We start from the raw sequence: 72,089 nt of genomic DNA on the forward strand, positions 1-72,089 counted from the left end.
GCCCACATCCCAGCAGGACTTGCTCCTCTTCACTATTGCAACCTGCTTGTACACCTGCCTCTCGCTCTTCCCCAGACAGCGGTGGTGGTGAGAAGGAGGAGCAGGAGATGCCACGGCCTGCTTGCTCACTGGCTCTCTGCCTGTCAAGCCAGCAATGGCGAGAAAGAGGACGAAGAGCAAAAGCAGCTGGTGATGATGGCAGTGAGAAGGTAGACTCAGCACGGGAGGGGGGCATTGGGGGTGTCTTGCCCAAGGACCCTCAAAAACGCGGAGCTGGTACCAATTCTGCAAAATGGTGCTGCTTGCTGTGTACAAACCAGGCCTACATTGGCACTTAAGAGCACCACCCTATTTAAAAGTGAAAAGTATTTGATTGATTGATTGATTGATTGATTCATTTCATTTCTATACCGCCCAATAGCCGACGCTCTCTGGGTGGTTCACAAAAATTAAAACCAAACAACACACAATAAAACAATTTAAAATATACAGAACATTAAAACCACAATATAACAATACAACCACAATAAAACCTAGCAGCAGCGCAGGAGTTTAAAATTCAGATTTAAAACAGCAAAGATAAAAATTTAGAAAGCTAAAATGCTAAAATGCCTGGGAAAATAAAAAGGTCTTCACCTGGCGCCGAAAGGAATACAATGTAGGCGCCAGGCGAACCTCACTAGGGAGCTCATTCCAGAGCCGGGGTGCCACCCCATTTGCATCATTTCTCATTAATTCCTACAGAGCCGTATTTAATTTGTGAGGGGCTTTGAACAAAACCGAGCCCCAAAGTTACACATTTAGATATGCATCTGTGTTAACCATAGCCAAATGACCCCTTTTTAAAGCTCGAAAAGCTGCTTTAAAAGGGGGGGATTGAAAAGAAGGAGGCACAACTGTTTCCCTGCCTGTTTTCCTGTTCCAAATCCCACCCGTCCTGTTTGTGGCTTTTTAAAAGTTTATTTATTTAAACTACTTACATACCTCTTGATATCATAAGATCTCTAAGAGATTTACATAAGAAATACATAAAATACAACACAAAGGCCAATATATATATGTATACACACACACAATATAAAATAATTTCTCCCTGTGAGGTTTCAAGTGCACACTTGTGAGGATGAACTGCATTTGAAACCATTAAGGGGTGCAGAGCAGATGTTGTGGTAACACAGCTCTATCAAACACCTCATCATTCTTCCCCACCCCTCAGCATCCACCACATGAGGCGGTCATCACCTCACTCCGTCTTGGATCATAGAATCATAGAACAGTAGGCTTGGAAGGGGCCTACAAGACCATCGAGTCCAACCCCCTGCTCAGTGCAGGAATCCAAGTCAGAGCATCCCCGACAGATGGCTGTCCAGCCTCATCTTGAATGCCTCCAGTGTGGGAGAGCCCACCACCTCCCTAGGTCATTGGTTCCATTGTTGTACGTAGAAGGCTATCAACAGCTACTAGTCCTGATACCCCTGTGTAGGGATGTACGAAATGACTTACCTGTTTCGTTTCGTACATCCGCGGGAGTGGGGGGAGGCGACCAGTCCCTCCCACCAAAATCCTCGATGACCGGCTCTGCTCCGCAGCTACTCTGCAGAGCCACCAGCCAGGGCAGCCCGCAGCGACATCCTGGACATGCTGGGCTGCACAGGGACACAAATGGCGGCCGCCGTAGCTGCTGCCATTTGCGTTCCTTTTTTTTGCCGTGAAAGGCTACGTAAATATTTGCGTAGCCTATCACTGCCTCCACAGGGACACAAATGGCGTCCCTGTGTTAGCCATGATAGGCTACGTAAGTATTTACGTAGCCTATCATGGCTAAAATGGTGAAGCGAATGGCAGCCGCAGACACGGCCTCCATTTGCAGAGCAGCGCAAACAGCAGCAGGTGAGTGCTCCTTTTTTCGCGCCTTTCGCAGGGCGGGGGGCTTTGTTCCGCCACGGGTTTCGGGGGGCTGAATGCACTGGCATTCGGCCTCACCAAGATCTGTGGCGGGATTCTCCGCCATCCCTACCCCTGTGCTACCTCCAGTATCAGAGGCAGTATGCCTATGTACACCAGTTGCTGTGGAACATGGACAGGAGGTGCTCTTGTACTCGTGCCCTGCTTGTGGATTTCCCATGGGCAGCTGGCTGGCCACGGTGAACAGAACGCTGGACTGGATGGACCCTTGGTCTGATCCAGCAGGGCTCTTCTGATGTTCTTAAAAAGATACGCTGGTGTGTTTGTTTTGGCATGGTGTGTGTTTTGCCTGGGTTTGTGTGTGTGTGTATGTGTATACTTGGCCTGGGGTTGTTGTTTTTTGATGTGTGTCATCACCAGTTTACTTTCTGTCAAATGCGTATTTTGTGGGGCAAAGTTGTGATGTGGCATTTGTGGCTCAGACCCACCCCTGCCGTTTACTTAGTTTGCCTTCTTCGAAATCGGTGTTGGAGCAGAAAACTGTGGGTGCAAAAGAGCAGGCTCCACTTCTGCTTGTGCTTAGATTCTTGGATAAGTTACTTTTCTTTTAGTCTCATCAGTATGTCTTCTAGAAAATGGGTGTTTTCTGACTGGCCACACCCACCATGGCAGCCCATGGCACTTTCTAAACATTCCAAATGAGCTCAGCAACTATGGTGGCCAGGTGCCCTCTTTTTAGTCAGTCCTCTGTTTGAAGGGATGCCAGAGGACAGTCCTCTATTTGGAGGTGTCCTCTGTTTGAAGGGCTGTCAAGTCCAATTCCAGTTTAAAGATAATGAGCCATGAGAACAGCTGCCCATCCACATTTACCACTTTGACAGCAGGCTGATCAGGCAGGCACACAGGTCACCTGGTCAGAGTCTTCCACAGTATGGGCAGATGTCCTGTATTTCTATTTAAACTATAATTACTTCTAAATTTGCATTTACGCATATAAATCAACACGTGCAAATGTCATGCAAATCACTGCCCTCTTTTTTTGTGATACATTTCCTCTTTTTGGGCGATTCATAAGTAGCCACCCTATCACCAACCCTAAAAAGTTGGGGACCCTTGAGACGGGGTGTCAGGAGACGCTGCTATTTGTGGACTGCTGCCCTGTGTGATGAACCACTGAACTGCAGTTGATAGCGTCTCAGTGAAGTATGCTCTGGCCCTGGACTGACTCTGCCCACTAGGCAGACTGGCCGTTGGATCCTCCTGGACAAGAAGGGGGTTCAAAGGTCTGCCCTTGAGTTTATATCCAAGGTTATCTTTCCAAAAAACAAAAATGGTGGGCTTTAAGGTTTGTTTAGATACCTCATAATGAGAGTATTTGCATAAACTTGCATATGCTAATTCTTACATTTGAAATAGAAATACAGTACATCTCGCCATAATGTAGGAGACTGTGACCAGGCGAGCTGTGTACCTTGCTCAGTCTGCTGTGCAGGTGCTGTGGATGGGCACCTTCAAGGCCCCCGAGCTCTTCCTTTGGATGGTTCTTTTTCTTTAAACTGGACTTGGAGTGGACAGCCCTTCAAACAGAGGACGACTTCAAAGCAGAGGACAGCCCTCTGGCAGCTCTTCAAATAGAGGAATGTCTTCTGTAAGAGAGGACACCTGGCCACACAGCGATGGAATCCTTGAGATCACATTGTACACTTCCCTCCTGCCCAGATTGGTCAAAATGCACCAGGAGGGGAGACTTAAGTCTCCCGATTACTGTGTGCTGAGGTGTGTGTGTGTGAGTGAGTGTGTGTGTGTGTGCCTGTATGAGAATGAGTGGGGGGAAGCCTGTGTGGGTACGTCCGCATGTGTGTGAGAGAGGGGTAGGGGTAGCTACCTCCGAGCTCTTCCTTCGGATGGTTCTTTTTCTTTAAACTGGACTTGGAGTGGACAGCCCTTCAAACAGAGGACGACTTCAAAGCAGAGGACAGCCCTCTGGCAGCCCTTCAAATAGAGGACTGTCTACTTTAAGGAGGACACATGGCCACCCTAGCTTCCTGTCAGTCTCTTTGGACAGAAGTGTGAAGCATGCCCCCAGCTTCAATTCTGAAAACCAAGTGTGTTAAAATGGAAGTTTGGGAAACACGGTCTTATTTATAACACTAGTCACCCTGTGTGGAGAACCAGAAATATTGGCACTCCTGAGAAATAATCATGTGTGGTTCTCTGAAACACTGTGCCCACCATCCCACAAATGGCGCTTCTGGAAGCAGCCAATGAACCCCTTCCTAGCAGTTGTTAACTTGTCGGAAGCAACGTAAAAAACACATTTCTCAAAACATCTCCAGAAACCTAGTCAGACTGTGCTGGTGCCTTCATCAAGACTTTGATGCCTGCTACCTCAGGTCCTTTCAGTGTGTTGTTCTTTTTGTCACCAGGAGCAGAAATAAACTGTTCGGCTTGGACACAGCGACAGGCAGGCCTGGGGCTTATTCATCTCCAGTAAAGCACGGCCTAACCTTTTCATGGGTCTTTCTCCTCCCCACCCCGAAGCGCCTCATAGCACCCAGCCCTTCCCGTTGCCATGGCGAAGCGTTGTGCGAACCACACAAAAGCTCGGTCTCCGCACAGGCCGAAGGCGAGTGGGCTACGTTGGTCCGTGAGGTGCAGCTGTGACCTGAGAGCACCCAGCCGTTGTCAAGCCGTCCATTGACTGCCCGGCATTTCCCCCACAGCTGGGGGAAAGACAGCTGGGGCCAGTGGAGAGATCGGGAGGATGGGAGAGGTGGGAGGAAGGGATATTTGTGTGTGTGTGTGTGTGTGTAGGACTGATAGAAAGTAGGAGCGCGGGCGAACGTGGCTACAGGTCAAGGAATTCCAGGCTGAGGCCCGAGCGCCTTCTTTTCCTAGCACAGCTATTTGGGCATGGGAGGAACGCTTCAGTCAGCCAAATTCTCAATGTGTTTAAAATCTCATCAGCCACTTCCCAGACTGCTCCCTTACATTCAGCTTTCCTAAAGGGGAGTTGCACAGCTTCAAGTGCTTGGTGATGCCAAAAGCTGAGTGTCTGTATTGACCAGCCTCCATCAACCTGGGGCCCTCCAGATGTTTTGGACTTTGACTCCCATTACCCCCAGTCAGCATGGCCATTGGTAAGGAATTCTGGGAGTTGGAGTCCAAAACATTTGAAGGGCACCAGGTTGGGGAGGGCTGATATAGACCATCAGTTATCCTGAGGTAAACATCTTTGATGTTCATTTCCACCTTGCGCAGGGCCAACTCCATGTCGGAGGGGACACTCAGCAAAGAGCCTTCCATGCCCCTCCCTTTTACCAGTGCCCCCTTGATGTGGGCTTACCTGGTGGCAGAGGAAGGGGTCTACCAGGTGCCATCGTACATTTTCCACAATATTCTGGAGCACCCACTGTAGGGTCTCTCTGGGGCACTGTGGGAAATTTAAAATGGTGGCTCGTAGCCATTCACTGATTGGCACAGGAGGCCATGCCGGTGTCAGCTTCCCAGGGAGTGGTGGGTGTTCATGCTGAGCCTGACTTGGGTTGACCGCCTTATAATAAATTATAGACAGTCAGACTACCTTGTTGTTTTGGCAAACCAAGGGATTGTCCTGGGGCTGGCCCCAAAGGGTGTCTCAAGCAAGGAGCATCTTTGGAACCCCCTCCTGTTTGTTAATCTTTTGAATTCCTTCTATTGTATGCATTTGTAGCCCATTTCATTACTTGGGTGCACCATTTGCAGGCATGCTTATCCCTGTCTTGTAAGATGATATATTTGCATGCATGGAACTGATCACAGACACTTGTTTGTTGAATGGACACTGATATTGTAAACAACAAAACACAGAAGTTAATTCAGTAATGCCACAGATGAACTGCATGAACTATTTTATTTTTGTTTCAGCAGCTGAGTAAATAGCTCATGGCAATGTCCCCCCTCCCCTATGTCTGGTTGGCTCTATGCTGGTCTCTGTTATGAGGCAAACTTTGTGCCAAGGTTTGATTGTTAGGTGCAGAAACACCCCATTTCCTGAGATGTTTAGTCATCTGTGTGTTCTAGGCTACATGTGGACCAAATTTCAGCTTCCTGGGTGCCCTTGAAGTACCATAGCCATTTGGGAAGTATGTGTTTCCCCAACTGCATTTCTAGGGAGAGACTTACCAAAAATCATTTGAATCAGGCTTTCTTTCTGGTACAATCTATGTATCTTGAGCTACATGTGTGCCAGTTTTTAGCTTCCACTCAAAACAGGGGACTCCAAATGGACCCCCCCTGAAATAACTACTGAGGGAATTATACAAAATACCATTTTCAGAATGCTGTGGGGCTTTTCTACATGAGGCATTCATCGTGCACTCATCATTCCCTACTCATGATTGTCTACAGGTTCTTTAGATGATGTCCTGGCCCTCCAGTTTTGCTTCTGTGTCTAACGAGCACTTTTGGGGAGTTTTTTTAGAGCAGAGAAAATCACATTTAATTGTGAAAGTGAAAGAACACACGATTTCCTCTTCTTATTTCTGTTATTCTGCTATACCATAGAGCCATCTAGAGGTTATGTAGTGGAAAAGCAGGAAAGGAAATGCTTCTTGTGTAGTGCTCAGATTTCAATTCTGAGATGAAACCAGAAGTAGATACCACTGATTAACAGCCAATTAACAGCCTTGCATAGAAAAGCTCTTAGTAACTGGACAATTTCCACATGGCTGAGGAAATTATTACAGGATCTAGTCAGTCATTTTAATTTTATAAAATAGAGAGCTACAATACAATATTTAATGGTCACAATAAGCTTTTATTACAGTGCAACAATTGAACAAAGGAGAGCTGGTTTCAAAACCCACATAATCAAGACTCTTACTGGGTAAGTTTGGGCCAGTCACCATCTTTCAACCTAACCTACCTCACAGGGCTGTTGTGAGGATAAAGTAGGAAGCCCACATATGTCACCCTGGAGGAAGGATGGGATATTGATAAATATGTTTCTTCTAAGTAATTTAAACAACCTATTTTTAAAAACTACACTTTCTGGTACTCTAAGAAGACCCCACCCCACCCCACCCACCCCAGCATGGAGACTGGACTGATTGGTAACGTATGCAGACACAAAATTCTGCCTTCATATATGGGCAAACTGCATCTCTTCTAATGCACAGGCTTACGATATACAGCTGTCAAAATGGGAATAACTCATGAGAATGCTGAACTCTCCTTTAGATGGTGGGCATCTCCCGCCTCCTCCCCAAATTAGGAGTGCATTGGTAGTTGAACTAAGTGGAAGGAGAGTCAGAAGCCCCAGGCAGGACCCGATTTATAAAGGCCTCTCTTTCATCTTGGAATACATGATCAAAGAAGTGATAGCAAAATTATCTTTTGATCTACAAAATCTCTTCCTCAAATTTTCGGATAGGCAGGAATTGTGGATGTAAAGCACACTCTGGTGGCCACAGTGAGAGTGACAAGGACTATGAGAGTTACGCATATTCTCTTCAACAGGGGGCACACACAGCTGTATGTCTGCATCAGAGGACAGGAGATGTTTACTCCGTCTTCTGTGATCCAGTTCCCCCTCTCCCTGCCCAAAGGCTACTTTGAAAATATATTAAAAGAGATGGGAGATCTAGTCACAGCTCTCCAACCTCTTTTCTAGCTTGGCCTTTATTGTCTGTCTTTCCATACAATCAGTTTTTAATAGGCCCAGAACCACTAATTGATAAATTAATCAACTCAAGTTTTAGGTTGATTAAGCAGTGGGGGGCAATTTTTAATTGCTGAAGGCAGGTTTTGATTGGTGGGATTTGGCCTGGCATCTCCAGGAATCAACCGCAGTCTCCAGGATTCTCCTCAGGCAAAGCCGGGAGATTTGATAAGCGGCCACTGGTGTCTCACATCGGCAACTACTAGTTGGGCTCATGTGCAGGGGGTTCTGCCTGGCCATCGCTAGTCAGCTGAACCTTTAAGAAAAGGCCACAGCTCTGGGGAGGAGGGAGGAAGGTGTTAATTGCCCCCAGGGCAATTGGAAAAACAAGGGCAGTGGAGAAGCAAGCCCTGGTAAAGTGGTTCCATGGGAGTCAAGAAGTCTGAGCAGGAAGGTGCAGGAGATAGAAGGCAGGCTTAGTAAAGAGAGGGAAACCATGGAGACCAGTCCTGGTAAATATTGGAAAATGGAGTGAAAGGAGGCTAGAAGAAGAGGTGCTGTGACAGCCTAAGGAGCTGGGCATTAACTCCTAGCTGTAGGGATTCACTTAGACTCCAACCTTTGGGGATTGACTGAGACTTCTAGCTCTGGGGATTCATTCTTTCCCCCAATAAATCTGTTTTCCATTCTGTTAGTGCAAATGATGTTGCACTAGAGGAAATTAGGTTCTGAACTATGCATGAGAGAAGACTCCAACTAAAGTTACATTTGCACAAACGCAGTTGCACAAGCGGTTGTGCATTATGCTTGTGACCCTATCGTGCAAACCACTGTGCAACCTGTTGTGCGTAACGCTTGTGCAACCGCTTCCGCATTCGACTTGGGTTACGCAACTGCTTGCACCTGTTGTGCAACGTGTTGTGGAGCCAGCTGTACAACTGCTTTGCACCCATTGTGCAACCCATTGTGCAACTGCTTTGCACCTATTGTGCAACTGGCTGAGTAACTGGTTGCACAGATGCTTTGCACAACCGGTTGCACAAGTGTAATGGGCAACTGCTTGCACAATGGAAAGATTCAGCAGAGCTCTGCTAGTGCTATTTGAGTTTGTGGAATGTCACCGTTGGATCCTGGCCCTAGTAATTTCCCTTACCAAAAAAGGGGAATACTCTTAAGTTGGTGTGAGGAGGAGTGGTGCAGAAAATGATCTCCAGGCCAAGAGCAGTGCCCTGTAGCAGCAGCTGAGCCTGGCGAAGACCTCTCAGTACCATTCTGGGCATACAATGTGTCTTTTAAAAAATTTAATCAAAAGAATTCAAAACCATGACAGATACTGGTAGTGGTGAAGGACATTCAGACAATGGCACAGTAAAAAAAGATAAGGTTGTAAAACGCTACAAATCTCATCCTTTTCTTACCAAAAAAAGAGATTCATCCCAAGAATATCTGGTGACCATAGCTGAAGTGAGGCAGATTTACTGCTGTATTTCCCACCATTTAAGTTATGCAAACCAAGACTATGCAGTCAAAATGTTTCCAAGAACATTGCTTGATTCTGAAATCCCCCCCCCCCAAAAAAAAATTATTGTGGATGGACAAAAGCAACCAGCAGAACTGAAAATATTGTGGCACCAAATCTCTAGAACTTTTGCTTAAGGACTTGGATTATGTACTTTTTTTTCAGTTGGATCTGATGCCTCCAATAAGGGACTCAGGAAATTCTTCCCAGTAACTGTGCTTTACTTTTCTGTGAGAGGGGGAATGAAGCTGGGCTTTCTTGATTTTTACAGTGACAGCTATGAGACAAGTGAGGCAGTTGCGACATGGATCTTCCAACATTCTACAGAAGAATAGTCTCAGCATTGACTTTGTGTGTCTTCGTATGTGGCTGACAGTGCCTCTTGTAAATTTTGGGAAACACAGCTCAGTGTATCAGAAATTAAAACAGCCTCAGGATTACCTGATACAGGTGTGATGCAAATGTCATATAATGCACAATTGCCCGAAAGATGGGATGAAGGCTTTGAGTTTTGATGTAGAAACACTTGTCCTCAAAGCAGACAGTGAGTTTTCCTCCTTGGGCAAGAAGGTAGAATCTCCTGTTATTATTATTTGAGTGTGTAGAAATGGAATATAAAGATGTCCTTTGGCACATACCAACAAGACAGCTGTTACTTCTACCTGCTGTTGAACACATACTCCAGTGTTGGTGAGCACTGAGGACATACTTCTTGTCGGGGAGCAAAAGAAGAAGTTGTGGTGATTGTGCGAGCAGCATTCAGGGAGGCAGAATATGGCCCTCTCCCTCTTTTTTACACTTACTTTCTGCACAATCTGATGGGAATATTTCAGGATGCCATGAAGAAACTGGAATGTTGCAATGTCAGCTGCACTTAACTTCATTGTGTCATGGGGCTTTTCTACACAAAGCTGTTGATCGCTGTATCTGCTTTCGGTTTTGTCCCCGCATCGAGATCTGAGCTCTACAAAAATAGCTTTTCCTTTCCGGCTTTTCTGCTACAACCTCTAGGTGGAGTTGTGTTAAAGCAGAATAGCTCAATTACCAAAAGAGAAACAACACCATTTTCCCTGTTCTAAAAATGTAGCCCATTCTCCCCATTCTAAAAAAAAATGGGACAGTGCTCTGAAGAAACAGAACCTAAACTGGAGGATCACGACATCATCTAATGAGCCTGTAAACAACTTTGAGTAAGGAATCATGAGCGCACAATAAATGCCTTGTGTAGAAAAGCTCATGGAAGGCCTCCATTCAAAAGTGAGGAGAAGAATGTCAGCGCAAATAATTTTGGTCTATGTCTCTCCAGCTGACAACAGAAAATTCATAGGGGAAGCAAATAAGACATTGATGAAGTGTGTTGAATACCTGAAGAAATAGTACAATGTTCTGACATCTCTTTTTTAAAAAACTAATGTCTGTGCTTTCACTTCACAATGATGTGAAGTGGGCAGATTTAGAAACTCTTGAGTACTGTGTCCAGTTCTCTGGGCACCACACTTTAAGAAGGATGCAGACAAACTGGAGAGGGTTCAGAGGAGGGCAACAATGATGATCAGGGGACTGGAAACACAGCCCTATGAGGAGAGACTGAAAGAACTGGGCATTTTTAACCTTGAGAAGAGAAGACTGAGGGGAGATAGGATAGCGCTCTTCAAGGACTGGAAAGGTTGTCACAGGGAGGAAGGCCAGGATCTCTTCTCGATCATCCCAGAATGCAAGACATGGAATAATGGGCTCAAGTTCCAGGAAGCCAGATTCCGGCTGAACATCAGGAAAAACCTCCTGACTGTTAGAGCAATACAACAATGGAACCCATTACCTAGGGAGGTGGTGGGCTTTCCCACACTGGAGGCATTCAAGATGAAGTTGGACAGCCATCTGCCAGGGATGCTTGACTTAGATTCTTGCATTGAGCAGGAGGTTGGACTCGATGGTCTTATAGGACCCCTTCCAACCCAACTATTCTATGATTCTATCCTACAGCACTCCGCATTGAAATCGACATGTCTGTGCTTTCACTTCACAACAATGTGAAGTGGGCTGATTTAGTGACTGTTGCTACAGCATTCTGCATTGAAATGGACATGGACAAGCTGTAGGATAACTACTGTGTTTCACAACAAACAAGGGAAGAGATTGTCTCCAAGGAGCAGAAAATAGATCAGAGATGGGCAGAAGTTTTCAGAGGAATGCCAGAGGGGAGAGACAACCACATGAAGAAACTGGTCTCTGTCCCACTTTCCATTCCTGTATCTGATGCCTAAATGAGAGAATGTTCAGTTTAATGGCACAGCTGGTGGACCAAGGACAGAAACAGGCTGAGCAATACCACTGTGAAGGCTGTGCTGCAAGTGCAACCTGAATCCTAACATGATCTGTGCAGTGTTTTCGACTTCTTAACAAAGAACCTGAATCTGCCAAAAACAGCAAGAGGCCAGCAAATGCACATTTGAAAGGCAGGAAGCTGAGGGCAAGCCAACCCAGATTTAAGGTAAAAACATCATATTTAATTTCAGTATGAAGTCATGCCTAGCTACAGGGAGGGAGAAATGATACATCAAGCACAGGACGGTGACAGAAATGGACTCAGAGTGTGAGTGGCTGTCTGGGGAGACTCACCTCTCTCCCCGGGGTTTACCATTGAAAGGTGAATGGAAGGGGTGAAAGTGGGTCTATGAATTCCAACCAGTATTTAGAGGGATAAAGCAACATGTAGAAATTCGATTTTGGTTTGAAAAAAAATCTCCAGGAACTTCCTCGGACAGAGTTGGCAGCCCTAGTGCCAATGCTTCTTCAAGGGTCTGGAAGGGTTTTAAATGAAGATTCAAAGTGATGAGATGATTAAGGGAGCAGTCCTATGGGTTGTGCCCTCCATGATCATAATGCAGAGGTTTGCAATCACCCTGTGCCAGGTGAGAGGAGTGCGGAGGTGATTTTCACCTCCATGCTCCTCTTGCCCTGCATTTTCGCTAGATGGGCAATTTTGCCCATCTAACTGGGGCTGTGCGGCAGGGAAGGAAAGGAGCTGGGGCAGCCGGGGGACTCTTTGTAAGCCAGCCACCCTGGTCTTCTCCCCTCCCTGCCCACAGAACTGCTCCCTTTCCCTCCTCTATGAGCTCACATTTGCGAACTTGTAGGGGCAGCTGTACGGTTCTCTCCACGCTGGCTGCAAGGGGGAGGGGGAGGGAGCAGGGAGCTCCGATTCCCAGCTCTGAGGTCATAGCGCTGTCTGCAACCTCAGTGCTGGGAATCCAAAGCATCCTTTGGCCCCTGAGACTCTGTCTAGGGGGCACAGGTTTGCCCTCTAAGTTAAAGAATTCCCCTTTGGGCCCAGCTCAGCCATATAATGGGTCTGGTGCTGATTTTAATGTGTGGCTGGGTTACCCCACAGTGTAAGCTTAGCGCGTGAGTGTGGGTCAGATTTGAGGGGGTTGGCCAGGGAGTGCCAAGTCCCTCATAGCCAGCACTGTGGGAAATACTGTATTTGAGAAAAGGGATGCTGCAATCCCAGGGTAGCCCAGTTATGCATGGTTTCCTGTAACTGTCTCTTTAGCAGGGACTAAAGTGTACCTCCTCCTCAGCTAATTGTCCCCAGAATTGTGCCTCTGCTACTAGGATGTAGCTGAAAATCTGGGGGATTGAACCCTTCATTCTTTGACAGCAATTGAAATTTGCTGTAGGCCAAGTGAGATATCATACCCTTTCCCTGTAGAAAGGGAGAAAAAAAACAAAAACCCTTATCTATGTTCCTGAAGTAAGTGGATAATATTGGCACTGGTAGACCCCTTAGGACAGCAGTTCCCAACCTTTTTGGACCTGTGGGCACATTTGGGAATTTGAGAAAGTGCTGTGGGCACCACCACAAAATGCCTAATCAGTGGATTGCTGCTTTGGCGTCTACCCACCGCGTCTATCGATTCTAGGTTGTGTCTTATTCAGCAAAAAAGTTTGTTTCGTGTTTATTGGACAACGCCACAAGTTCCATGTATGTAAATCTTAAAAAATGGAAAGAGATGTTTTTTAATGTTCTGTGGGTGTCTGCAGGCACCTGCGGGCACCACATTGGGGAACCCTGCCTTAGGACATTGATTAAGACCTTAAACATTAAGTTAATGTGGCCCCATAAACTAAAAGCATGTTCTGTCCAATAGGCAAAATCTGACTCAGTTCTGGCCAGTAGAGGATGTATGTTGAACTCTACTATGTCCCTCACATTTTTAGAGACAACAGTACCTAGTACTTAAATGCCAGGTTTCAGGTCAATAGACAACCAGAAGAAGAAGGGATAATAGGGGTCCCAGCCTGTAGAGGAAACTCACCAGAAGACCCATTGTAAATCAAGGCATTACGGCAGTGTGCCACAATCATTGCTTCATGCCTAAATCTGCTATAGAACTGAACTCCTTTCAGGGTCCTCAATAATTCTTGGCTCATAATTCCTTGTTTTTCAAGATTAATTACTTGTACAACTTTGGAACTCAGAAGGATCTCTTAACTATCTGTGCTGGCTGGCTGCCACCTGCTATAGCTTGTCTTTGAGTGGTACAAGAATTTATAAACATCAACAAGACCTCAGAACATGACCACCACAGGTGTAGTTAATGACACTGGTGTTGGAAACTGCGCATAGCAAAAGGCAGTTTCAGGTATACAGGTCTCCAAGATTTTGCCCAAGCTGAACTTCGACGCAGACCTGAACTGCAGAAGGTGCTGTTTGCTGCCTGGGGACTCTTCTTCGCCATTTTGCTTGGAGTTCCCGCAACTGAAAGTAGGGATGTCAGAGAATTCCGCCACGGATCTCAGTGAGGCTGAATGCCAGTGCATTCAGCCCCCCGAAATCCATGGCGGAACAGCCTGCCACCCCCCCGCCCCCCGTGGATCCCCCCCAGGATGAGACTTACCTGGGGCGGATGTTCTGGACGGCGGCTGCTCCAGCGGTGTCTTTACGTAGCCTATCATGGCTGAATACAGGGACGCAAGCAGCGGCGGCTACGGCAGCCACCATTTGCGTCCCTGCTAGCCAGCGGCCAGATGTCCGGCTGCTGGCAGAGCCGGCCGGCGGCTCCATGGAATCCCCGCGGAGTGGAGCCGGCCATCGAGGATTCCTGGGGGGAGGGACGGAGCGCCTCCCCCGCGTCGAGGATTCTGGGGGGAGGGACAGAGTGCCTCCCCCGCCCCCCAGCGGATGCCCCGACCGGAACAGGTAAGTGATTTGTACATCTCTAACTGAAAGGAGAGTAATCTTGCTTAGCAGATTTCATTTCATTGTATTACTTTTTGCTGCTACTTAATAAACTCTTTAACTTCTACCCATTTGAGTATCCATTGCCTCCGAATCTTCTTAAGAACCTTTGCCTCTTGGCAAGACACAGCACCAGACATACTTTCTGTTTTAGTCCATTGGTAGAGGCGTTCAGAGCACCGTCTGGTCCAGTTTTATTGGATGAGTTTCAGTTACTGAGGCCTGAGGATGCGGACAAGGTGCTTGGCCAAGTCCGATCGACCACTTGTGTGCTTGACCCTTGCCCTTCATGGCTTATTAAATCAAACAAGGAGGGGTTGTCCGGCTGGGTCCAGGAGGTTGTAAATTCCTCCTTGAGAGAGGGAGTGGTGCCTGCCGCTTTAAAAGAGGCAGTAATTAGACCACTCCTGAAAAAGCCTAACCTGGACCCAGAGGATGTTAACAATTATAGGCCAGTGGCCAACATCCCCTTCCTGGGCAAGGTGCTTGAGCGGGTGGTTGTAGGACAGCTCCAGGCACTGTTGAATGAAACGGATTATCTAGATCCATTTCAATCGGGCTTCAGGCCTGGTTTTGGAACGGAAACTGCCTTGGTCGCCCTGTGGGATGACCTTTGTCGGGAGAGGGACAGGGGGAGTGTGACCCTGTTGATTCTCCTGGACCTCTCAGCGGCTTTTGATACCATCGACCATGGTATCCTTCTGGATAGGTTGTCTGGGTTGGGAGTTGGAGGCACTGCACTACAGTGGTTCCGCTCCTACTTGGATGGCTGATTCCAGAAGGTGGTGCTGGGGGATTATTGCTCTGTGCCATGGCAATTGTGCCATGGGGTTCCGCAGGGCTCTATTCTATCCCCCATGCTGTTTAACATCTACATGAAACCGCTGGGGGAGGTTATCTGGAGGTGTGGGCTGAGGTGCCATCAATATGCGGATGACACCCAGCTCTATCTCTCTTTCTCATCAAAACCAGGTGAGGCAGTGGCTGTTCTGAACCAGTGCCTGGGCACGGTAATGGACTGGATGAGGGCCAATAAACTGAAACTCAATCCAGACAAGACGGAGGTACTGTTAGTGGGTGGTTCGTCTGCCCGGCTAGGTGATAATCAACCTGTTCTGGAGGGGGTTGCACTCCCCCTAAAGGATCAGGTTCGTAGTTTGGGGGTGCTCTTGGATCCAGAACTGTCACTTGAGGCACAGGTGAACTCAGTGGCACGGAGCACTTTTTATCAGCTTAGGCTGGTATACCAACTACGCCCTTATCTGGACAGAGATAGCCTAGCTACAGTTATCCATGCTCTGATAACTTCTCGTCTGGATTACTGCAATGCGTTATACGTGGGGCTGCCTTTGAAAACGGTCCGGAAACTTCAGCTGGTCCAAAATAGGGCAGCAAGATTGTTAACAGGGACTGGCCTGCGAGCTCATATTACGCCAGTACTTTTCCAGCTGCACTGGCTGCCGGTCCATTTCCGGGCCCGATTCAAAGTGCTGGTGTTAACATTCAAAGCCCTTAACGGCTTGGGGCCAGGTTACCTGAAAGATCGCCTCCTCCCATATTTGCCTGCCCGGACCTTAAGATCATCATCAGCGGCCCTTCTCCGTGAGCCCCTGCCAAAGGAAGTGAGACGGGTGGCTACTAGGAGGAGGGCTTTTTCTGTTGTGGCACCCCGGCTCTGGAATGAGCTCCCTAGTGAGGTTCGCCTGGCGCCTACATTGTACTCCTTTCGGCGCCAGGTGAAGACCTTTTTATTTTCCCAGGCATTTTAGCTTTCTAAATTTTTATCTTTGCTGTTTTAAATCTGTATTTTAAACTCCTGTACTGCTGCTAGGTTTTATTGTGGTTGTATTGTTATATTGTGGTTTTAATGTTCTATTTATTTTAAATTGTTTTAATGTGTGTTGTTTGGTTTTAGTTTTTGTGAACCGCCCAGAGAGCTTCGGCTATTGGGCGGTATAGAAATAAATAAATAAATAAATAAAATAAAATAAGTCCATCTCTAATACCCACCCTGAGTTCTGCCCATACTTGTACCTCCAGATGAAGAGCTCTCGAAGCCTGCAGGGGTCAGAAATGGGGAGACTTGGCTGTGGTTTGGATATATGTTTAAAACTAAGTCTTTATTTTGAAATTTCAACAGAACAAAAAGGAGGAAAAGAAAAAAAATGTGGCTACATAAATTTGAATATATCACTTTCAATACATGCATATGAAATGTGTATGTATATATAGAGAGAGTCAGAGGCTGGTGTAAAGTGGCACAACAGCAAAGCCACAAGGACATTCTGGATCCACTGTGGATGCCGTCAGTCTGAAGGTAAAATGTCTAAGAAAGAGAGAAAGACTTACAACAGAGTATTAAAATACATATTTTACGGGGGCAATCTTATGGCCGCTAGTCAGCGGCTAGATGGCCATAGGATATCATGTTATCTGGGAACCGACCTTCCCCCCTTCCGCGCTGCTTCGCAGGCAATGCGGAACAGCCCCAAAGAGGAGTGTGGAGTGGCGAAAATGGGGTGTTCCGGGGCGGGGAGGGCGGAAATGCTGGTACGACACATCCTATGTGTCGTCCGGCAGCCTCCTCTCCTGCTCCGCCTTCCCATGGCTAGACAACCAAAATCAGCTGTCTAGCTGCAAATGCAGGGCAGGAGAAGCATGGAGGGAATGATCCCCTCCACGCAGCTTCTCCTGCCCTGCATTGGATAGGGGGTGGCCGCCTATCCCCATAGGATTGCACCCCAAGCTAAACATTTCTGCTTCCACTCTCATCAGTAGCTGTGCTGTTAACTGCCCTACCCAGTTGTACATACACTTCAACAAAAGCAGACCAGATATGTAGGGTAGGATACAACTGAAAATTACCGAATGGGGTGAGGAGCAGGTGTCTGTGTGGAACTTTTAAAAAGTGGTTTGACAAATTTCTGCAGCAACTGGAAATTATAACTGAAAGATTCAGTTAAGGCTGCAATTCTAAGCCTCTGCTTAGTTGGTATAAATTTCATATGAGGAATGTCAGTATTGGATTCTTTTATCATTTTCTCTGCATCCACCTTACCCCCCCTCAAAAAAGCACTGCAGTGAGAAGCATTTCTCTATCCTGCACATGATCATACCGATGTGACCACATCCATACAGCAGAGGGCAGTGCTACACAGCTTGTTACAAAAAGGAAAGTGGGCAATACAATTTTCACCTTCCTTGCATCTAGTGAAACAAGACCATTAGCAGATCTTTAACCAGTGTTGCCAGATTATCCGCCTAGAATCCTGGTCTCAGAGCCAGCAAATTATCTGTTTTTCTTCCAAATGCTTATTCTGGAAGCAGAATACCCCAACCTTGGAGCTTTTCTACATGAGGCTCTTAACTGGATGTTAATCAACTTTATCTGCTTTCAGTTTTGTTCCAGAATAAAAATCCAGGCTGTACACAAGGAACATTTTTTTCCTGCTTTTTTGCTACATAAACTCTAGGTGGCCCTGTGGTATAGTGGAATAGCGCAAATACAGAAGAGGAAAAGGTGCTTTCTTCGCTTTCACAATTAAATGCTGCATTTTCCCTGCTCTAAAAAATCTCACCAAAAGTTCTGGTTAGACACAGAAGCAAAAATGGAGGGGCATGACATCATCTAAAGAACCCCCAAACAACTGTGAGTAGGGAGTAATCATTGCATGATAAATGCCTCATGTAGAAAAGCCCTTGGTGTCTTCCCACATCAGTCCTCTTTCTCTCACATCCATACCATAAGGAGGCCAGGCTATTTGTCCATCTAGGCCAGTCATGTTTATTCTCATGGGCAGAGGCTCTGCAGGGGTCTCACGCAGAGAGAGGTCATCTTTCCCATTGCCTGCCACATGATCCTTTTTAACTGGAGATGCCAGGCATTGAACCCCGGGCCTTCTGCTTGCAAAGCAGATGGTCTCCTCCTGAGCTATGGTCCATCTCCACCTTTACTCCATCTCCACCTTTAGTCCATCTCCACCTTTAGATACTCTGCTCCTGAGCTATGGTTCATCTCTATCTGTAGTTCATCTCCACCTTTAGATACTCTGCTCCTGAGCTATGGTCTATCTCTACCTTTAGTCCATCTCCACCTTTAGATACTCTGCTCCTGAGCTATGGTCCATCTCTACCTTCCTTAAAAGGATGTGCCTGGGAACAATGCAGGTACCATGCTCCTTAGAGATTTCCCTCTTACGTGAGAAGGGGGAAATCTCTAAGGAGCATGGTCAACCCAGGCCTCCCTGCCATACCTCTCACACAGCCTAGAATGAGGGCCCTGCTTTCTTTCCTCCCACCTCCCCTTGGCTCTCTTGACTCAGGCTTTTCCACTCCACTCTTCCTCTCTCACGGCACTGCCGGAAGCAGTTAACAATCCACCTAAACAAGAGGTGCAGAACCTCTTTCAGCCCAAGGGCTGAATTGCATTTCAGAGAAGCTCTCAGGGACTGCATTCCAGGGATGGGTGGCACTGAAGGCAAAAGGGATGGGACAGAATGAGGGATGCATGAGCAGCCCAATTGTTTGACCTGGAAAAGGATGAACTTTTGTGAGCTTCCAATCTGAGTGCTCACAAAAGACTTGAAGATACTCACAAAGCTCTTGCCCCAATCCCAAAGCCTAAGAACTTAGTGGCATAGTGGAGCCAGGGCTAGCAGGGTCAAAGCCCCAGGAGTTTTTTTATTAGCAGGGACAGTGACATAATCTGCCACGATCATCTGGTCTTGAATGGGCAAATAAGACCCATTTGCTTTACAAAAGACCTACGAAAGGCATCTGCCACACACACAGAGAGATGGAGCAACACAGCTGCCTGCATTTTTGGACTCTCCTTGAGGGCATGGCTAGGGGAATGGCCATGATGAGTGCCTGCATTTCAAAATTTACCACTATGCCACTGAACTTACCCCTGGGCATAGGAGAGATGGTGGTGGCAGAAGTGGGAGTGGGTATCCTCAGAACCCTGGAGGAGCATCTTCCCCTGTTAGAGACGGGAATGGGATGTCCATTCCCAGAAGCCCCACCAGCAAAATGACATTCTGCTGAGGCCCTCAAAGCACCCGCTGGCACCATCTGCCTCCCCCTCCTGCCATTTTGCTCCAAGGTAAGTCACTGGGGGCCTTGAGGCAGGGGGGTGGCCTGAGGTGAGCAAGGCCCTGTTCTCCCTGCTCACCAGTCTTCAAAATGGGCAGCTTGCTTTCGTGAGCACCTCAGTTTGAAAGCTTGTGACATCTCCATCTTGATTCTTCTATATTCATGTACGAGAGTCTCGTACCTCATACATGTGCGAGAATTCTTGTACATCTGCCAACACTAACAGTCACTCAGCAAGGTCAGTAGATGATAAATATGGACCAACTCCTCATCACGCCCCTTCCGCCAGTGTCTTTGCCCAAGAAACACTGGGGAGTGGAGGCTCCGCAGGCATCGGTGTGTCTGAGAATTTCTGTAGCTTTCTTAAATTTGTTTTGAATACCAGAGTGAATCATGTTCACAGCCCTTCCACACAAAAATCCACTCTCAGTTACTCCAAGCTTTCTTCCCTTCAGCAGTTCAATTTTGGATAGTGGTGGGAGGAGTCATTTTGTGGTTGCTATTGTTAAACAATTGGGAGTCAGAAATCCTGGCCCATCTACTGCAAATCACCCAGAGATCTGCCAGTACATCCAGAACTGCTATGACCAGGTCTATTGTCATGAGGCCTCTTAGAGGTAGCAGGCTCGGATCTTATCCTTCCTGAGTCCACAAAACACAGATAGGATGGTCAGGCTGCAGCAACAACTGAACCTCAAATTGCATCCCATGCCAGTTTCTGTCAATCAGTTTCCTCCCCCTTCTGCTGAAGCAACCAGTTTTGCCCCACAGCAGTTAGTGTTGGGAATATTGCAACCTTGTCTGCAAGTTACTGGAAGGGGGCAGTGTCGCAGTTAGTAAATGCATGGGAATTTAGACCACAGCTAGCTGTAGCCTACAATGTGGTTTCCTGTGATTTCTTCCTTTTCCTCTTCCTCTTCCTCCCCCCCCCCTTTCTCTCCCTGACCTCCACCATTGCTGGGAGCACATCTGTTTGCTTTCTCACTCCTGCCAACACAAAATGGACTGAACAAATTCTATTTGAAACCCTACACTGTGTCTGCACTATATATGTTATAACATTTGTGAGTAAAACCATTTTACCTTTTCTTCACTGAAGAAGGGTGTGGTCTCCTTTTATTGTTATAAGATAGCCTGTGTGCACACGGGGACCGGTAAATGCTCATTCTGCTTTGCTTTTTTTGTTTTTCTCTGCTAACTGCCTTTCTAACAGGACGTATTATTACTAAATAATCCCATCAAAGGTCACAACTGTTTAATCGGCCCGTCCCTGCTCCTTGAACAGCCAGCTTGATCTGCAGATGTTATAGCGCGTGATCATGCTTACGCATGGCCATAAGGTAGGGGAGGCAAAAGAGCAGAGCCTGAAGTAGAGCGGAACATGAACAGGTTTGCCAACTGACCTTGACAAAATGGCTTTTCAGAGCAGCTTGATGTGCAGAAAGCAGCAAGTGAAAACTTGTCACAGCATGGAGATTACAATAATAAGAAAGGTTATCATATGCTAACAAGCTGACCCTACAGCAAAATATTGCTGCGTATCCTCAACTCTTAACAGGAGTTTTCCAGTTCAAGGTTCTAGCCAGCCAGCCAGCCAGCCGTCTGCCATTCTCCAAGATACTACAAAATGTGAAAGGCTCAAGTTGGACATTCTATTCCAGGAGTCCCCAATGTGTTGCCAATGGATGACATGTCACCCACGGGCACCTCCAATGGTACCCAGTGTGGCATCTGCAGACACCAGTAAAAGCTCCCCCCCCCCCGTTTTTGTAATATATGTACATGGATTTGTATATATCCATAGCAATGACTACATATGAAATTCATACAAGTTTCTAGCAATTATATATGGGCTTCAACCAAAGCGGACCAAATATCCAAATAATTGTCCATTTGAAGGCGGTGTCTATATGTGACTGTCTTTCAAATATTGAAAGTGTTGTAAAGTCCTCAATCCACTGCATTATAGAAAGTGAATTTTTATTCTTCCAGTGTTGTAATACCAGTCTTTTAGCTGTCAAAAGGGCATGGAGAATCCATTTATGCAGACCATTTGTTAATTCCCATGAAGCAAGTAAACAATTTAAAAGAGCATGTACATCAATGAATATTAAAGACTGTTCCAGAACAAAATTTATCTGTGTAATAACCTCCTCCCAAAAAGAAGCAACTACTGGACATTACCAAAACATACGTTTAAATGAAGCATTAGCTGTATTGCACCACCAGCAATTAGCCGAATTAGGGAATCTCTTATTAAAGAGACATTGCGGTGTCTAATAGACACAAAAGTTTTTGCTGAATAAGACGCAGCCTAAAACCCATAGATGTGACAGGTAGACACCAAAGTGGCGATCCACTGATTAGGCATTTTGTGGTGGTGCCCACAGCACTTTCTCAAATTCCCAAATGTGCCCACAGGTCCAAAAAGGTTGGGGACCCCTAATCTACTCCCTCTGACCAGTTTTCTATTTTTCCTTTCCAACTGACACTCAGTGTTCCATAGTTACTGAGCACATTCAGTCTTCATTGGGCTGTTTTTGGAGGTTTCCCCCCCCCTTGGGTTTTTTTTTTGGAAAGGCGGGGGGGGGTATTTTGCAAACTTCAGGGTTTCCTCCCACCCACGGAGCACAGCGACACCCCGCTCTTGTTTCTCAGGACAAAGTCATCATAACACTCACCACTAGAGTTCACTATTTGAAGGAGTGATGTGGCACATAGAACTCCTAGTAAAGGCACAGCTACAGTAGCTGGCTGAAAAGCTGCAACCCCAGGGAGGATGTGTGGACATGCCAACATCTCCTGATGCATATACATTGTTATATATGTGACATACAGGTTGTCCCCCAGGGGTGGTATATGTGGAGATGATCCCATTTTTGCCTTCCTACCAACCTTGTGTGGTAGGTTGCAGGGACTTGAACGCAAGTCTCCTTTGTCTGAGTTCAAATCCTGCACTCTGTCCACTACACCACACTGGCTCTGAGATTGCCTTGATCATATGCAGAGCCACCTTTTGACTGGAGTTGTTGATGGTGGTGGCACATAATCTGAAAACCCAACCTCCATGAGAGCCCAAGTTCAGCACCTGCTGTGGATTTAGTTCCAGAAGGCAAACTGAGTATTGCTTTACATGTAAAAAGCAACAGAAAAATCAGCATTGGACCAGCTACAACTGAGTTCCCAGTGAGAGAGTGCTGTTGCTAAAGCCGTTGTGAAGATATTGGCAGCTGCTTAACCTGACGGATGTCTGTCATCTTTGCCACCTTCCCCACTGTTGTCAACACTAGCAGTTCTTTGCAAATGGCAAACTCTCCTGCATTATTATCAGGAGGCATTTATGAACATGAGGCAAATGGAACGAAATCTAGGTGCTGAGTGCCTGAATTGCCATCTCTAGAGCCCCCAGGTGTAACACACATTAACACATCAAATCTGTAGCGCACGCACACGCACAACTCCTCCAGCGGGAAGCCTTCACAAAAATTCACCAGGGGGGAGCCAAGCAGCTTACTAGCCCTGTAGGCATTGCTTGTGCACATGGTGGAACTGTTAACCCAAAATTTCAAGGGGGAAGGATGGTTGCGAACAACAGGAGCTGTTCTCCAGCCAACATTTCAGCAGAATATTCTGAAATAAAGATTGTCCCTACCACACAACTGCAGACTTTTGAGATAAGGGATACCATGAATCTCAAAATGTTAGTCTTAAGAACATCAGAAAAGCCCTGATGCTGGATCAGACCAAGGCCCAGCATTCTGTTCACATAGTAGCCAACCAGCTGCCCATGAGAAACCCACAAGCAGGACCTGAGTGCAACAGCACCCTCCTGCCCATGTTCCCCAGCAACTGGTGTCCACAGCTTACTGCCTCTGATACTGGAGGTAACATATAGCTGCCAGGACTAGGAGCCATGGATAGCCTTCTCCTCTAGGAATGTTTCTAACCCCCTTTTAAAGCCACCCAAATTGGTGGCCATCACTACATCTTGTAGTCTTTAGAAGGAAAGCTAGGAATATTATTTATTTATTTATTACATTTCTATCCCGCCCTATATCATTAAGATCTCAGGGCAGCATACAGATAAAATCAATGCAAACAATATAAAACAATAAATAATTTAACACCTAAAACATATTAAACTATTAAACTATTAAACTAGCTAAAACCAGTTAAAATCTAAAACAATAAAACAGTTAAAACAATGTGCTAGGGAATGCATTTAGCCCTCAGACGCTTTGGTAAGAAGACATGTTTTTACTTGGCGCCGAAACAAGACCAGTGTCTGTGCCAATCACGCCTCCAAGGGGAGGGCATTCCACAACCGGGGTGCCACAGCAGAGAAGGCCCTCTCCCACATCCCACTATAGTGTATGTCTCGTACTGATGGGACGCAGAGGAGGGCCCCTCCAACAGATCTCAGTTCTTGGGCAGACATACATAGGAAGTCCCACTGGACTCTGCCTGCCTGCCTGCCTTTACTTACTACATTTCTATCCTGCCCCATAGCTGAAGCTGTCTGGGTAGTCCCCTGCTGGAGGACAGGAGGAGAACAGAGATGTCACCTTCTACTGGCCTCTGCTCCTACGCCGTTTAACAGCCTTTTGGTGGGTGATGGTGCTTATATCCATGCTGACAAGAGCTTTACTGTAAGCTACTGGGATGTCACGATTTAGGATTTAACTTTGCTGATTTCATGATTATTGCACTGGATTGCATAAACATTAATTGCAAATCTTTATGGATGTGATTATTGCATCCTATTGGGCTTTTTTGTTTGTTTTGTCTAGAGAACCAGAGGAGTAAGGCCTAGCTGCATCGATGGAATCCTAGCAGTGAAGTCATGGCCTGAACTCTAGGACTGGGTACCAAACCCAATGACCACCTCCCCCCCTTCCGATTGGATGAGCTGTGTGAACTGAGGGTTTAAGAGGAAGAGCTTGGGGAGAAAAGGGCCAGCAGGAGGGACATGAATTGGAAGCTGGGAGTGGGGATGTATGGATTTGGTAAAGTCCGTTCTGTCTGCATTTCACAGATTGTCAGGTGCCTTTCATTCTGTTGTCTGCTCATTGGTGAAATCACATTATTTTTTCAAATATCCTGAATTTGTGCAAATCCACATTTGTGCAAATCCGCACTTGCAAAAATGGGCAAATCCCCCCCCACACACACATTTTCATGCTTTAGCCTATGGAGGAAATGCACATTTTCGGCTGGAGTATTTCATTTTATGTATTTTTTTACCACTAAATGTACTTAAAATTCCAGAAAGTTAAAAAAAAAAAAAAACTGGCCCGCAAGTCCATGGAATCCATGTGACTTGGGAAAAGCCAGTCCACTGTGTCAGACTCATAGAAATTCAAACTCATTTGATTCCATTGCAGATTTCTTTGACATCCCTAGCTGGGAGGCAGGGTAAACCGGGGGCTTCCCAGGCCAGTCTTCTCTACCCATAGGAGGTGCTGGCCTAGACCAACTCCAGGTCCTGTGAAGCAACTGTGGTGCATGATTCAGGTGGCTGTGGGAGAAGGGAGAGTCCTGGCGGTCCTAGAACTTGGTATACCATTCTGTTACCTAGCTGTATTTGAACATTTGCCCCTCTGTCTGCTTCTTGGGGAAGAGCCCAGCGAGAGGGAAACGAAGACCAACGCACCACCCCTCACAACAGCTCCGAGGTCTTTTGTGGGGGAAGGCAGGGTGCGTGTTTCAGGTGGTACCTTTAGATCAGGGGTGCGGAACCTCAGGCCCATTGGACCAATCCAACCACAAAGGGCCCCACCCCCCTTTCCCCAGCCACTACCAAACAAAGGGCTGGATGCGCCCGATCACGTCTGATCTCGGAAGCTAAGCAGGGTCAGCCCTGGTGAGTACTTGGACGGGAGACTGCTTGGGAATCAGGCTTCCTGCACTGAGCAGGGGGTTGGACTCGATGGTCTTGTAGGCCCCTTCCAACCCTAAGATTCCATGATGGTTTGCTGGTTTCCCGGCTTTTGTGCAGTTTTTCCCCATTCTAAAAGGTTGAAATTTTATTTATTTATTTATTACATTTCTATACCGCCCAATAGCCAAAGCTGTCTGGGGGGTTTACAAAGATTAAAAACATTAAAAATACAGTATACAGAGATTAAAAGCCATTTGCATTAAAAAATACATGAACGACAATATACACAAAAGAACATATATATAAAACAACTTCAAACAAGCCATCTCAAGCAAACAACCATAACCATATGACAATCCAGGATCAATTAAAACTCATCGCATGCTGCCAAATGCCTGGGAGAAGAGAAAGGTCTTAATCCGGCACCTAAAAGATAATATTGTTGGTACCAGGCGGGCCTCATCAGGGAGATCATTCCATAAATGAGGGGCCACCACCGAGAAGGCCCTCTCCCTTATTGCTGTCTTCCGAGCTTCCTTCAGAGTAGACAGCTGGAGGAGGACCTTAGATGTTGAGCATAGTGTACGGGTAGGTTCATGCTGGGAGAGGCGCTCCATCACGTATTGTAGTCCCAAGCGGTGTAAGGCTTTATAAGTTAAAACCGGCACCTCGAATCGGGCTCGGAAACAGACAGGTAGCCAGTGCAAGCGGCAATAAGAGCTTTAAGCTAAAATATGCTGGTATTTGGGAGATTTTGGGCCCCAGCTCTTTTGCCTTTGGCCACCACTGGAATGCGGCCCCCAAGAAAGCTTCTCCACAATGGAATTCAGCCCACGGACCAAAAGAGGCTCAGCAACCTGGCTTTAGATTCTAAGGGGTCCGTTTAATTTTCTATTTTTGTAGAGCACCCAGCAGTTGTATTGTGTATTGTGTATTATTATTATTATTATTATAAAAAGAAAAATAATTCAGTTCAATGTACCTAAACTTTGAGATAATGACAGCTTCTCCAAGGGCAAGTTGCAGCTTTGAGGGGATTTTGATTAGGATTGCAACAGAAGAGGAATTGGTTAAGAAAAGTTAAGAAAAACAACTTTCCTTGAATGGCATACTCCTGATCCCATCCTCCCTGGTTGCTTTTTTAAATAAGAAAAATCAGGCTGATTGAATGCAGACATTTAAGGGATTGTCTTGTAGGGGCTTTAGTGTCGTACAGTGTCAACAGAGGACTATAAGTTTTCATGGACAACACAGGACATGGGACGCATTGAAAAGCTGAGCTCTCCTAGAAAGACATAACCCATTCGTAAGTGGGAGGAAATGGAAATACAGAGCCAGTGTGGTGTAGTGGTGAGAGTGTTGTACTGGGATCTGGGAGATCCAGGTTCTAGTCCCCACTCAGCCATGAAGCTCACTGGGGGACTTAGGGCCAGTCACTGAGTCCCAGCCTAACCAGAGAGCTTCAGCTATTGGGCAGTATAAAAATGTAATAAATAATAAAACCAGTTCGAAAGCAAGAAATTGCAAGTAGATAAATAGGCACCGCCTCGGCGGGAAAGGTAACAGCGTTCTGTGCACCTTGGTGTTCAGTCATGCCGGCCACGTGACCACGGAAGCGTCTTCGGACAGTGCTGGCTCTTCGGCTTAGAAATGGAGATGAGCACCACACCCTAGAGTCAGACACGACTGGCTGGGGACACCTTTACCTTTTTTACCTTTACCTTTACCACAGGGTTGTTGTGAGGATAAAATGGAGAGGAGGAGGAGGGCCATGTAAGATGCCTTGGGCTCCTTGCCAGAGGAAATAAAGGTGGGATACAAATGTAATAAGAAGAAAGAAAAAGAGAGAGAGAGAGAGAGAGAGAGAGAGAGAGAGAGGAAGGAAGGAAGGAAGGAAGGAAGGAAGAAAGAAAGAAAGAAAGAAAGAAAGAAAGAAAGAAAGAAAGAAAACTTGCGACAGGACTTGGGAAGGCTTGGAGTTAATTTGGGGCGCAGGGCAGTGGAGGCTGGTGGCTCCGATGTCAGAGGGGCGGTGAATCCACTCCGGGTTTCAGTCAGAACACTAAAGGAGCTATTCATGGTGTGGAGCACCTTGGACAGCTCCTTTAGAGCTCTGGCTGAAACCGGAGTGGATTCACCGCCCTGCTGACATTGGAGCCGCCAGTCTCCACTAGTGTAGTGCGGTGGCTGTTCTCAGGGATCAGTGGAAGTCAGCTAGTGTGGGCCTACTACATTCTTCCCAGGCTGACCTGGATCAGGTGGTGGGTCAAGAACCCAGCGTCAGTTCCACCTCCTCTTCGGCATCACAAAGCAGAGGGCTTCAGCACCTCCCTGTTCCAGCTTCCATCCGTCTAGTGACTAACGCTTGCATATTCATAACACGCGTCACCGTGTCTTTGAGTCAGAGCACGCTCTGAATGAAATTGCACCCTTTCAATGAGGAGATAATGTTATTTCTCCCCCCCCTCAGTTGGCGTTTCTTATAATAACCGTCTCTGTCAGAGAGATGTGCCATCTAATGGCTGTTCACTCCTGAGCTTTAAAAACAACATTAACAAAGGAATAATCTCAGAAACAGTTGACGTGCCGAGCTTCATCAAAGGAAAGCATCCGCATGTTAGCCATTAAGACACGCCACTCGCGTCTTTGCTCAGCATCCGGTGGGCCGCGCAGAATGGTACCTTGCAATCGATGTTGGCTCTCCACTTTTCACATTCTGTGCGACTCTGGTTTTGAGATGTCTCTCCACTTGTGCGCAAGCTATATTCAGGGATGGATACACGGCACTTGGTTAATGCAGAAGGACAATTACTCCTATGAAGACATGAGCCCCTTTTCCAGTTACTTTTAGCTGCCCAAGGAGCAGAACTTCCTGGCAGAGCCCCTGCCTTGCACGTGGAAGGTCCTAGGTTCGATCCCTGGTATCTCCAGTTAAAAAGTTCAGGTAATAGTGAACGGCAAAACCCTGGATACCCTGGGAAGCCTGTGCCCAGTTCTGGCTCCAGGGTTTGGAGGGCCCTGGGGCAAGACACCTTCAGTGGGCCCCGTGCTCAGTGAGTCTACCTTCTCGCTTCCATTGTCACCAGCTGTTGTTGCTCCTCATCCTCTCATCACTGGTAAAGAGCCAGCGAGCCAGTCGGCCGTGGCATCTCCTGCTCCTCCTTCTCACCACCACCATTGTCTGGTCCAGAGCGAGAGGCGATTGAACAAGCAGCTTGCAAGGGTGAAGAGGAGCAGCAACTCCAGGGGGCTCTGGTCAGTGGGCCCCTGCTTGGGTGTGGGTCCTTGGCAGGTGCCCGACCAGGCCTACCCTTGGCGCCAGCCCTGCTTCCACCAGAGCATGCAACCCTGGACTAGCAGTTTCCTGTGTTCCCAAGGACCAGTGCAGCTGCAGCACAAAACCAGGAGTAGGACAAGCCACAGCACTGCAGGGACGTATGGTTTCCTTGCTGCCAAAATGGAACATGCCCTGACTTCCTGGAGCCCATCTCCAGGCGTTGATATGCCATTTCTCCTCAGGATTCACCCTCAGTCAGAGAGGCCCATTTGTTGGGCATGTGGGAAAGGGCTTTCTCTTATGTTGCTTCCGAACTCTGCAACATGCTCCCTGTGGAGTTATGACTGGTCTCTGCTCTACCTACATTCAGGAAGGGGATCAGGAGACGTCTGTTTTTTAACTTGCCTTTTAAAGTTGTTATTTTTATAAAGGATTTTAATGTTGCTTTTAAAGTTCTATTAAGTCTGTATTTGTTCATTATCCTTGTTTGTTGAATTCTTGTAAACCACCTTGGTTGGTTACAGAAAGTGGCATATAGATCCAATGAATAAAAATAAATGAAATAAATGGAAGCCACGCCCATGGGGCAGAGAGATGAGAGCAGTGTGCAGGAGGCAGAGCTGAAGAACCTGTAAAAGACTCCGATACCATCAGGACCAATGTTGCCAGATATGCATAGGGCTCTGTGCAAAAGCCGGTTTGTGAACTGCCCAGAGAGCTTCGGCTATTGGGTGGTATAGAAATAAATAAATAAATAAATAAATAAATAAATGTGAGATTGTCAAAGTTCCCCTTCTGACCTGGACCCGCTGAGCAACTCCTTAAGGATCTCTTGCCTCCTTAAGAGTCCCACCTTCCTTCTTTTAATCCTCTCTTTCCCAAGAGTGTGGGGTTTAGGCTGTAGACAAGGGATGACTGACACTCTAGACACAAGGTTTAAACACAACAGTTAATTAGTAGATTTAAAGCAAACAAATTACAACTACAGGTGTTTACACCATAGAGCTGAGGGATACAAAAGGAATGAAAAGAAAAGAAAAGTTGTGAAACTCAAGTTCCTTTACTCTAGCCATCCTTAGACTTTTCTAGGCTGCTTCTTCCTGCTCTCTCTTCAGGCTCTGCTCTCAGCTGCTCTTACTGACTCTCTCCTTTTTATACCCTCCTCCCCCAAAACTGAAAGTACCGCATCAAACCTGAAGAAACGAAACTTACCAGGAGTTTCATTTTGCCTCTGTAGGCCTCAAACTTTCACAGAGATCTAGTGCGCTCCCTCAGACAAACATATGAGACTCTCGGCTTGTTCAGTACAGCACTAATTTAGGCACCAAGAAGTTTTGCAAAGGCAACATGGTAGGAATTCCTAGTGCATCTGGTGAGTCTTAAGCAAAATGTGAGTGGCAGAGGGTGCTGGTTGGCTGAAAAAATGGGGTTTCTTCTTCCGCTTCTTCTTCCGCTTCCTCTTCCTGTTCTTCTTCTTCTTCCTGTTCTTCTTTCCCCTCCTGTTCCTCCTCCTCCTTCTTCTGTAGTGCAGTTTTTACCCTATCCGGGTGTGTGCTGTGTCTCCCTTCCCCTTTGCAACAGAAGCACCTGTAGCAATGGTGGCAGAGTATGCCAAAGAGGGTTTCATTCCCCCTCAGTTCATCCAGGTCAGCTGTGGGGAACCTCAGGCCAAATCTAGCCTTCTGGAGTTCCCCAGATGGCTGTACTCCCTTTCCCCTAACCTCTGATCATTTGGTGGTTTCCCAGCTTCTGTTCAGTTTTTTTCCCCATTCTGAAAAGTTGAAATGCCTCTGCTAAGGCTGAGTTACCAGCAGTCAGAGCTTTAAAGCTACAATATAATAGCATTATTGGTATGTTGGCCCCACCCCTTTTGCCTTAGGGCCCACCCACCCCTGGAATGCCGGCTCCAAGAGCGTCTCTGAAATGGAATTCAGCCCGCGAGCTGAAAGAGGTTCCACACTTCTAGTCTAGGAAATTTGCAGGGTTGCTTCCCTCTTGCGGCACTACCAGGGAAGCAGAACAGAAAAGGTCCAGGGATTTAGCAAGGGAGCAGTCACAGAGAAGAGGGAACCCTGTGCTCCTTCAAACTGGGTAATTCGGCCATAATTTGCGCAAATTGCTCTGAAATGTGCGCAAATCACTGAGAAATGTGTGCAAATATCAGGACTTGCCCCCGCCCCAACCCCACGCAAAAAAAGTTCCCAGTGTTTGGGGAAAACCCTGCAGCTCAGCTTGCAAACCCAAATCAAGTCATACATGCCATGGAACTCCATTGAGTCAAAAAAGAATTGGATTTCCCAGCAATTGTTGTTGTTGTTGCTCAGTCATTCAGTTGTGTCCGACTCTTCGTGACCTCATGGACCATAGCACGCCAAGCCTTCCTGTCCTCCGCTCTCTCCCGGGCTGTGCTCAAGTCCATATTCATTGCATCGGTGATGCTATCTAGCCATCTCATCCTCTGCCGTCCCCTTCTCCATTTGCCTTCAGTCTTTCCCAGCATCAGGGTCTTTTCCAGCGAGTTTTCTCTTCGCATTAGGTGGCCAAAATATTTGAGCTTCAGCTTCAGTATCTGTCCTTCCAATGAGCACTCAGGGTTGATTTCCTTTAGGATTGACTGATTTGACCTCCTTGCAGCCCAGGGGACTCGTAAGAGTCTTCTCCAGCACCACAGTTCGAAAGCATCGATTCTTCGGCGCTCAGCCTTTCCCAGCAATGGACATCCCTAATACAAGGCACTGGGCAACAGCAGCAAGAGCTATTGCACTCATGTCCTGCTTGTGGGCCTTCCATGGACATTGGGTTGGTCACAGTGGAAGCCAGGATTCTGGACTAGACAGGCCCTAGGTCTGATCCAGCAGGCCTCTTCTTGTGTTCCTGCAGCTGCACTGTTTTCTCTCGAGGCGAGATGAAAGTGCTTTATGGCAGCAGCTGTAAGAGAAAGAGGAAAGTGTGCACAAGCAAGTTCCGGTTGGAGTATTTCCCTTTGAGGCTGTGCTACAAGGATTCCAGACAGATAAACTGGCAGCACTGCTCAGGATGAGGCCAAAAGCAGCAACAAGCAGGCAAAAGAGTGAAAACAGAACTCCGCTGCATTCAGGGCTGGCCCAAGACATTTTGCTGCCTGAGACAAAGAACAAGATGATGCCCTCTCCTGTTCTATGTACAAAAGCCGACTGGATTATTTTTTCAAACATGGGCAATGGGACAGCATCCTCAACCACACATGAAGGCAGCAGGCTAACTTAGCGGGGACAGGGCAGGTCACTTGGTGCATAGCTCTCTCGTCCAGCCTTGCTGCCACCTCCCAGAATCTGCCGCCTGAGACAACAGCCTCACTCACTAATGGTAGGCCTGTGCTGGCCTGTGCTCCAGTTTTCATCTTGCACCAAGCAGGGAATCGTCCCGTTCATCTGAGTGAGTGATGTTTTCTCATGAGAAGATGGGCTGCTTAACTCTTTCCCTTCTAGCCATTTCCCAGCTCAAAATCACTCCTCCACCCCCCAACCCACAATATTTGCTTTTTTTCCTGTGGGCAAAAAGATATGAGTTACTCTCTGCTTTTTTTTTAAAAGTGGAAACATACACACAATTGCTTGTCAAGTGTAGTTTCAGCTTCCATAGTTAGTGCTGAGCTTCTGCAACATAAGCCCATTTGGCAGGAGATGCCAAGGGGACTTTTACAGGGGGAAACTGTCTACGCTCTTGAATTCAGGTTAATTAACCCTGGCACCGGAACCTTAGGCACAGACGCCCTGAGAGAGTGTCTGTATTTCTCTGATCCACTGCGCTGCGGAATCATTCCAGGTCATTTTTCTTCTCCCAGGTGGGGGTGGGATGGGGAAAGAGCAAGATTTATACTTGCTTAAAAAAGAAACTTTGATAGATATTGTAACCCCCCCACCACCAATATTATATTTATGTTTCATTTATACGCTGTGCTAGCACAAAGGCTCAGGGTGACTAATAATAGTCAAACATTTCTCCCACTTTGGCTTTCCCCCCATTCCTTTCCTACCTACCTGCCTACAGTTATCCATTCCAGTCCCTTGTCCCAGGGCCAAAACAGATAGAAGATCCATGACTGGCTCACCCACTTTACAACAACACAAACTTTAAAGCAGAATGGGATGGGAGGGAGGGGTCCTGTTTGGATTGGAGCAGCATGGAAGGAGGGGGTCTTTACCCCCCCCGGCTGCCATTTGTAAATTACCCCCCGCTCCCAAATTGCTATTAACCCTACTGTAGGGGGGAAATTATAGGTTCCCATCTCATGCTTGCATTTTTTCCACAGAGGAACTAATAGCAGTTTGAGGTGGTGGGTGGCATTTAGACAGGGCTGGACCAAGATATTTGGCTGTCGAAAAGGTAAAGTAGCAAAGTGCTGCCCCAACCCAAGTCAAGGTGCATAATACCTGAGACCAGTCAAGTTATTTTGCCACTTGAGGCAGAAAATCCCACAAGGGCCTTTCACCCTTTCAGGTAGTCAAAACACAATCAGAATTACAAAGGCTCACAATTTGCTGCCCTTTCATGACGCTGCCAAATGGTAGGGCCGGCCCTGGATTAATTAGGCAGGAAAATGGCGCACTGCTGCTTTGATCAATATTAGTATGCTCTGCAGCTTTTGAAAAGTAACACATAATCTGACAGATCTCCTGCTTATCACATCCATTTCAGCTCCCACACAAGTGCAGAACTCCACACTTGCTAGTCCATGTACAACTAATAACCTAACCTCCAAGCCTTCCCAAATCCATCCCTCATCCATGCATCCTCACTTTGCTAGCTGCAACAAGGCACCACCTGATGATGTCATCATCCGTCAGCCATTTTAAAACAGAGAAAGCTACTGGAAGCAAGCAAACTACATTACGTTTTCTCCCCCCTCTCTATTTGTGCCCCCAAATTATTTGGCTTCTGTGGCTTCTGGAGGCGCGGTATTAAGCATAGATCCATTCCATTCTGTTATTCCATGTTAACTTCATCACTCTGTGCTCTTGGACATAAACATTCAGCTCATGTTCCCCATGAGCATGTTAGCGCATGCTCCTTGGAGTCACATGTCTCTTTGACTGGCAGCTTGATGTAATTAGTTTGTGTGTCATCCCCCCCCCCGATCCCATTCAAGCAGTTTGCACTGGCAGTGGTTCATGCCTTTTTCAAAAGCAGAGAGATCAGCACCAGTTGGTAACTAGATGAGCTCACCTCGCACTAGAAGGTAGCTGTGCACCATTCATAATGCTCGCTTGCCGAATCTATGGGATTGGTATGTCTGTTTCCATTATCCCACTAAATTTAGCACGGCCATTGAGAGCGACCGTGTCTGCCTGTCACGCACAAGCCATTGCTTAAAAATGTGACTTTATTATTGCGTCCTTGTTCTCTTGCCTGCAGCTTCTTGATTATAGTGAGGCTTTGTGTTTCGTCTGCACCTCCAAAATTTAAAAAATGAAATCCAAGTTCTGCTTCATGGAGATGCAAATTTGGTCATCAGCCTATGGCCCGGTTCACAGGGAGAAAGTCAACCTGTGTCTCACTTCTGAGTGAAGGTGGATTGAATGCTTTTCCGTACTCCCCCCACCTTCCACCCCCAATTCCCTCTACACAGACAACTAGTCTATCAAGGAAATGGTTTTTAGCTTGGCCTTCTTAATATCCTAGTTTTCTATGTATAGAATATTTTAAAATGACTTTTCTATAACATGCATACAAGAATGTGAAGGGGAAAGAAAGTCGTGGTAATTATATAAACAAACCACTGTTTTCAATTAATAACACAACAGATCGAATGATCCTAGCCAGCAGCACATGATGACCTTGATTACAATATCAACAAAATCATAATATTTGATGCATATAGTTAATTCAAAATGGGAAAACCCCCAGTAACTCATGATATGTAATTGATTTATAGTTGCATTTATTGATCTAGAAATAAACTCAATGCTTGGATTCTAATGCCATTAAGGGTGCATTCCTATGGTGCCTGGCATTATGTCCCAGGGGCCATGGGATTTTTTGGAGAGATCCGGCCTTGCAAACTCAAGGAGAGCAGAGAGAGATCCGGCCTTGCAAACTTTCTACCTGCTGTGGAAGTGTCCACAGCTGGAACTGACATGGATGGAGTAAAGGAAGGAGCTGGTAGTGGGCGGAGAGGGGGAGTCATCTGTAAGTGATTGCTTCAGATCTCTAGCAAGGAGGAGGGAAATGGGTAAGGGAGCTGAAATGGACTGAGCCATGGAAGTGGAGGAGACCTCTGCCAGTAATGAGTTCGGAACACTGACAATGGTGATCTCTCTCTCCCCTGGCAGCCTGTGGGCAGAGAGAGAGAGCAAGAGCCCACTGCTCTGCCCCCACCCATTGCTGCCATGCCCCCCCCCCTCGGCAGACTCCCCCCCCCCCGGAAATGCAGCCCTTGACAGAAAAAAAAAAACATTCTGTACTTTAACTGCTACAGCACATCGGTTCTTAGGGCTTTTCTACACAAGGCATTTATCACACACTCGTCATTCCCTGCTCACACTCATTTATGGGTTCTTTAGATCACACCATTGTGACTCTCCAGTTTCACTTCTGTGTCTAACCAGCACTTTCAGGGAGTTTTTTCAGAGCAGGGAAAATGTGCCATTTAATTGTTAAAATGAAAGGAAGCGCCATTTCCTCTTGTGTATTTGTGCTATTCCACTATACCACAGTGCCACCTAGAGGTTATGTAGCAGAAAAGCAGGAAAGGAAACACTCCTCATTTAGAGCACAGATCTCAAATCTGCGACGAAACCGAAAGTAGATACAGCAGATTAACAGCCAATTAACAGCCTCATGTAGAAAAGCTCTTGAATAGTGCCTTTTCTTATAGTACCCTGAATTAAGTTCCAGGTGGCCATGTGTCCTCTTTTGCAGGGGACGGTCCTCTATTTTGAAGTCATCCTCTGTTTGAAGAGCTGCCCATTCCAAGTCCAGTTTAAAGATAAAGAACCATCAAAAGGAAGAGCTGGGCCTTGAAGTTGCCCATCAAGAACACCTGGACAACAGACTGAGCAAGGAGCACAGGTCACCTGGTCACAGTCTTCCACACAATGGTGAGATGTGCTATATTTCTATTTAAATGAGAAGAATTAGTTCTAAATTTGCCTCGATACATATAAATCAGCATAGGAAATGTTATGAAAAGCAGCAGTCCCTCTTGTCCCCTTTTTCGGTGATTCACAAGCAGCCACCCTAATTTGGAATTATATACTTCTCAGAGCAAGGCCTATTGGGGATAGAGTTGGCATGTCTTCAAGGGTGCCACATAACCCCTGGTTGGTTTTAGTATAATCTTGGAAGGCGCAATCCTATCTTGATAGTCAACAGCCTTTGAAGTTGGAGGCTGCCGGGTATCCAACGCAGGGCAGCTGGAGCACGGAGGTGATCGTTGCCTCTGTGCTCCAACCCCCTGCATTTTCTGTAGATGCTTGATTTCGACTTTGGAGAGGGGGGCAGAAGGAGGACAGGGACACGCATAGGAAGCTGAGTAAAGCAGCTTCCGCGGGCTCCTCCCTTCCCTGCCCCAGGACCGCCCCCTTTTTGCTGTCCCCATGATCTGTTTTCGAGCGTGGAGATGTAGCCGGCACAGGGAGAACCACGCCGGCTGTGAAGGGGCAGGGAGCATGGTTTCTGCAGAAATTGGAGCCCTGGTTCTGACCTCAGATCCCAGAAACTGAAATATCCTATGTCCCCCAGATGCTTTCTAGGGGACATAGAATTGCACCCTAACATCCTTTTAATGCTCTTGTTCTAAAGGATATGTTATTGTGATAGTCTTGAAAGCATCAGAACTAGAAAACAGAAGAAAATGGGAAAGATATCTTCAGGCTGCGATCCTGCACACTTAACGTAGGAATATGTCCTATTAAGTACAGTGGAACTGATTGTCCCTTCTATTTCCAGTGTTCAAGCAGTGAGTGCTGTTGCTTCTGTAGCCAAAATGGCACCATCCCCGCCCAAGGGAGAGGTATTAGGAAGCTTGGGGGACCCTAGAAAAAAAATTTCTAGAAAGAAACCCTAAGGATGCCCCCCCCCCCCAAGCAGCTTGAATACTGTGTGATCTCTGGGCATGGAATGCTGGCCATCTGTTGGGAAAAAAATTGAAAACCAAGGAAGGGGAAACGGATTAAAGTGGAGTGGCTGAAATCCTGAACAGAGAGCACTCCACACTGCAACAGTTTGTTGCAGATCAGCCCCACTTGTTTCTGAGTAAATATGCACAGGCTTGGGCTGTCAGTGAGTTCTTCCACCTCACGAGGGGAATATTTGTAAGCTGGGCCCAAGGTTCTCATTGGAGGAGACAACGCTGAAGGAGAGTTTGGGTAAAATATTGTCCCAGTGATACTGCACGCCTGTGCGGATAAGCAAAGTGTGCTCAGGAAGTTCTGGAGGATGCTGGCATCTTCTCAAAGATAATGCAGACTTTAAACATATTTGGTGGAATTGCAAAGTGGCTAGAAAATATTGGCACACTGTAGCAGAACACATAAAAGCAATTATAGGATATGAATGAATCCATTACTAAATCTATTAGGGCACGTCAGGAATGATGTGAAAGGGAAACATATCTGATGAAGGTGATGGCAGAAATGTTACTTGCCCAAAGATTGGAAAGGAAAAAATGACAAAAATGGACAAGTGATTGACAGTCCAATCCTATTCATGACTATTCAGAACTGAGCCTTTTGTGTTTGTTTGTTTGTTTGTTTGTTACACAATGTTCATTCTCTAAGAACATAAGAACAACAGAAGAGCCCTGCTTGATCAGACCAAGGGCGCATCCAGTCCAGCATTCTGTTCACACAGTGGCCAACCAGCTGTCAACCAGGAACCCACAAGCAGGACATGAGTGCAACAGCACCCTCCCACCCACGTTCCCCAGCAACTGGTGTACATAGGCATGCTGCCTCTGGTTCTGGAGGTAGCACGTAGCCATCAGGACTAGTAGCCATTGATGGTCTCCTCCAGGGATTTGTCTAACTCCCTTTGAAAGCCATCCAAGTTGGTGGCCCTCACTACATCCTGTGGTAGCAAATCCCATAGTCGAACTCTGCGCAGTATGAAGAAGTCCTCCATTTTCTGTATGGTATGGGCCATATGCAAATTCTCCTCTTTTCCCCACGGTTTCATTTTCATATCAATTCATGTGGTTTTGTATGTTTGTTTTTAAGCATGAAAATTCAGTAACAAATTATTCCCTCCTCCCCCTTCCACAAAAAGCACACACACTAGGAGAGCTCTGTTGGATCAGATCTCAAACTTTCCCAAAACGGCAGGCTCTAGATGGGTTGGACTACAAATCCCATTATTCATGACCACTGGCTGTGGCATATGGGAGTTGTAGTCCAAATCAGCAAAGGGGGGCGCCAGCTTGGAGGAGGCTCCTGTTCCCAACAGTGTCTAGCCAGAGCACTCCCCCACTGTTTTTAGAGATATCTAGAGGTATACCGCCTCTGAACCGGGAAGCTCCCTTTAGTGATGATGGCAATTTGCCATTGATAAGGCTGTCCTCCAGTTTGTCTGACAATTCAGTCCTACTTATGTTTATGCAATGCAACCGCATTGTCTTTCATGGGTCTTACTCCCTAGTAAGTATGTTTAGGTTGGTAGCCTTAGGGCGCAATCCTATGCAGGTTTAGAAAGAAAAAAGGCCTACAACCTTTTGTTGGGCATGCTGGGAGTTGTGGGCCTTTTTCGTGTCTAAACATACATTGTGCTTTAATCCATTCTTTTTCAAGCCATTCAATTCAGTGGCTGTCACTATTACTTGTGGTGAAAATCCCATCCGTTCATTATGTGTTCCAGGCACAACTCTACTCCCTTTGGTCTGTCCTGATCTTATCACCAGTCAGTTTAATTGGATGACAACTGACTTAGATCATGTATTTATTTCCAGCCATTGTTTTTAAATCTCACTTTCCCATTAAAAGGATAAAAACAAATCACTATCAATACTAAACCAATCCAATGTATGAAAGGGTAAAACTCTTCTCACTTTCTACTCTCTCCTTAGTATTCATAATTGGATAAACCTCTATCATAGTCTTAGGCTTACTTACTGTATGGCATGAGGACAAGGGGGTTGTCCCAAAGGCTTCGAAGAAAAGCCAGGTTTGGAAGAGGAACTGCAACAAAATGTTGCAGCATGGAGTTCATTGTTCTGGGCAGCAGGCAGCCATGTCCTCTTCCAGGGTATTCCATTGTATTCGCCCCCTCCCCCAATAGTCAGCCAGCATTCCATGCTGATTGAGCATGCACAGTCTACCCTGGGTTGTTTTGAGGTCCCCCCCTTTATGGTTCCCCCTAAAGATTTGTTGTACTGCTGTAAACCTTGGGGTTCCCCCAAGTCTGCTGATACTTCCTTCTTGTGTGTGGTGGTGCCTTTTTGCCTGCATAAGCAATGGCACTCAGGGCCTGAACACTGAAAATAGAGGGAAAATATGGGGATCCAAAGAAAATGTTGCTCTCTCTCTCTCTCTGTGTGTGTGTGTGTCCTGAGCTTGTGGCTGAGGGGTTTGAAAAAAGAAAACTTGGCATCAAAGACAGGAGTCCCTGCTCTAACTTGGGTCTTACTTTATAGGCAATTTTTAAAATGTTTTTGAACGTTTAAAAGTACCACAAGTCTGCATGCAGCAAGTCAATGAAGCATGAGATGGAACCAATTCCCTAGGGAGGTGGTGGGCTCTCCCACACTAGAGGCATTCAAGATGAAGCTGGATGGCCATCTGTGAGGGATGCTTTGACTTGGACTCCTGCATTGAACTCGATGGTTTTATAGGCCCCTTCCAACCCTACTATTCTATTATTCTACGAGACTTCTGAATATAACAGAATTATTGAGGACCTCTGTATATGATTCTCAGTCTAACCTGCACAGAGGAGATAAAAACAAGTGCAAGGTTGTTGTGCTCTCTCAGCTTCAGCCCAACCCCTCAAACTGCAATAGGCGATCTGGACAACACTGCAGAGGTGTTGAAAACTATTCAGAACCTGACCAGCTGTATTCAGTCTGCACTACACTGCTGGGCTGTCATATGCTGCTCTCTCCTAACCACAGCCCCTTGCAACCTGCAATAAGGAGAATTTGCTTAGGCATTTACATTAAGAGGGTGTGTGTGTATGTGTGTGTGTGAGAGAGAGAATGTTTCACACTAAATAAGAACTAAATTAGAAAGAGCAGGAACTCTTCACTTTGCTGCGATCTTTTGGGATTTATTTTGTGTGAAGACTAGACACACTGGTGCCCAGTCTCAGCTACATGAAAATCTTGTATTTTTCCACTGATTTCTATGAGCAGCTCTATCTTCTGTCCATGGGGACATTTTAAAATAGCTTCTTAGTGTTGACAGGGAAATAACCTATCCAGACAATGCGACAGTTCTCTCTGTCCTTTTAAAAAATCTCTATGTGTCTCCTCACCCACCTCTCCTCCTTTTCCACCCACTCCATTCCATTCCCCCTCTCACCTACTCACTCAACAAACATTCCATGCTGCTGAGTTATTATGGGGCTGTTTCTGAATGGTTCTGTTGCTGCATTTATGCAAACCTTGGGACTACCCCAAATCTGCTGATACCCCTCTCGTTTGTGGTTGGTGCAGGTTTGGCTCCAGCTCTGCAAACACAGAAAGACATGAATCAGTATATAGGATGGTTAGAAGGAAGCAAGAGAAGGGGATCATGGGGGCATTAAAGGGAGCAGCAGGCACAGGGAAAGGGTGGAGTTGTATGAGGGAGCAGAGACCTTTGGACAGCCAAGCTGGAGGAGTGACGGTTATGGGCAGGAAGGTATTGATATGTTTGGGTCTCATGCGAAGGGAGGTCCGCATGCCACCCAACTTGAGGTGCACCTTCTCTCGTGCCCAGAGAGTGCGTGCACCTCCCCACTTTTGCCCGAGGCCAGGAGCCCAAAGTAAGTGTGAGTCACTCACACTTCCTCTGTTGCTGTTTGGGTGAACCTCCAAAGCTACCCTCTGGCTGGCTGGAAGTGTGGTGGCAGGCAAGGAAAAGGCAGAGGAGCTTTTGACAAAACGCCCGCCTCGGCCAAAGATCCCACTTGCCCAAGAGTGAGATATTTGCCACTTAGGGATTTGCAGCAGAGAACTCTGTGTGAGTTGCTTCCCCATATATATATATATATATATATATATATATAATCAGAGGAACCAAACTATTCGCCTAATGAGCATTTTCCCGAACAGCAAAAGGGAGCTGTCTATTGATTTGCAGCAGTGCTAAAAATAACTTTAAACTCTCCATCCAGAGCTGTGAAAAAAAAAATCCTATTGCTAGGAGACCGTGGTTACTGGGAGGCAGGCATTGCTAGGCGACACCGGTTGCCGTGGTGACAGCTGGGAGCCTGAGTCATCTGCAGTGCAGTCTATCTTGGGCTGGGGCTGGCCAAACAGCAACTGAGCTCCTGCTGCGAGATTTCGCACTCCTGCTCTGTTTATGTTTGTTTCCGGCAGAGTGGGAGGGGGTAGTGGTGGAGCTTTTGGCTAGGGAAGAATCAGACTTTTTATTAAACAGGGAGAAGGGTATTCTGTTTATTTTAATCACTGTGGAGAGCGGCAGAGACAACCTGAGTGTGTTTGCCCAAGCGTTGCGGAAGCTCATTTTCACGGCAGGGATGAGAGAGGCATCATCGCGAGGGGCCAATCAGGGCACGAAGGAGACACAGGCCTAGTATTCACAGAGGCTGTCAGGCTGGGCTGTACCACTTCAGGCGGGTGGGAGTTCACATGGTTGAATGCTTCTCCATACCATTTAAAAACAGCAACATCATCACCATCCCCGCATGTAGATAACTAGCATGTCAGGGAAAACGTTAGGCTAGAACCATTGCTAGTTTTCTACATGGAGGGGATTTTTGTTTCCTAAGGAGGAGCGCCCAATCATGTGTGCCCTCACAGGAACATAGGAAGCTCATCCTAAGTCAGACCGTTGGCCTATCTTGCTCAGAATTGTCTACAAGTGGCTCGCCATGGTCTCAGACTGGGGTTTTCTCGACCCTCCCTGGAGATGCCAGGGATCGCACCGTGGACGTTCTGTGTGCAATGCATATGCAAAAGCCTGTAATGCTGAACTACAGCACCTCCCATAGACACACCCCAGACACAGGTTTCCCACCTCACTAAGAACTGGTAAGAACTAGAGTCAGTGTGGTGTAGTGGTGAGAGTGTTGGACTGGGAGCCGGGAGATCCGGGTTCTAGTCCCCACTTACCCGTGGAAGCTCATTGGGTGACTTTGGGCCAGTCACAGACTCTCAGCCCAACCTACCTCACAGGGTTTTTGTTGTGAGGATAAAAATGGAGAGAAGGAGGAGAATGTAAGCCACCTTTTATTTATTTATTTATTTCATTTCTATACCGCCCAATAGCCGAAGCTCTCTGGGTGGTTCACAGAAATTAAAACCAAATGGCACACAATAAAACAATTTAAAATATATAGAACATTAAAACCACACTATAACAATACAACCACAATAAAACCTAGCAGCAGTGCAGGAATTTAAAATACAGATTTTAAACAGCAAGCTAAAAGTCTAGAAAGCTAAAATGCTAAAATGCCTGGGAAGATAAAAAGGTCTTGGGTTCCTTGCAAGAGGAAAACAGGCAGGATATAAATGCAACATGCAATAAACGAACAAACAAGGCCACGGTGTGAAGTTTGCCAGCAGGGCTGGCCCTACCATGAGGCAGGGTGAGGCAGCAGACACTGGGGGGCTGCAGCAAGGTGTTGCGTGCCACATGGCCTGCCTTGCACACCCTAAGCTGGCTTATTGCTTTCAGGTACCATGGAGGACACTGCTGCATCCCCATATCGAAGAAAGATTCAACTGCCAGTCCAGTCAGCTTTTGTACATGGAGCACAAGCGGGCGACATTTTGTTCCTTGCCTCAGGCGGCAAAATGTCTTCGGCTGGCCCTGTTTGCCACAGAGATCTCTAGCTAGCCTCCATAGTTCCCTAGCTCTACTTTACTGGCTACTAGGTAGTGCAGGGCCTCAAAGTGGGAGCCCATGACCACACTGGTATTTCCGTCCTAGCCTGAGGTCTAAACACAGCAGCCAGGATTGGAATTCCTCTGTGGGCCAAGGAAGTGTTTACACCCTCCTCCTTTTATGTCCCTTATGTGCCTTGTCCCCTTGGCTATAGTTATCACAAAGCCCTACCCACGTGACGTTCCTTATGTCAGCTGGCTACCTGCGGAGTCACCCAATACTCCTGCAGGACAGCTACTCACACAGACTGTTGCATCACATATAGTCCCTTGAGTTTACACGTTCTTAGTTGCCCTCCCCTGGATTGTCCTGGTCTGACCAGGCTAGCCAGCAACTCAAAATGTGGAGTCATAAGAACATTCCTCTTCACTGGGAAGTCACATTTGCAAATCTGTGTGATCATCCTCAGATGATAACAGACCTTTGTTTCCTAGCCTGGCGTGTCTTCATCCTGACCTCATGCAAATGACATCACCAAGTAGCATTTGGGACATATAAGGCTGAGGCAGAAATGTAAATACTGCTCCCCCTCCCCTGAGCTGGAGTCACCATCCTCCTCTTCATTCTCCACTGACAGCACCTATTGGATAGTATCTGTGACATGTAATATATTCCACTTTTCCCTCATGCCTGGAGCAGTTTGGAAACTGTTTCTAAAGTGTTTTTGTTTTGTTTTTTAATTCAGCATGTGAAAAGATAAACACTTTGGAAAAAAAGTGGGGATGGGGAGACACACCTATGTATGGCTACAATAGTGTCCCACAATTCAAGGACTTCTCTTTTTCTCTCTGTCTCTTGAATTTCCCTAGAGTGAAATTGATTAGACCAGTAAGTGCTGGGGAGGTGGTCCAGTCAATTTCACCACCCTATTGACTCCTATAGAATTAGGGGAAGCAGCTGTACTTATTAAGAGCTCTAAGCATTTTGGGAGCAGTGTATTAAATGGATTGTCTCCTCCTTCAGGAACCTGCTTGCTCATCACATTTGTCCCAGTTGGACAGGGCTGGGGGAGGTTTTAGTGAAGAGTCAAAAGCAGTTCAGGGTCCAGCCAGCAGGCTTCACATCAGGAGTACAGTACCAGGAAAGGGTGAGTCCAAACACAAAGTCATAGAGCAGTCAAAAGTTCAGGCCAGCAAGGCTCAAACACAGTCCCAGGCAAGGAGGAGTCCAAACACAAAGCCATAAGGCAAGCCAGCATCTACTTATACAAGGCCCAGGAGAGGGTGGACTAGAAAACTAAGGCAAGGCAATTGAGAACTACAGCTGGTGTAAACATGAGGTTCCAGCAACCCCTTCTGCTGCGGACTGAGGTTTATATGTTGGAGCTTCAGAAGCCCCACCCAGGCCTCAGCTGCAGAACATCAGAGGCTTCTGGAAAAAGTCCTCCTCATGAGGAGGGCCCTGATCATGAGGAGCCTTTTACTCACAAGGAACTGTCCTCTACACTTCTTTTCACAGAGATGGTTCTGGCCTGTCTCTTCAGACAACAATGCTCTTGTGGGCTAGGCAGTAACTCAGCTTCTGTTTCAGAAGCGGAACTCTCCTCCTCTTGTGGGGATGGGCCTATGGACATCTAGGGCGCAGGCTCCTTTTGGTCCATCTCCCAGTCTCCTAGCATAGGCTGCTTCTTGCTCTGGTTTACCTCCAGGAGCTTTTCCTCTGAAGAGGATTCCTCCAGTGGAGGCATGACACCTGGGATCATAACAACATGCATCATCTGAGGCCTTGCTCTGTGTCCTATTATCTTTGGAGATGCGCCTTGTTGGGACGCAGGATAGGACTTTTTCAGCTGTGGCAACCAGGTTGTGGTATTTCCTTCTTAGAATGGCCAGTTTGTCCTCCTTTCTCAGGGTTTTTAGCTGAATGGTGAACTCCTTTTTATTTCTCAAAGCATTTTTGTCTCTCTGCTGTTGGGATATTTTTAATGTTGCTGTTGTTGAATGTGTTTAGCTCTATTTTAATCCGTTCTATTCTTTATTGTGGATATTTTTTATTTTTATTTTGTATGGATGCAAGCCACCTTGGGGACCTCTTTGAAGGCTGAAAGATGGAGGAGAGAAAATTTGATAAAGAAATACAATCAGTAAAACCAACGGCACAATGCCCATGTAGCAGTGCAATGTTCCCCATCCCTGAGCCCTAACGGGGGAAGGAAGCCAAACCCCTCATGTACTCTCAGTCAAGGACATGCTGGCACTCCAAGAATTGGGGTGAGGGTCAGAGAGAGCAGCTATAAAGCAGCTCTGTTGGTGCCCAGCAGTTGCTGATGCATGCAACACCTCATTCTCAGTGACTCCTTAGCCGGACTGCTCCCCTGCTGTCTTGGAAAACTTGATCTACTGGACAGCTCCTTGGCTTTGCCAGTACGATGGGAATCTGAGCCACACAGCAGTGGTGGAAGAACATGGGACAATTGAAGGATGTCTGTACATTGACCCCCCTGGATTTGCCATTGCTTGCAGCAGAACGCTTTTGGGTTGGGCCTACAACTATCAAACTCCCAGTCCCCGGTGATACATTATTCATGCATGCTGATAAAGCAGGACCGAGAGGTATCACATAATTTCCATTCTCTTGTTTATTTGGGGAAGCAGTTTCCGCAATCTGCCCAGGTCACTAGGGCAGGCAAACCACCTTGCTGGCATTCCAACTCTTTGCTGATTCTTGACAGTTAGTCATTTTACGAGCAGGCCTGTTTTTCTGAAAGAAATGAGTGCAGGGAAGAAAGGGGAGGAGGAGGGGGGGAAGTATTCTTGCAGCTCATTAACATTTCATGGTTCTGCCTCTTAGTAGCAGTGTGTTTTGCATGTGCCAAACATCAGCATGTTGGGCCCCCTGTCTATTGGATGGGGGTTCAGCTTGGCTTTCTGTCTCTACCAGAGTGCTGAGTATCACCAGCACTCGTCATAGGTAAGCTTCAGCTGGGTCTACCCCTAGAACCTTCTGCCTTCTGCAAGGAGATCGTAGTGTGGATTGAAAATGGGTTATCCTTGGGAGTATGTCTGTGTCAGGGGTCCCCAGTGTGGTGCCCATGGACACCTGAAAATATTTTTTAATTTAAAAAAAATCCTTTTTTAATATATGTACATGGATTTGTATGAAATGCATACAACCTTCTAGCAATTATATGTGGACTTCAACCAAAGTGGACTAATTATCCAAATAAGTATCCATTTGAAGGTGGCATCTATATGGCACCGGTTCAAATATTGAAAAGTCCTAAATCCATTGCATTATAGGAAGTGAGGATTTATCCTTCCAATATAGTAATATCAGTCTTTTAGCTGTCAAAAGAGTGCAGAGAATCCATTTACACTAATGATTTGTTAATTTTCATGAAGCAGGTAAATAATTTAAAAGAGTGTATGAATCAATGAATATTAAAGACTGTTCCAGTACAAAATTTATCTGTGTAATAACCTCCCTGCAAAAATAAGCAACTGCTGGATACTGGCAAAGCATATGTTTAAAAGAAGAATTCGCTGTATTGCACCACCAGCAACTAGCCAAATTAGAGAATCTCTTAGTAAAGAGATGTTGCAGCATCCCATAGTTACAAAGCAAAAGCTTTTGCTGGATAAGACGCAGACTAAGATTCATAGATGGGACAGGTAGATGCCAAAGCAGCGATCCACAGATTAGGCATTTTGTTGTGGTGCCCACAGCAGTTTCTCAAATTCCCAAATGTGCCCATGGGTCCAAAAAGACTGGGGCCTCCTGGTCTATGTGATGCATTGTCAGACATCTGCTTCGTTTCATACTTAGTTTCTAAGTTTTGCCCCTTTTCTTTCCAGTTTTCCACGTTCTGGTTTCTTTGCTTCAAAGTTAGCATTGGTGTCATGTATGAATTGGATCAGAAGCACTGGACTGACATGACCATCTCTCTTTCTCCCTCTCTCTTTTGCCAGTTTCCAAGGTCCTGTCCCTCTCTAGCATGATCCAATAACTGAAGGCAGGGCAGGGAATGGCTCAGTTCACAGGGGCTCTACTGAGTTCAGTGGAACACAGTCAATGACCCTAGTTCTCACTGAGGTGGGCTGTACTGCTTCCAACTAGGGATGGTCGAACTCACCTGCCGTCGCCTCACTTGCCACTCGCTGGACCCCCGCCAGCCGCCCGACCCTGCTTGATGCATGGTGCAAGCCACTGGACGGGCCACAGGCACCCGGTGAGTGGCGTGCAGCATCCTGCTCACCTGCAAGCCACCATTTTGCAGAAAAACATGGGTAAGCTTTTTATATAAATGGCCATTTTACATAAAATGGCAGCCGTAACTAGTGTCATTTTTTTAGATTAGACTATTTACACCTGCAATTTTGTGTAAATGATGCTATTACGGCTGCCATTTTGCACAAAATGGGCATTTATGTAAAAAGCTTACCCTCAGCTTTCTGCAAAATGGTGGCTCGCAGGCAAGCCCTGACATGTGCTGAACTGGGCAAGCACGGAGGTCCACAGACAGGCATCTGCGGGGCCGAGTGGGAGAATGTCTGTCAGACTCCATCCCCTTCCCAGACTTCCATGCCATCCCTACTTCCATCTGCAGGTCAGGGCTCACATGAAGTCATACTCCTCCATATATCAACAACAACAATAAAAGACATTCCCCGCACATAGAAAAGTGGCATGTCAAGGAAAATGGTTTAAGACTAGGTGTCTCTCTGACATGCTAGTTGTTTATGTGCAGGGTGTGTGTGCGTGTGTTATATAGGGGGTGCACGCGCGCACGCGCGCACACACACACACATGTAGGAAAACATGTGGGAAGACCTGAGGCAAAGTCTTGCAGTGTGCAGAGTACTGCAGAATACCAGCCAGCCAGCCATGCCGTCTTCTAACATACTCCATTCCATCCCAACCCCCGTCTTCTGTTTCCACTCCCTTCTCCAAAAGTCAGCATTCCATGGCCACTGAGCTTGCTCAGTCCTCATTAGGTTGCTTTGGGGGCATTTTCCTACTGGGGGGGCGGTCCTCAAGGTTTTTTTTTAGTATTTTTGCAACCTCCCCCTTTGGTGTGGACAGTGCCGTTTTGGCAAATAAGGATGCACGCTCGCCTCTGCACTTTGCCAATAGAGGGAATTATATGATGTGGTATGAAGGAGCATATTCCTTCATGCGAGCCCCTATCAGCCTTCTGGAGTGGTACAGCCCAGCCACAGGTTTTACTACCACCTTGCAGCTGGGAGGGTACCGAAAGGCAGTTATTTACTTATATGAGAGAAAATAAAGGGATGTGTTCAGGTATACAGATGAGTTAGCAGGACAGGCGGGGGGACTATAACCATAGGAGTAACCTGGCTTCTCCTAGCTCCCATTAAGCTCTATGGGACAAAGGTTAACAAGCTACAAACCGAGAGAGCCAAGAGAGTCTTGTTCCCAGACAATTGCATCCCTCGCTGAGATAAAGAGTATAAGAGGGTTCTCAGGCAGAAGTACTCCTTGCAGAAAGGCTTGGGGATATTTTTCCTTTTGGGAATTCATAGGAACTGCTTTATATGGAGTCGGACCCTGGGTCCATCTAGCCCAGCATTGTCGACACTGACTGGCAGCGGCTGTCCAGGGTTCCAGGCTGGAGGTTTTCCATCCCTACCTGGAGATGCTAGGGATCGAACCTGGGACCTTCTGCGTGCAAAGCAGGGGCTCTAACCACTGAGCCATGCCCCCTACCCCAATTCATCACTGCCCCCACTGCTGTTGCTACCACACTTGCTTCCTTCAGCCAAAAGGCCCCACCAAGAGGGTGCTCAGCTCATATATTAAGGACACAGAGGGAGGGAGAGAAACAAGTCATGTCATCTGTCAAGGGACGCCATCGCCTCCTTGCCACCGAACACAACATGAGAGCGAGGGAGAGGTTCTTTCCAGCTGCCATGGGGACCAGCCTGTCCCCCGGGCCTGTGAATGGCTGATGAAACCCAGAATTGGGCCTGTAGGGATAGTTCTCTGCTTTGCCTCCTCCCCCAGCCTTGATTATTTAAAAGGCAGGTCAGGTTTCTCAATCTGGCAGGCGTGCAAAATGCTGGGGGGGGGGGCAGTATTGGTGGTGGTGGAGAGGAAAAAGAGACTGCAGCTCTTAAAATAGAAAGAGCCCTCCCGCTTTGCTTTGCTCTCCCTCCCTAACATACATACACGCACGCGCGCGCGCGCACACACGCACACACACACTCATTCTCTGCGTTTTAGCCATCCATTCTCTTGCCACCCTTCTGCTTCCACATCTTCAGACTCCTCGGCCCAGGTTCAAGATGGCTTCTCATTCACTGGCCTTTTATCATTCAGCAATCTGGGCTGGATTAATCATTATGCTAATTAATCTGCAGAGCAGGTTCCCTCCCACCCATTTGCCATGGTCTGATTACATACACTCCAGCCATCTGACCCTGTTTACGAGGGTCCCCATTTTCTGGTACCTGTCCCTAGTTAGCCATTGTTCTTATTTTTGCTGTCTGCGACGTTATCTGGGGGTACTTTAAAAAAATGTTGCTAGTGTTCACATAGCTGGAACAGGACTTTGAGGATTCATCCCTCTCCCCTCCTGAAACTTCTAGAAGTTAAATCTCTACAAGGCTGCATCTAAACCAGGGGTGCAGAATGTGGGAGAAGGTGAAATGAATATAATTTGTCCAACCATGTAGAGGTTTTGAGTGCGTAGCTCTTAGAAATCTGGGTTTAAGGACATAAGAACATGAGAAGAGCCCTGCTGGATCAGACCAAGGGTCCATCCAGTCCAGCATTCTGTTCACACAGTGGCCAACCAGCTGCCCATGGGAAACCCACAAGCAGGACATGAGTGCAACAGCACCCTTCCACCCACGTTCCCCAGCAAATGGGGTACATAGGCATACTGCCTCTGATACTGGAGATAGCACAGAGCCATCAGGACCGGTAGCCATTGATAGCCTTCTCTCCAAGAATTTGGCCAACCCCCTTCGAAAGCCATCCAAGTTGGTGGCCATCACTACATCTTGTGGTAGCAAATTCCATAGCTGAATTGTGCACAGGGTTTGAATCCCTGTGTATTCAACCATATATGTGGTGTTGCATTTGGATCACTACCTCTTTTTTTTATGACTAGCTCCTTCCTTGTCTTTAACAGCTACAGTACAACAGGCACAACATGGTCCCTCTCTATGTTGGGCATGGCTGTATGGATTGAATTTGGACAGTGAACCCTTTTGTTCGGTTCAGATATATGTATGTATGTGTTGCATTTATATCCTCCCCTTTTTTCTTCTTGCAAGGAACCCAAGACGGCTTATATTATTCTCCTCCTCTCCATTTTATCCTCACAACAACAACCCTGTGAGGTGGGTTGGGCTGAGAGTCTGTGACTGGCCCAAAGTCACCCAGTGAGCTTCCATGGCCGAGTGAGGACTACAACCCAGATCTCCTGGCTCCAAGTCCAACACTCTCACCACTACACCACACTGGCTCTCTTTTGGTAAATATTTACCAAGAACTTACCAAAATCCATACATTTCTTCATAAATGGGACAGAAAGAACTTGAGACTTTTAAAGAAAAAACGAATGTGGGAGAAAGCAAAATTGGTTGAGTTGTCTATCTCTAATATCTCCTCTGATTGGCAGTGGCAGAAAATCAGGCCAGCCCTACCATTAGGCAGAGTGAGGTGGCAGTCTCAAGCAGCCAAATTGGGGTGTCATGAAATGCTATTTCATTTATTCTAATTGTTTGTTGCTGTTGTTGTTTGCCAAGGAGGGGGCGGGCGCTTGTGGGAATATCTGCTTTAGTTGCCAAAATAACTTGGCCAGCTTTGGGTACTATGCAGCTTGACTGCTCTGCCTCAGGCAGCAAAATGTCCTATGTTCAAGGTTTCAAGTGGTCAGGGCTGGCCCAAGACATTTTCCATCAACTGCATGACAGCCCTTCTGATATTTGAAGATAGTTAGAAGATCCATGCTATAGATTTAGCTGGTTTATCACAATCATGCCCCAGTGGTTGCTTGAGCCATTTGGGGTTGGAGGGGGAGAGGGCAGGGCAGGTAACCATAGGCAGAACCAAAGGGTCTGCATCCAAGCAGGAACCCATTACACAGAAAGGGCAAACTGAGGCAAGAAAGCTAAGTTCAGGATCATGAGTTCAAAGCAAGGGGTTGGAAGAATCATAGAATCATAGGGTTGGAAGGGGCCTACAAGACCATCAAGTCCAACCCCCTGCTCAGTGCAGGAAGCCTGATTCCCAGGTAGTCTCCCATCCAAGTACTAACCAGGGCTGACCTTGCTTAGCTTCTGAGATCAGATGAGATCAGGTGCACAGTGCATTCCTTTGAACACACTATTTTCTGCTCCACCAGCAGTGTATTGCACAGCTAAGGCAATTTGGGGTAAGTAACTTCAAGATCATGAGTGCAAAGCAGACTGAAAAATAGAGATGGGAATTGGGGATGGGGGGGAGAAAAAATGAAAAATTAGGGGAAACAGCAAGGTGCTGGGGGCTCTTATGACACCCCCACCCCACAATTGACCCCACACCCCAGAACACCATTTTAAAGAAGATGAAGAAGAAATAGAGAAAAATTGGAAAACAAATGGGGAAAAGAGGGAAAACATACACACACAGCCCCACACACACCGTGTGTGTGTGTGTATATGTGTGTGTGTGTGTGTGTGTGTGTGTATATATATATATATATAGCCAGGGCCCCCCTCCTCCACTTCTATACACAAAATTGAAACTGAGAATTGAATTGAAAATTCAAATTCTCAAGCACAGGAAGGAAAGAAGCAACCTACCTGCTGATTGCAGCTACTGTGGCTTCCTTCCCTCAGGTTTCTCTCTTGTAAGGGCCAAGCAGGCAGAGAAAGAAGGTAAAAACTCGCCACACAAGTACACTGATTGGCAGTGGGGATCTGAAGGGCCACTCATTTCAGATTCAAATACCTGGTTCCTGATTGGCTCTGGGGGAACCAATTAGGAGCAAATATAGACACCTGACAGAGTGGTCCTACTGGGCTCTGTACCTGCTGCCTAAGAGCCACCTTCCCCAATGTGGCATTCTCCAAATGTGTTGGAATGCAACTCCCATAATTCCTAGCAACTATGGCCATTGGTTGGGCTGGGAATTATGGGAGTTGCAGTCCAACACATCTGGAGGGTGCCAGGCTGGGGAAGAAGGCCATAGAGAAATTCCATTGGGAGTGAAGGGAGGAGGAGACGGAGACGCGGCGGTAGCAGGCATGCTCGCAAGTAGGCACCACGCAAGTCTCTCCTGCTCTGCCACTGGTGGAGGTCTGCAGGAGAGGAAGGTGATAGCCCAGCACTGCACCATCAGTGATGCTGCTGTTCTCTGGGGAAGGGAGAGAGAAGCACTGGAAGTTCAACTGCCCCGCCCTTAATACACAATCGCCTCTGTCCTTTCCTCTCCCTGTGGTGTTCCTGATGGAGGGTGTCACTGTCGTTCTGTGAAGTGTGTTTGGGGGGGAATTCAATGCTTGAATCGTAGGGGGAAAGCCAGGGGACCCTTAATGAAACCCACAAATCCCAGCTCCTGACTTTGCCCAATTTTAGCCCAATCATGCCCTCTTCAGTTTAGCCTTTCAAACAAAACCATGAGTAAGGGCACAATCCTTTGCATGTCTAGACAGAGAAAAGGCCTACAACTCCCAGCATTCCCCAGCCAGCGCTGGCTGGGGAATGCTGGGAGTTTTAGGCCTTTTCTCTGTCTAGACATGCATAGGATTGTGCCCGAAGGGGATCAGCGCAAAAGATAAGGGGGCCAAACCCCCTCTGCCCCCTGTAATTTGAGCATGGGGGGGTAGACTCCGGAGCTCTGACGAAGAATCCCCCCCCAAAGACCCTTATATATGGGAGAAAGTAACTTGTGGCAAAGGATACGATGGTGCCTCCTCCCATTCCATGTACGGAAGCTGACTAGACTAAGAGCTGAAATTTACATCAACGCTGGTGATGGGTCAGCACCTTCCACTGCCCCTGAGGGCAGCAGGCTAGCTTAGGCGGCCTGGAGTGGGGGTGTGGCGCACCTTGCTCTGTCCTCCAGGATCTTACCACTCTTCCTTCCCCTCCCCCCAGCATTTGCTGCCTGCGGTGGTTGCTTCACCCTCACCAACAGTAGGGCCAGCCCTGAGCCTGCTGTTTCAAGCGGCAACCAGCAAGGCTTGCCTTTGGGGTGCCAGACTCTGTAGGGACTGTTTCTAGTGCTTTTAGAGCTTGCTGGTTTTACTTTTGGTCTCCTCCCTGCTGCTGGTTTGATTTTTGATTGTAATATACATGGCTGGTGGTTTTATCCTGTTTTTATCTGAGTTGTTTATTATCCTTGTTTAATTGTTACTTTGTACTTTACCTTTTTAATTGGCACACCATCCAGAGGTTATTGGGCAGTTTTAAAATGTAACAGATAAGTAAACATAACAAAAATAAGGTGTTTCATGCAATTACTGGAGGAACAATATGGGGAAATTTACTCCCTTCTTAATGAAGCTCCATCTTCCTTTTCACAAATGCCAGAAAGATAACCCTAATCAGGAATACTGTATGCCACTTGTCCACGGTGTAATCTTGGAGGAAACCAGCCGGTAAAGATGTCCCCATAGTGAATGGCAGGTAATGCAACTTGTTTATGGGGAATAGCTCACGTGTCCTTTCTTTCACTAGGGGAAGGAAGGTGTCACCTCCCATCTATTTCCATGGGTCTTTCCACCATGCCAAAAATTGGAACACCTGTTCAGGACACTTATCCACAAAGGTGGATATATAACTTTTGAGAGGATGGGATTTTCCAGGTTGCTATTTTGCATGCTAGTTAGTACATAATTTTGGATTCTAGCATTATTATGCACTTTTCCTCAATTAAAGGCACAGTTAATTTGTTTACAGTACAATCCTATGCATGTCTACTGCAAAGTAAGCCCCATTGAGTTCAATGGGCATTATTATTATTATTATTATTATTATTATTATTAATTGTGTGTATATCCTGTCTTTTTTCCTCTTGCAAGGAGCCCAAGGCAGCTTACATGGTCCCCCTCCTCTCCATTTTAACCTCACAACAAACCTGCGAGGTAGGTTGGGCTGAGAATCAGTGACTGGCCCAAAGTGACCCAGTGAGCTTCATGGCTGAGCGGGGACTAGAACCTAGATGTCCCAAGTCCCATTCCAACATTGTAACCACTACGCCACACTGGCTCTCCCAGGTAATTGTGTATAGGATTGCACCTTAAGTAGAACTGAAACTATATATATCATTTTTTAAAAAACAAAAATGCATATGACGAAAATCTTTTAATCAATATCAGGCTATGATTTTTCAGATAGATAGATAGATAGATAGATAAACAGACATAGCCTGATATTAAGAGAATGTTCATGTGCGTGTGTGTGTGTGCGTATTCAGTGTGCTAACTGCCTACTTTGCTATTGCACATGGTGCCAGGCTATTGCTATTTATGCAGAGCACCATCAAATTGGCGTCTATTCCTGTTCCTTCAAGACACCATCAGATTGGCTTACTGTCCCGCAAGGCGCTGAGCCATTGTGCTTCTTTCACCATTCCGTGCAATAGGCTTCAGTGAAATATTCTGTGCAATTTCACCGATTTGGGGTGGCGGGGGTTGTTGTTTTTTGGTAGCTCTTCCATAAACTTCCGTGCTGGCCTCTTCAGAATGCGCTGCAACCAACAAGCGGTTCTTCCTTTGGGAAGCAAAACAAGAACGTCGCGGGCATTCAGATGTTATGCCTATTCCCCCCCCCCCCCGCGCCGTGAAAGTGGGCAGCAGGGTGGAAGGAAGGTTGGATCTGAGTCGTGGAAGCTGGAACTTTTCCTGGAGCCGCCTGAGCCCGGCCATGGAGCTGCTGGTAGTACTACTTTGGCACGACAAGTTAGGATCGGAATAGACCATACGCTAATCCTTTATCCATCATTCTTTCCGCTTTTCTCCCTCCCTCTGTAGCTTGCTGTTGCCCGAAAACTTCCCCTCCGCTGCTTGATCGTGTCGGGGTGTGTGTGTGTGTATATCTATCTATCTATCTATCTATCGCCCACCCCATTCCATTTGATCGATCTAAAATGCCAAAATAATCCGAATCGAAACAGGGCAAGATGGTAAAGAGAGAGACCAGCGGGTCCCTGTGTTTATCCACAATGAATGGTTGTAATCTCTTTAGGATCCTAGCCAGGAGGAGATGGGGAGGGGGGGGGGCGGTGTGTGGAGAGAGAGATACGGGACTCACCGGCCTGCAGTCATGCATTATTGATAATAATGGCCGTGTCTCTTTAACTGGCTTTGCACTACGACACTTGGGGGTGCATGTGCGTGTACACGGCAGCAAGCGCGCGCGCGGGTGTGTGTTAAGGAGGGAGGGAGGCAGAGAGAGAGAGACTCTCTCACACACACACACACACACCCCCGCACAACTAAAGCCTGCATCTTTCTTTCCCTGCTCTCTGGTCGACCATCTCTTGATTTTATTTTTAATTATTTTTTTTGTTTTTTTGCTGGAGGGAGTGGGAGAGGGGATGGTTCCTCCCCCCCCACCCCCTTCTGCCAGTCCATTCATTCTGATCTGATGGGCTCCATTTCCCTCACCACCTTTCCAGACGATGCGGCTGCTTGTCATGATTTCTCCCGTTCTCCGCTTGTGAAAACAACAGAGGAGTGGATTCTCCTGTGAGCGAGGCGATCTGGAGACTACCGCGGACTGTGCCGGGGACGGGGGGGGGGGGGGGAGAGAATTCTTCGCCGGCTGAGGTTCTCGGGGGCTGACAGCAGGCTGGATTAGAAAACGAGAGAAATTTGGATTGGATTTCCCCCCACCCTACTTCCTTCTGCGTGTTCTCCTCGTCTTCTTGCCCTGTTTGTTTACCCTTCGCCCAAGGGCCCCCCCACCCCGGCACCTCCGGCATCCATCCTTCTTCGGATGCTGCTCTTTACATGAAAGGGCCAGCTGTACGCGCGGAAGGCATGGCATGAGCGAGGACGAACGCTGCTGGAGGTAAGCATGCTGCGTCCGCGTATTTCATCCTTTGCAACACAAAGCTCCCCCCCCCGCCGCCCCCAGTGCACCCTGCCATCAGGTATTGATGTCTGTAGGACGCGTCCCACCCGGAGGGGTTTCTCACATCTGCACCAAGGGAGGGACCGCGGTCTGTAATTACATCCTTTCTCCCCGAAGATCAGAACATCTCAGGGCTGGTGTTACATAAGGACAAGCCTCCTCGCCTGGCTTCACAGGGCTGGGTCGCTCTGCTTCTGTCTCCATCAGGGGGCTGCTTGGCAGGCCAATTTGTGTGTGTGTGGGGGGGGGAATCTTGCCTCGCCACCCCTCTTTCTTCCCCCACCCTCCTTGTTTGGGTTTGCTGCATTGAATGGAAATTTTAGCAGCTGGGCAGTCTTCAACCAGGGCTGGGCATAGAGTGGGACGTGCGTGCGGTTGTCATCCCATTTGGAGGGCCGCTGCTGTGATTCACAGATTTGGGGTGGGGGGGGCCCTCATGGCACCGCTTGCGGATCCCCACCTGGGCTGGCCGAGATGCGACAGCCGACTGGACCCCACGTGGATCAGTAGTTCAGAAATGAGGTAGACCGGGAAAAAGGCAAGTCCACCCTGAACTGTTTTGGATTGTGCTTCTCTGTCTGATGGAGAGGATTGGGCCCAGCTGTTCTGTTTCTCTCCTTCCATACTGGATGGAGTGCTTTTCTGTGTGTTTCGCAGTTCCTGTTGATCATGCATTTGTCGATGAATCCCGGGGTGCAATCCTGTGCACGCACACTTACCTGAGAGCCAGCTCAGTTGAACTGGGTGAGAGTTGCTTCGGTACATAGAATTGGGCTGCTCATGCTGGATTTTCTGGGCCTGTCATCTTGATGGACAACTGCTACCTTTTTCTATTGGCTCTGCTCCTGTGGTTTTTTCACCATAAAGTGGCGCGCAAAAATGTAGCTGGGACACTTTCCTTGGCATGGGACGACGGACGTGGCCTGGGAAAGCTTCACCAGTTACATTCTTGCAGGTATTCTGTTAAAGGCCGCTCAGCAGGGGCAAAAAAAAAGGAAGGAAGGAAAGAGTGGCAATCCTGTTACAATCGCCATCCTGTTACAAAACAGACTTCTTGGGGGTTCTCTGCCTAGAGGCCACCAAGAACTGGGATTTGGGATGATACAGTCACAGAGGAAGCAACACCAGAGGATCTCAAAAGGGTGTTGTCTGGCTTGCCATTATTGTTTGGAAATGCAGTGGACTGGGTGAGGGGGTGTCAGAGTGGTGTTATTTGAGAGATGTCTTCCCTGCTTGCGTTCTCAGCAGTGCTTAAGAGTATGAGACCTGTGGTTATCTGGACTGCAGGGCCTTGACTTATCATCAAGCTTGACCCTTGGTGGCTGTACTCTTATCATCTGGGGGTTCAAACTAGCCTGAAACCTCTATGCTCTGCCTTGAAAATACTGCCCTCTAATTCCTTGAATGTGGAAGTCAGTGAGGCATTCCCCAGTCTTAATGGTCAGTAGGGTTGCCAACTTTTTTTTTTTTTTTTTACTAACCTCTGCTCCTCTTCTAGCAGCTGGATCCACAGATGTTAATAGGTGAAGAGATATGTCTCTTTGGCACCAAAAGCTTCGCTGATGGAAATCTGCAGATCATGCAGCTGTGAAAGGCACAAGAGCAGGCTAGGACTGTTCTTTCTGGTCAGTTGGCAATCGTATCAGTTGGTGAAAGGCACTATGCATTTGCCAGAGGGGTGGGTAAGCCTTGTGAAGGGTCATGGGTGAACTAACACTTCAGCATTAATTTAGGACAGGAAGAGCCAGCAGTTGGTAATGAAAAGGGTCTGCTTATACCAGTTTAGTTGTGCTGATTCCAAAGAATGAGAAATACGAAGATCTGAGTTTGGTGTACTATATGCTTCAGTGCTTCCAATCTAAGTGTTGCTGTTCCCTGGCTAAGTCATACGCCCTGTTCTATGCCTGTAAATCCAGATGTGTGGGAACTGGTTGTTGCTATTCTCAGTGGTGACAAAAAGACTTTTTGCACACGCTCGGAGAAACTCTTGTCTTACTCATTTCCATGTTCCATGCCTGGCATTAGAAAGAAATATCAAGGATAACCCCAGCTGCAGGTTCATCAGCCTGGACAGGGTTTTTCATTTGTTCTGTTTTACGCTTAAAGTTGGTGTGAGCAGATGCAAGCTTTCAGTTTTCCACAGAACTCTTCATCTGTCTCCTAGACTCGCAGACAGAAATTCATCCAGTACAACACAGCACCTTACCTGTGATCTCTGGCAATATACCTCTAAGTCTGCCTTTCCCAACTTTGGGTCCCCAGAACTTGTTGGACTACAACTCTCACCACCCCAAACAGCTTGGCCAATGGTCAGCTCTGATGGGAACTGTAGTCCAACAGCATCTGGGAACCCATGGTTGCGAGGGCTGGGCTAAAGTTTAGTTGACCCAGCCAGTGTGGAAACCAATGAGGTATTACCCCCTTAATGGTTGGTAGGGTTGCCAGCTTTTTTTACCAGCCTCTGCTCCTGTGCACCCAGCCAGAAGACTTCAGTCACTGTGTGTGTGGGAAGAGGGTGGGGTTACATGGTTAAATTCTTCCCAAAATTAGCATACCAGGCTGAAGGCTGTGTAACGATCTCTGAAGGCTCTGTAACCACTGTTTCTGGAAATATTGGGGGGGGGGTGCTTGAGATTCCCCCTCCTTCCCTCTGAAGTGGTACAGTTCATGCAGCCCCAACATCAGCATGCGGCACCTGTAGGCAGCTGCCAAGGCCTCCGTTAACATCCCCTCCCCCACCCACAGGCTTCAGTCAGTGCAAGGCAGCTGGGTCCAGGAGCCACCGTTTAAATTTCCCACAATCCCTGTAATGTAGTTCTGGGGCATTGTGGGAAAATTAAGTGGCAGATCCCAGCTGCCTAGCACTCACCAGGGGCCATCCATGTAGGAAGGGGGTCTTTTCTGGGTGGGGTGGGGGCAATCTGGAACCAGCCCCAACCCCAGAAACAATGGTCACAACACCTCATTGGCTATTTGTGTGGACAAAGCTTGAGAGTTGCAACTTTGGCTTCATAAAAATTAGTACAGACTGCTGCCAGAGGCATAGCTGTGCATTGTCTTGCCATTGCCATGCAGTGGGTAGCATAGTGGATTTGGCTCCCAGAACTCGGGTTTCGAATCCTTGCTTAACAATAAACTCAGTGGGTGGCCTTGGGCACAACTTCTAAAATGACTAGGTCTTTAGCTGCAAAAGAAAAATGATTAGCGATCATCTTTGCAACTAGTGCATAAAGAGAGGGGGACTGAACCCTGTGGTACCCTCTGATCACAAATGTTGTCTCAGGACTGGCTGTAGTTACTCAGCAGTCAGGAGGAAATGCACTTTGCCCTTGCTCAGAGAGCAAGCTTTCCTTTGGATTATTACCCTACATGTTGCAGGCTTGAGAGCTGGCAGACAAAATAGATTCCAGGGCTGATTCATGATGAGCCCCAGTTTATGTTAAGCCTTGATCACAAGGTTGTGGTGAAGGAGAATAGTCAAGTACTGTGTACCCTAAAAGTATGAATGATCAATAATCCTACCAAATCTATCTACCATCCGTCTATTCTCAGCATTCTCCTTCTTGGTTAAACTGAAGATTCCATCACACATCAACATCACAGCAAGAAACAGAATGTAGGGCGGGGCTATGGAAATAAAGGGGCAGAGCTATGCAGATAGCATCAGGCCCCATTCTCAATGGCCGCCATTCTCAATGGCCGCCACTGAACTCTGTAGGACAGGCTGCATTCTGGTAAGCATTTGAAAGAGGGCGAAAGTTACCACTCACCCTAAATACTGGGTTAACTGGGCCCTCAACCCAGTGTTATCCCTTGATGTACATCTTTATTTCCCTTTTATAAAATCCTGTTGGCGGTGGTGATGGTGAGGGAATAAAACACTCTAATTTAGAGACAATGTTTCAGTTGCCTACACTTCCAAGGGATGCCTGGCAGTTGGGGAAAGATAATGTGTCATCTTGCAGTTTGTCCCTGCATACGAATGCCAGGCCCAATATAACTATGGACGTTTTGTTGGTTAGTAGTAACGTATGGCTGTGAGAGCTGAACTATAAGGAAGGCTGAGCGCCGAAGAATTGATGCCTTCGAACTGTGGTGCTAGAGAAGACTCTTACAAGTCCCCTGGACTGCAAGGAGGTCAAATCAGTCAATCCTAAAGGAAATCAACGCTGACTGCTCATTGGAAGGACAGATGCTGAAGCTGAAATATTTTGGCCACCTAATGCGAGGAGAAAACTCACTGGAAAAGACCTTGATGCTGGGGAAGATTGAAGGCAAAAGGAGAAGGGGACGGCAGAAGATGAGATGGCTAGATAGCATCACCAATGCCATGAATATGGACTTCAGCACACTCCAGGAGAGAGCGGAGGACAGGAAGGCCTGGCGTGCTGTGGTCCATGGGGTCACGAAGAGTCGAACACGACTGAACAACTGAACGACAACAATAATGTTGTCCTATTAGAATAGCCTTAAACCCAGTGGAGCCCGGTGGTTCCGATGTCAGTGGGGCTGGTGAATATGCTCCGGGTTTCTGTCTTTGCACCTTCGATAGCTCCTTTAGAGTTCTGACGGAAACCCAGAGCAGATCCACTGCCCTGCTGACATCGGAGTCACCGGCCTCCACTGCTTAAACCACCCAACAGATAATGATAAAACACCCTCTCATCCCAAAGCCTGGACCATGTTCTTCTCATTTTCTCATCTGTCCAAACTTGCAGCATTCATGGTCCCCTAAGAACCTGTCACCCCACTTTTTGTGACCGGTTTCAAACCCAAACACAGGCGGTGAATAAAATAGTATGCTGCAAATAACTTCACTGGGAAGGTTGACACTTCTTCCCCCCTCCCCCAAAGGGCCGTTGTTATTAATTAATTAATTAAATAAATAAATTCTTAATTACATTAATTAATTCTTAATCGTCCATCTGGCCAGTCACCTGGCCACTCTGGGCAATGTACAACAGTTTAAAACAGTAAAATTACACATTGAAACATCGTATTTCTAAAAATACCCTAACCCACCCCAAATGCCTGCCTGAACAACCACGTTTTCAATGCATGGTGGAAGCTCATTAAAGAGGGGGCATGGCGGAGTTCCCTAGGGAGGGAGTTCCACAGAGTGGGGGCCAACACAGAAAAGGCCCTCTCCCTCGTCCTCACTAGCCTAGCTGTCCTGGCTGATGGGACAGAGAGAAGGTCATCCGAGACTGATCTTGTTGAGCAGCCTGTCTGGTGTTGCTGGAGGTGCTTCTTGAGATAAGCTGGGCCGGAACCGTACAGCATTTTAAAGGTCAAAACCAACACCTTGAATTTGGCCCGGAAAACAACTGGTAGCCAGTGCAACCCCTTCAGCACCAGAGTGATGTGAACATGTCAGCGGCTGCTTTTAATCACAAAAAATATTTTGCCTGTGTGGCAAGCAGAAGTTCATCAGGTGAAGCTTTTCCCCACATCCTTGCCAGGAAAAAAACAATCATCACCTGCTAAATTTCTGCTCCTCGTGCAGCTGCTCAGTCACCTTTTGATAAAACTGTCATTAAAAGCTAGCAATGCATTTCACTCATGCTGTGTGGCTTGACTCTCTTACAGTATTTCACAGTCAGAAATAAGGATGCGCTTGGGTACTTAAAAGTAGCAAGCCAAGGATTATTTATTTGCTTGCTTGCTTTCTTTAGTTTGTTTATATAGCACCATCGGTGTGCATTGTGCATTACAAAGTACAAGAAAACTGTTCCCTTCCCCGAAGAGCATGCAGTGTAAAATTGGACACTGTGGAAATAAATAACAGAGAAAAGGGATGAGATGGAGGCAGTAACAAAAAGAGCAGTGATACCGGACCAGTTGCATGGGAACAAGGGGAAGCAGTCTTCTGCAACCTGATATCCTCCAGATCCCTGACCATTGGCTGTACTGGCTGGGGCAAATGGGAGTTTTTGTTTGTTAGTAAATAAAAAAAAAAAAATCTGGAGAGCACCAGGTTGGGGAAAGCTGAACAAGAGGGCTGTGCCAAATGCTTCATAGAAAAGGTGGGTTTTGTGGAAGGATTTAAATGCCTGATTCCTCCATTACACATTGCTCTGCCTGCTATATAGTAAACTTGCTGTAAGTCTTTACTTTAAAACTCCAACTCATTGTTCACAACTGGGGTGGTTGCTTAGGAATCACCGAAATAGAGGAAATGGCATCACTCCAAAATGTGCATGTGCTAATTTATATGTATAGTTGCAAATTTAGAAATAACCATTGTAATTTAAATAGCAAAATAGTATATTTCATTGTAGTGCAGAAAAACATTGACCAGGTGGCCTGTGTGCCCACCTGTTCAGTCTGCTGACCAGGGGAGCTCTTCAAATACAGGGGAGCTCTTCAAATAGAGGATGCCCTCAAATAGAGGACTGTCCTCTGTAAAAGAGAACCCCTGGTCACTGTATATCACAACATTTACTTTCTAGATAGGCAGTTCTGGTGAGGGGTTGGGAGGAAAGCATTGATCTACATGGGCACTAGAATCGAGATGCATCTCTTCCTCTCCCCACCTCACTCTGAGATTTAACATCTAGAGAACTCTGTGTGTGTGTGTGTGTGTGTGTGTGTGTGTGTCTGGGAGGTGGGGGTGAAATCTGAAAAACTTAAGTACCACAGGCCTTTTATATTTTGAAGAGGCACCCCCCAAGATATCTCCAAGAGGCAAAAATAAAAATAATGTGAGGTGGCCTTTGAAAGCAGTCCAGAAACTTCACCTGATCCAAAACAGGGCCGCAAGATTGTTAACAGGGATGGGCTGATATGATCATATTACGCCAGAGCTTTGTGATCTACACTGGATTCTTGTCCATTTCCAGGCCCAACTCAAAGTGCTGTTATTACCCTTTAAAGCCCTAAACAACTTGGGGCCAGGTTACCTGTAGGATTGTCTTCTTCCATATACACCATAAGATCATCTTTGGGAGAGGGCCTTTTCAGTGGTGGGACCCCAGTTGTGGAATTCCCTCCCTAGAGAGGCTCACCTGGTGCTTACATTACATAGTGGCCTTTTCAGTGTTAGGTGAAGCCCTTTTTTATTTTCCCAGGCCTTTCAGTTTTAAAAATACGTTTTAGTACTTGGGCACTACTGTTGCTGGTTTTATTCTGATGCTGTTTTAACATTTTCTTAATCTTACATTTGTTTTGTATTTTTAAATTTGATGGTTTAATATTTTACTTTTTATTTTGCATGTCGCCTAGACAGCTTACTGTTAATGGGCAGTATAAAAATGCTGTATATAAATCAATAGATAAATAAAAGAATCAGGGACTCCCTGTGGCAAAGAAGGACAGCTACCAGGCCTTGGGCTGCCCTGATGCATTTGAGGGGGAAGAACTTTATGGGCTGGATGAAAGAGAGTAAGAATGGAAGGAAAGAGGTGATTTCAATCATTCTGCCATCCATCCTCGAGGGCTGTCCTGCAGAAATCAGTTCTCATTTTCACACATGTTTTTAATCTTTGTAAACCGCCTAGAGAGCTTCGGCTATTGGGCTGTATAGAAATGTAATAAATAAATAAATAAATTGCAAACAATGCTTTTGAATGTCTGAATGAACCATTGCAGGTCAGTTGCTTACCTAGTACTGTCCTGTCACTTGATGGCAACTCAGACGCAGCTGCTTTTTGGTGGAGGTGCTTGGTGCATTCAGCTGTGAGGCAGCAAGTCATGAGTGATGAAGTCACGGGTGATGAAGTCATGGGAGATCAAGTCATGTACGTGCCTGGGTGGAGGAGAAGGCCATCAATGCCTACTGGTCCTGATGGCTATATGGTACCTCCACCATCAGAGACAGTCTGCCTATGTGCACCAGTTACTGGGGAACATGGGTGGGAGGGTGCAGTTGCGCTTGTGCTTGTGGGTTTCCTGTGCACAGCTGGTTGGCTGCTGTGTGAACAGAATGCTGGACTAGATGGACCCATGGTCTGCTCCAGCAGGGCTCTTCTGATGTTCTTATGGGTGAACCGGCCCTAGGACTAGGGATGTATGGGCTGTGTAAAATCCGCTCCGTCTGTGTTTTGTGGATTGTCAGGTGCCTTTTGTTCTGTCATCCACCCACAGATGGCTGTGAATTTTTTTTTTTTGTCATGTGGAAAAATACGCAAGTATTTACGTAAGTATTCATGTAAATATTTACATAATTTACCCCAGTACATAACATTTAGTGTATTGTCCCCTATTCCATTCTACGTTTCCTCCGCAGAAACATACGTATTTTTCTACCGATTCATATGCGTAAATTTCGGGAAAGTAAAAAAAGCATCTGAAAGTCCACAGACTCCGCAGGGCCTGAGGGGGTTGCTCCGCAGTGGATTCCGCAGGTCGGATTCTTAGAAATCTGAGCTCATTTTAATCTGTCTCGAATTTCTCCAGCATCCCTACCTAGGACTAGGGAGAACACATGTTGGCGGGGGAGTGAAAACAGGAGAGGGCTTTTGGTGCTCATGGGTTTCCAAGATTCATCTGTTTGGCTACTGTGTGAACCAAGATATTGCTAGGGTGGGCAGATGTCAGGCTTACAGGACCTTCTTTGCTTTTTTACGAAAACCCAGAGATCCCTCAACTGGAAGCAGGCAAAATAGTGGCTCAGGTAGGTAGATGTAAGTTGAGAATTAAGGACCAGGTTGCCCCTGGGCATATGCTCAGCCCAGGAATTTGTGATCAGGACCAGAACCAAGCTTGTGTGTTCTTTTGTACAGAAATCCACTCCTAATTTCCTCCAAGAGTTCTTTTTCTGCAACCTCATTTTGGGGTAGGTGGGATACGTTTTAATTGTTGCTGTTCTTAGACAATTGGGAATCAGGAATCCTTGCCGATCCACTACAAGCCACCCAGATATCAACCAGTAGATCACAATTTAGCTACTCCTCTTTCCTTAGGGATAGCAGAGAATTCCGCCACAGATCTCACGAAATCTGTGGTGGAACGGCCTGCCCCCCTGCCTCCCCACGGATCCCCCCCGGGACAAGACTTACCTGGGGTGGATCTTCCGGGTGGCGGCGGCTCCGGCGGCAGCTCCGGCGGCGGCAGCTGGTCTTCTGACCGGCTGCCGCCGCATTTGCAATGTGTTTTTTTTTTTTTTCCCAGAGACATGATAGGCTACATACATATTTACGTAGCCTAAAACGTCTGGGTAAAAAAAAAAAAAAGTGTACGCAAATGGCGGTGGCTATGGCCGCCGCCATTTGCGTTCTTTATTTTGGGCCATCTTAGTCTATGTAAATATTTACGTAGACTAAGACGGTGAAAATAAGGGGAACGCAAATAGCGTCCGCTACGCTATTTGCATTCCCCTTATTTTCGCCGTCTTAGTCTACGTAAATATTTACGTAGATTAAGATGGCACAAATAGGGAACACGCCATTTGCATACGCGGTTCCCCCCCCCCCCAGAGCCCTCCACGGCTGGAAATCCGGCTGCGGACGGCTCTGGCCTGGCTGGGCCTGGCCGGCTGCTCCGTGGAGCTGCCGCGGAGCACAGCTGGCCGCGGAGGATTCCGGGGGGGAAGAACGGAGCGCCTCCCCCCCGTCGAAGATTCTGGGGGGAGGGACGGAACGCCTCCCCCCCCACCATCAACATAATCCGCGAAAGGTAAGTGACTTTCGTACATCCCTACCTTTCCTGAGATATGAACTAGACAGACCATTGGTCTGCGCTCTTCTGGTGCTGTAAGCCAATACTGCCTGTTTTAACTAGCAGTAGCTCTCCAAAATCCCAAGTAGAGGTCTTTCCCACTTTTGCTACCTTCTCTTTAGCTGGAGGTAACAGGCATTGACCTGGTTTGCACATAATACTACCCCATGGTTTATTTAACCCATGGGTTTGTCTGGCAGATGATCGAACAAGCAATTGTTTATTTTCTCAATACTGGGGATGTGTGTTTTCCTCTCCCTTTGCCCGCTCCCTTCCTGTATCCCAAATGCCTTTGTGGCGCTGCAGTGCAGAGCAGCTGGTTGCTGTTGTTGTTTTACCAACCTTACTCACTGCCTATGTAGTCTGGTGAAACAGCGCATGAACAACCCACGGTTCTGGGTTCTCATGTAATGATAAGCCATGGTTTAAACAACCCAGAGTTCACAACCCAACAACAAACCATGGGTTCTCTTTCTGGATTGTTTGTGGTTAACAAACTGGGATTTGTTAGTGTGGCCAGGTTTGCACATTATGACAGCCAAGAATTCCACAGTCCATTCCATGGGTTATGTGTGAACCCAGCCATTGAACCTGGGACCATCAACATGTAAAGTATTGTCATGTTTCACATGACATGACTGGGCACTTGCTTAGTAGTAGTATCTCAGGAATGTGATGGTTGTTTGATCAAATAACCCACAATGAGTCACCTGTGTCATGCAAACCAGCCCAATGTGTGACCACTGAACTATAACCCTTCCGTACCTGGTCACCTGAGGGTTTTTATTGGGGGGGGGGTGAGGTCTGTGTGTAAACTCACCATCCCCTTCCTTGGGAACTTGGCTTGGATAACTTTGCTTGTGAGGAGGACTAAACTTTTGAAATTCTAAACCAACAAGAAGGGTTTAATATTTTTGGGAGTGAGATGCTGTGAAAACAAAGATGTGCTAATCTGTGATATCTGTGTGTAAAAATGTACCTTTCTGGCCTGAAGGGAAACATATTTTGAGGTCCTTGTTTTCAAAATATTTTAGCAGAGCGAGCCACGGGCCCAATAGAAGCAGCATCTTGCTTGCTGTGTGTGCGCGTGCACACACACACGTCCTTGTATACAGTTCCACAGACTTCTGATAATTATGACACTTTTTTCCCCGAATTGAAGTTGGAATATAGGAAGCCACTTTATTATACCAGGGACTTCTGGGAGCACAGCTCAGCAGTGGTGTAGTGGAGGCAGGGCATGTCGGGTCGAAGCACCGGGACGGTTTGATCAGCAGGAGCAATGAGATCATCTGCTGCCCCCTTCAGGCTTCCTTGTTTCCTCTGAGTGGGAGGTGGGGCAGACGGGTTGGGCTGGGAACAATATATTATTCACTAATGTAATGCAGAGTATTTCTTTGGCGGTTGGGGTGGGGTGGCAGCTTGGTTTTGAATGGACAATTAAGACCTATTAACTTTACAAAAGACCTGCTCCTGGTGAATATTAAAACTACTTGAAAGGGTTTGTTGACTTTGAGATCAAATCTTTCACCCTGGTATCGGGAAAAGAAACTCCTGGAAAAATCTGAGCTGATGCTAGGGATGTCAGAGGAATCCATTTGGGGTGGGGGTGGGGTGGGGTGGGGTGGGGGGTGGAGCTCAACAAGGTTTTGTTGGCTTGGCCCCCCGAACTTTGGTCCATTTTCCACTAATCCATTAGTGGATTTTTTCCCTGTTCTTTAATTTGCCGAAATTACAGCTGCGATTTGCCCGAATTTGTGCAAATTTGCGCATATTTTGGCTTATTTGCACAAAGTGCAGCACGAGAAAACCCATGGCTTGGCTCACAAATGCAAGACAAGTCAGGTGGGCAGTGGAAGTCTGTCAAGCCCCCAAATGGCTGGATTTTTAAGCAACTGACAACCCTGGCTGGTGGTCTTATGCTGTTTGGGGACATATTCTGTTCCCCCCACTTTCTCTTTCTTGTGCAATCTCCAGCCTCCCCAGCCAAAGTCTAACAAGCTAACCACTACATTGCCCTTTGCCAGCTCACGTTTTTGTGACTGTCAGCTCATCCTAATAAATTGGGTATGATGTACTACTGCTGCTGCTGCACACACACTCACACACAAATGCACACACACAGAGATCCACACAGCTGCCTGCATTTTGGACTCTCCTTGTGGGCGTGGCTATGGAAATTGTCATGATGAGCAGCTGGACTTCAGCATTTACAGCACTGCAGGTCAGCCTCTGAGCCCCTGGACTACCTTTCTCTAGCTTGGGTAATGAAACAAAGGAAGCTGCCCTATAAAGCTGCCTTTTCTGTGGTGGCCCCCAAGCTGTGGAATTCCCTCCCTAGTGACCTCTGCTATGCCCCCTCTTTGATGAGGTTCCACCAGGCTTTAAAAGCTGGCTGTTCAGGCAGTCATTTGGGGTGGGTAAGGGTATTTTTTAGAGCAGTGTTGTTTTGTTATGTTGTTTTGTTCAGTTGATTATGTAAATTCATTGTATGTCATGTTATTAGTATTGTACGCCTAGAGTGGCCAGGTAGCCAGCCAGAGGGATGGCTAATAAATCTAAATAATAATAATAATAATAATAATAATAATAAATATAACATGTCAGACTTCTGTGGGGTTTTAGACAGCCATCATCTCCTTGCTGATTCTCCTTTTTAGCTGGAGATAGCAAACTTTGAACCTGACACCTTTTGCATGCAAAGCACATGCTCCACCAGTGAATGACCGATGGGTCCCTCCCCAAAGGATGACCATAAGAAGCTTATACTCTGTCAGACCATTGGTCTATCTAACCAGTATTGTCTACCCTAGGGATTTCCGTCACTGGAAAATCTGGTTCTTTTTTGGCTTGATGGAGTTCCACAGCGTGTACGACTCGATTTGTGAGTTGAACGGTGGGCTTTTCCTTGAACTCTGGGAACTTTGCTCATTTACCCCCCTCAGGTTCCACAATTTGTGCAAATTGCTGAGAAATCTATGCAAATTACAGTAGAGTTTGTGCAAATTGCAGAACCTGACGGGGGGGGGGGGGAAGCACAAAATGCCACAAAAATCCATGAACTGGCCCGACTCACTGCAGGCTGAGTTGGGTGCTGCAGCGGGAAGCAGAACGAAGTCCAGGGGGCCAAACCTAGGAAAACTCATCAAACCCCACCCCATAAAATGAATTTCCCCAACCTCCCTAGTCTGTCCTGATTGCCATCCACTCTTCAGGGACGCAGGCAGAGAGATTGCTCTTACCTTTCCTTATCCTTGAAAGGAAGCAAGCACCGAGCGTAGGCACAGGCAACTGCCTTACAGTGAGTTCGATCAATAGTCCATTTAGCTTAGTATTGTCTAAACTGACCGGCATTGGATCTCCAGAATTTCAGAGATGGTCTTTCCCTAGCCTTGCCTGGAAATTCAAGTAACTGAACTGAGATGTTCTGCATTCAAAACATGCACTCTGCCACTGAGCCAAGGTGCACTGTCAATTCTTATAGCTAAAGAGCTATGCAAGAATAAGAACTGGCAGCCTTCAGCAAACTCCAACCCAGTGTTTCTGAGTGAGTTGCTGCGCTGGGCATGTGTCTTGATTGGAAACTGGGAAACCCAGAGCAGTGAATTGTGCATACCCTCCTCCGAGTGCAGGTAAACCTTCCACCTCTCTGCATCAGGTGCGATTAGCTCACACAGCCATGGCAGAATTTCCCATCCTGAGGAAAGCAGACAGGAAGGAGGCAAGGGCAGAACAGTGAATCATGCAGAGATGCGGCAGGCAGTCTCCTCCCGGGCTTGGTGCTTTGGGCTCAGGGGCACTGTTAATTATTTAATTTCTTTTGCACGGCACATAGGATTTTGAAACTACTGACCTGGGAGGGAGCACAGCTCAGTGCTAGATAAAGCATATGCTCTGCATGCAGAAGACCTCTGGTTCAATCCCTGACATCAGGGCCAGCCTCAAGGGTAGGCATGGTGGGGCACGTGCCAAGGGCCCCCACTCCAGCAGGGGCTCACTGACAAGAGCCCGCTGGAGTTGCTCCTCCCCTTTGCCATGTCAACCTGCTTGCTCACCTGCCTCTCGCTCTGGCCCAGACAACAAAGGTGGCGAGAAGGAGCAGCAGCAGACAAACCAGTCAGGACTCTAAAGGAGCTATCCAAGGTGCGAAGCGGTGGATCCGCTCTGGGTTTTGTTCAGAACCAGCTAGGACTCTAAGGGAGCTATCCAAGGTGCGAAGCTCCTTCGGAATTCTGACCAAAACCTGGAGCAACCAGCCTCCACTTGTCTAAAGCATCTTCTTTTGTACACGTTCAGCTTGGCACCCATAATTCTACTGCACTGGGAGGCCTTCGGGGGCCCCTTTCGTAGCCCCGGCTTTGCTCACTCCCCGACATGCCAGTGGGCGAGCTGCTTTGGGCCCCAGTTCTACCTGCATGGAGCACCCAAATGACTTGACATATTTAATGCAATCCATTTGGAGCCTCGGCTGCAAGCACTCAGTGGTGGCACAGCTGCTTTGCATGCGGAAGGTCCCAGGTTCAGTCTCTGGCATCTTCTGTTAAAAGGATCAGGTTGGGAAGAGCCCTTCTCTCCTCTCCCAGAGACCCCGGAGAGCCGCTGCTAGTCAGTGTGGACAGTGTTAAAAGAGATGGGCCAATGGATTTGGTACACAGCAGTTTCGTCTGCACCATACCTGTACCTGTTTTCCTTTGGTACCTGGTTGGAAGGCAAGCTTGGACATATCCCAGTTTTGATATTGGCACCTAGGAATATGTAATATTTTTTTCCAGTCTTGTTCGATGGTTTTCAGCAGCAATGGTTTTGGTCCAGGCCCTATGCCGGGGGGGGGGGGGCGACATCACTGGGTATGTGATGAGGCCCATGCATTCCAGGGGCCCCCGCTGCCAATTTCTGGAGCGTCCTGCTCCTCTCTTCCTAGCTGTTACCGCTTATTCCTTTTATTGCATATACAATATTTTTATGTGGCTGACTACTGTGCACATTCTGGGTGGCTTCCAATAAAAACCAGCACAAAATCATACAGTGGAAAAGGATCGCAGCATCATAAAAACTAGTACACCATCACGTTGCATACAGCATCAAACTGGCAGCAGAAGATAAAATCAGTGCAACAGAGCTCACAGCCTCAAAACTCCAGGAATACCCAGAAGATCTAACAAGTTTTTAAGACTGAAAAGGAAAATAAATAAAGGTTTCACCTGGAACCTGAAGGGACATACTCTGTGGGCGCCAGATGATCCTCTCTTGGGAGGACTTTGTACAACCAGGGTGCCACCACGAAAATGCCCTCTCCTTCATGGCCCCCTGCTTAGTTCTTTCCTTCTGGATGGCCATCCAGATTGGCAAGTGAATGGGCAAGGGTGACAAGGGTGTGGGGAGAGGAGGCCCGGTAAGGACACTGTGCCCAAGGCCAGAGATGTGTAGGCATGTGTTGAGGTTCTCTGAATCCTTCCTCGAAGCCCATTGTGCTTGGTTTGCGTTCCTGAACATGCACATCTTTCCACCCCCACCCCTAATCAGGGAAAAGTGCACATTTTTCAACTGGAAAGAATACTCATTTGTAGAAGCGCACAATTTTTCCCAACCAAAATGCTCATCCCCCCCCCCCGTGCATCCGCCATAGCCTGAAGTGTGAAAATACAAATTGGGGGGGGGGGGAGATGTGCACAAATGCACCTTTTCAGAAGGGTCCAAGTGTGCAAATATGCACTTTAGAGTATGAACGCAAGTTCTGGGATATTGCGAACATTTCTGAGAACGGTCATTCCTGTTCGGGGTTGTGACTGGGACATGTCTGCATGATTTGCAAACAGGAACAGAATTCTCATACAGCCCTACCCAAGGCCCCCCTAAAACCTAGAGCAGGGCCCCAAAATGCCCACTTCTGCTCTGGTGTTCTGCTCTGGCTCTCCTGAAGTTGCTTCCACCAAAGAAGGAAACATCTTTCTTCCCATGCTTGGCTCTTCTGTAACATCACAGGGGTCTTCGGAGCAGTGGCTTCATTCCTTGAAGCATTGACATGGCTTTTGCATTATATTTGGCGACATGCGGAATATGCTGTCATGCTGCAGCATGCAAACCCAGGGAAATACATGGGAGGAGACTTGGAATGCCTCATTGCCCCCCGGCCTCCAGGGTTTTCTTGCACACCTGGAACAGAGAACAGCAACCCTGTTCAGCCAGCATTTCTTTTTTGTGAGTGATTAGTCGTTTCACCTTCTGAGCTTTAACTCAATCTTCCCGGACCTGGCCACCCACCCCCGATGGGTTGGACTACAACTCCCAGCATCCCCCAGCCAGCAAGACAGCTTGAACTGCAGTCTGGCATGCAAAATGGAAGCTGAGGAGTTTGTCCTGCTTACCATGCCCAAAAGACGTTCCTCTTTTTGTTGCAGAATTCTTGGATGTCACCGTTTGTGTGTGTGTGTGTGTGTGCGCTCGCGTGCGTTTTTTTAAGGGGAAAGCCCCTACTGGCTTAAATCATTGTCAAAACCAAAAGGAAGCCATCGGTTCCTGTGGTTAACGTTCAGGAAACCTCGCCTTTATCCTCGCATGACCTTAGCTGGGTCACTAACAGGTTCATTTCCCACCACAAGTTTTGTTTTCAAATGTCTTTGGAGTAGCTTCACTCTGGAGCCTCGTGTTTTCTTTTCCCCTTCCTCAAAATCTAAAGTTTGCAGACCACTTGGGCCCAATTGCAGTTGACTGGATGCAAAAGAGGGTTATTCTGTATCTTAAGAGGTGCGTAGAAAAGAGAATCTCAGTAGGTGCAGCTTCTCTACTTTCCCCTGGATGAGAAATTGCATCTGGC

The sequence above is a fragment of the Heloderma suspectum genome, chromosome 12 (assembly GCF_057233095.1).
Source record: "Heloderma suspectum isolate Gila_16-S chromosome 12, 16-S_ref, whole genome shotgun sequence".
NCBI lineage: Eukaryota > Metazoa > Chordata > Lepidosauria > Squamata > Helodermatidae > Heloderma > Heloderma suspectum.